A 72,089-nucleotide genomic window follows, 5' to 3' on the forward strand; every position below is an offset into this window, starting at 1 on the left:
GCGAAAGATAAATAGTAATTTTGTGATCTACATTCAAAAAGTAACTCTGTATTTCAGACTTTGGTCCAAAGTTGACTTAGCTTTGACAAAGACATTTTGACACTGAGGTCTACAGAATAAAGTTAGATAGACTTTAAACCTAAAAGGACTTTAAACCGTTCGACGTCACGTTCATGGCGGTTTTCCTAAACCCAAAATATGAGGTTTTGTTGCCGAAACCAAACTTTAGTTTTGTAACTTAATGTAGTCCTGAAAAAGAAGTTCTGGGCCATTAATACGCAAAACCTATGTTTTGCATTTCATATTTTCAAGAACTGGCCTGAGACGGTCTTGAATTGTTGCACCAAACGCAGACTTTCGACGTTGCTATTGACGTTGCTATTGAATGTATTATTAAATTTTTTATATTATTCTTTTATATGTGTTTAACTTAAGTTGAACCATATCGCTTTCTAAAAGCTTAAAGGTTTGATTATTTCCAAGCTCCATCAATAAGAATAATAACCCCAAACACAAAATAATATAGTTTTCTTTGACACAGAATCTTCCATGCTGGAATTTCACTGACATGCTATGATGCAACTTCCCGTCTACCTCCTACTCCCTGACCCCCCAAGTAACCACTAAGTGGACGATATATAAAAGTATTCAATAATCTTTTGATCTTTTGTGGCCGACCATAGTCCATAGAACTTGTTTTACTTGTTTTTATCAGGTGTGCAACAGTCACACATCAGCAGTTGGTATAGATCGAGGTAGTTAGCCGGGTGCAACAAGGTTATCATTTAGTGAACACTGTACTTTATAACTAGACAAAGTTTAAACGTCTAAACCACTGGTGCAACCGGCTGCTGATCCCCGTCCTGCCCTGTCCTCGAGGGAACCGCTCTTCACATGGGACGATGAACACACCTCCCCACTAAAGTGGCTTCCTCGGGATCAACAGCTCGATGATAACATAGCGATGCAAACGGAGTATTGTAACGGTCACATAGTTGGGAATAGCCGTGGGAATTAGAGGGGATTGTCTATTGTGGAGGTACGAGTCCTCTGCAGGGTCAAACTGAGTTAAGAGGAGGAAGTTTCTGGCTCAACATGGCGAGCTAAATGCTTAAACTGTCAAAAAAACAAAGTGGCTGTTTGGTTCAAACAAAGATTTTCTCTGGAGTGTGCGGTTTTTAAGTGGGTCACGGATACAGACAAAACCAGAAGACCAATTTAGACGTCTGGAGACGGTTGGAAAAAAACAACATCAAAGCTTCTGGCTAATTTGGACTTGAACTTGGCAGTTGTCTTAACTGCAAATCAGATTTATTTTGGGATGTTTACCACATTATGGACACGACATACATTTCCTACGTATTCAGCTGATACCGTGATCCAGAGTAAGTGACAGCAGCTTCGAGGTGCTTACCGACTGTTTCATGTTTCACTCTCAAACAACAGTCTCCATAAAGCATTTTACATGATGCAGTAGTGTATTTGTGGTTTTCCTCTATTTTTGTTGTATCACTTTTTAATTCATCCTCCAAGCATTTTATGAGTCCCTTTCCTTTTATGTTTTTTATATTTTATTTCCTTTTCTCATTTAATGTATTACTACACTATTTTTCGTCAGTATTGGCAATTTCTTTTTAACTGGACAACACTGACCTGTGATCTGTGTCAATAACATATTTATTTTCTTTCTTTGTTCAATTGATTACTGATATTGGTTTGCACCAACCTTTATTTTACTCACCATCACTAAGAGCATCATTGATCAGAACGGTGCAGGATTTGACAAGACTGACAAGAAGGTGCGTTTGATAACTTGGAACTCTGACATCTCCGACTAGAAAAAGCACAACGGAACGCCACGCAGTCTCGGTTCCTGAACGCACCTCCCCCCGACCTAGCGAGGAAGCAGATGTCTGACGTCACACGACTGACGCGTCCGCTGTGAACCGGTAAACCATCAACTCAAAAGGAACGTAAAGTTTGTTTGCCTGCATTTGATTAAAACTACAGACTATAGTGAAACCTGTTCTGCATGTAAATTAAAAATGATTACACATGCAAAGACTCTGCGTACACTCGCCAAAGACACTTCAGTTTGTCTCGGGCACCTAGAACACTTGGAGTTAGGAAGTTGGACATTTTCAAGTGAGAAATCCCAACCTCCAACTTTTACGTGAACGCAGCATTAGAAACCACTAACACAAAGTCTATAATACTGGGTGTTTTGACCTTTTTTTAAATTATTTTTTAAAATAAAAAATCAGTCTATCAACCTTATGGACTCTTTCAACCATTTTGAAACTTTAACTTGGAATGGAGTATTTGAAATTGGTCAAAACTCTGTAGAATCTGAGAAAGAGTATTGAGTTCTAGCGCATTGTGTTACGTCTTCCTGCTGAAGTGGAGTTTTACTCTGTGAACTACAATGACGTGTTAAATAGTTGTATCTTCACCAAGTATCATATTTTTAAGATATGTTAAACATACATCTGTAGTTGTCAGTGAACTAGGAGTATTATCATGGATGTACTGCACTACAGCTGCATACAAGGTACATGGAAATACACAAGTACAATGGAGGTACTCGAGAAAAGAAAAAACCTTTACAGTAATTGAGTAAATGTACTTAGTTACTTCATAGCACTAAAAGAGGGGGTGGGTGACACACCGGAGGGGGGAGGGAGGAGAGAGAGAGAGAGAGAGAGAGACTGAATAAATAGTGCGCAAGGCAAAGGGAGGGAGAGAGAACGGTGGACGTGGCACCTACTCTGCTCTACACGTCAACCGATCTGTGCACACAGCGCTCCACACAAGCGGACATTTAAACACACCACACGCACGTACGCGCGCGCATACACACACACACACACACACACACACGCGCGCACGCACACCCCCCTTGACCGGTCCCGCAGTCTTTAGGCTCAAAGTTGCGCCTGTTGCGCTTCGCGTGGAGAAGCACAGCGCTGACAGCTGGCGGCTCACGCAGAGAGAAGTTACCGCGACCGAGCAGCCCACTGCTTGTTGAGATGAAGAAGAATAAACACAAAAACAATAACTGTCTTTTAGACGCGCTGTCATGCACGAGAGACGCTGCCGCGATCAGCTCGGGCCTGCGCGCGCGTCCGCCATCGCGTAACACGATCAAGATCGCGTTCCGTGTGTTTAAAGAATGAATCAAACCCTCGCTTCTGATTTATGAACTGAACGATCTGCCCGATCACTCCTCCTCCCTCTCTCTTTCCCTCTCTCTTTACCTCTTTCTCTCCCTCTTTCTCTCCGGTATCTCGCACCTCCGAAACTGCCATAATGCAACAAATGGTCCCGTGCGCTAATAAAAGCAGCACACACACATAAATAAATAACACACACACATTTGGCCGCGGGGCCTGAACAGACCTCCCGTTTGGAGCTCTAAACTAAAGCTGCAGCGCGCAGAGGCTCACCAGAGTCGCGTAGTCCATCGCCGCCGCCGTGCTGCTCGTGTGTTGACGTGGACTCTCTGCTGTCACCGCGAGTGCGCCGCTCACGTTTTCCTTTTTTCTCTTTCTCACGGAGCCGCCCGGGCGCGACCCCGCCACCCGCAGCAGCCAACCGGATCAAAGCCACAGGAGCACGAGTCCTCGACGCGCGCTCCCGACAGACACTTTTCTTTCCTCCCTTTTCCTCTGGCCTTTCACAATAAGAGTCTTTGTGCTGCTCCCTTTTCCGGAGGCCGCCGTGTCGTGCACAGCTCTCCGTGTGTCCGTGGCGTTCAGATTACAGCGCGAGGCTGTGACATTCTGCGTCTGAGATTTATATTCTGTATTTGTAGAGAAACAGTCTACACCTGAGCTGCCAAAACCGTGTCATTATTATCCGATTACAAAAATATAACACATTGAGTGACCTCAACATGGGCACTGTTGAATCCCACCTTCATACAAATGCTCATTGACGTGTATTAATCCGCCTCAAAACATAGTCCCGAACAAATGCGATAATGCAACAAGGTTGTGTTGGTGTTTTTAAAGAATCTACATATTTGAGAAGAATTTGTTTTTGGGTACGAGGGCCACAGACCGCTATAGTGAGGTCAGAGTTATTGAGATAGGCCGACTCACATTGTTGGTGTTGGTCGTGACGTGGGACTTGTTGAGCGAGGAGAATATCCAATAACATAAACTCCTTATACTTTAAATTAAAAATAAAATTCCCAACACAAAATGTTAATAATAGAATGTTTTTTTGTCTCCTCATTCAGCTGTTTTTTGTTCGCAAGAAACAGACTTACAATAGCAACCACATTCATTGGAAAGAGGGGGTGCTGAGGAACAACTGATGGTACTCCCTGTGCCCTGCATGGTGTGGGGTGCAAGTTACCTCCATGTCTCAACCAGATCCTCCAGGTCACAACAGAAGGGCTTTCGAGCTAACCAAGAGAAGCAGTTAGGGGTTAATCAGGGTGCCCTGGATCAGTGGGATTGGTGGGCCTTTCTGACCAGGTTGTGAACTGGTCCAGTTCATGTTCACACTCACCTGCACTTGAGACCGGAGACCACAAATGATGGTTACCAAATGGCGTACGTTGGTGAGACATTATAAGATCACGTACTCCTTGACAGTAGGTGATTTGCTCGCCATCCTTGAGGAAGACAATAAGATGAAAACAACAGTTGTCTTCTTTCCTGTTTAACGATCACAGCATTCTCTCATCTACAGGTATGCTCACTGACAAATCTGCAGCGCTCTTGTAGATATTTTATAAGGCATTCAGTTCCTTGATATATACTGCCTGGGTTTCACTGAGCTGGTCTTCTGTCATTCTCAAGGGAAACAGGACTCCCTTCTAAGTAGTTAAGTGATTTGAATTTAGATGCAATATAGCTCATATATATTTAGAGAGCTTTCATTTCAAAGTTCCATATCAGAATGTCCTGGTGTCTTGAGTGAGGCTCTGAGGTGGTCTCAATCCCAAATATATCGTTTATAATTACATTTGACGAATTACTCACACAATTTAAATATAATTTCCCCTACAGGTGGAAAAATATAATTGTATCGTTAATTATGTGTTATTCACTTTTTATTTGCATTTGTTTATTTATTTATATATTATTAGTTGTATTATTGTTATTATTATTATGCATTTTTCTCTTCATTTACTAATGAATTTATTTATTTATATATTCTTTATTTATTTTGGGCTTTGTATTTATTTGCATGTCGCACTGATGAGACGATGAGTGAGTAATAGTTAATTCAGTCATAGTTCATTCAGTAACAGTTCATTCAGTCATAGTTAATTCAGTAATAGCGCCTCCCTCCTTCGCTCACGCCCCCTTTTCCCCGTCGCGCATTCTGGGAAACCGAGTTTACTACCGCTGAGGAAAGATGGCAGGCGTGCAGCCGCCACCCCTCCGCAGCCTGGATGATTTCCTCCTGGGCTCGGCCCGGTTCGCCGTGCCCGACGTGCGCGACCTGGACCGCTGGAACAACCGCATCATCAACAACCTGCTGTACTACCAGAGCAACTACCTGGTGACGGCGCTGGGCCTGCTGCTGCTGGTGGGGTGAGCTCCATTCTTCCTACAGGGTCACCCGCCTACTCTCTGTCTCTCTCATAACGAGCGTCTTGTAAACAGGGTGACGTTCTCCTCCGAAATGACACGTGAACGCACCGTTTACCGGATAAGAGCGCAGGCTGAAAGCGGCAGCAGGCGAGCCTTTGTTCATATAGCATTACTCTCCTCTGGAGAGGAAACTGCTGAGTGTCTGGTAAACAGAATATTGTATTACAGTAAAAGTAGCCTGATTCCGCTGTAGAAATACTCATTCAAAGTAAAAGTACACAAGTAACATCTAAATATACTGAAATAAACAAAAGTAAATGTAGTGTTATAAGTATTGATGCATTAATGTGTTTATCCCTTTGATGTGCCAGCTGGTACAGATGGGCAATGTTAGTGTACTGTGTGTATACTGCAGGGTAGCTGGTGGATCTCACATAGGGAGGGCTCAGTAATGTTTTACATTCATCCATAATGACACGCCATCGTTTATTTGTTGAATTATATTCTGTGCTCGTAATCTGAACCTGAGTAGAAGTGTAAAGTGGCATTAAACGGAAAAGTAAAGTGTGAGCAAAGTATACTTAAGTACGCAAGTAAATGTACCACTGTCTTAAAACGTGCATTCTCTCTACTGACCACCAGGGGGAAACCCTCTGGTTGTATAGAAGTCTATATAAATGACTCCACTTCTCTCTTGATTTATTCCCTCAGTAAACATTGTAAACATGAGTTTATGTCTCAATCTCTAGTTTCAAGTCTTCTTCAATACAGCATGAAGTTCATTTAGTAAATTATGGTAATTTGCATGTGATTGACATGTACCAGAGTACATGGCACCTCTATATCACTCCTCCTCAGTCCAAATATGGTCACTTTCGTTCACTGGTTGCAATAAGCCAAGATGGCAGCCTCGGCTGAACTCAAGGCTTCAAAAACCTCACAAGTCTTGGGTTACTCAAGTCACTTGGGACTTCGCCAGGCTCCGGCGCGTTTGCGCTGTTACAGCAAGATGAAGTATCTCCAACGCTTCTGCAAGTTGGTAAACGTCTTTTCCCCCCTCCCTCAGGTATTTCCAGCCCTTGCAGCTGCTCGTGGGGGCGACAGTGGTCACCTTGCTGTTCCTGGCCTTTGTCTGGGTCGCCGAGAACCGGGCTCCCGTTCGCCGCTTCCGGAGAAACCACCCCACGATCTCCGTGTTGGCCATTCTCTTGGCCAGCTACCTCTTTGTGTCGGTGCTGGGAGGTGTGGCCGTGTTCCTGTTTGGGATTGCCTTCCCTGTGCTGAGTAAGACAGGAACACACGCGCACATAAACACATTGCATGCGTACCACACCAAAGCAGGAATAGAAGTTCAGCCCAGTTTTCATTGGCTTTTTCTTTACAGTTGTTTCCTTCACTGCTCAGCTACCATCAATGTTGTGAGATAATTAAAAAGTGAAAGAAGTGTTTATCCTGTTAGAGAAGAGAAACCACCTATACACATACTTTCACCCAGGAGACCACTGTTCATGTCCTATGTGAAACCAGGTCAAGGTTGCCCTATTTGGTATTTGGGTATGCTTTAGGGCGGGGCTACTGTGATTGCCAGGTCTCTAACTGAGATGAATATGGCATCTCTACTAAAAATAGGTAAAATGATGTGAGGACACACATGTTATGAGTGGAAACTGACACGCAAATCCATCCTGTGGAACTACAGCGCATTATACTGGCCTCACATTATACTGAAGTAAACATTGGCATTAACATATAGCTATGACATATACATATAGCTATAAAACATCTATAATATGAACCTAGTTCTTACTGCAGTTGAGGTAAATACAAATTTGAGAAATGTCAGCCGTAGTAAATGACCCTCAATGAATCTAGAACCCTCTGTGTCTGTCGCAGTGGTTCTGGTCCATGCGTCGGTGAGGCTGCGCAGCCTGAAGAACAAGCTGGAGAACAAGCTGGAGAGCATCGGCCTGAAGAGGACACCCATGGGACTCCTGTTGGAGGCCCTGGGACAGGAACAGGAGGCCGGATCCTAGAGGGGAACGAGGGAGAGGAGATGTCTGGCGGTAGAGGAGGTGGAGGATGGGAAGAGCAGAGGAACACTAGGAGAGAATTACTGCAGGAGAAGAGGAAGAAACAAAGGAAGTTGGGAAGGAAGAGTCTGGAACAAATTAACTAACCGGACACCTGGGAAACGGACTGAGGAAAAGGTTAGACGTCACCGTGACAAACAAAATGATGGAATCATCACCGCCGATCTGCTTTTGCACTAAAAGCACACATTGTGGTGGTGCTTTTTTGTTTGCTGTAAGTGTGCAGTGGCCATACGGGCATATTCCAATTGAGCCCTGGTATCCTTAAGTATCTACACATTGACTTATGCTCTTTTTCTTCTTCTTTTTTTTTTTTCTTCTTCTTTTTGTATGATTCTCGCCTACAAACAACACGTATTGGTCCTGTGCCAAAGGAGGTGGTAGTTGTAGTCTACTAATGAGCCTTTTCATGCTCTCACTGTAAATATCAGTGATCGAGTGACTCGTTCAAAATGCTCCTATTCAGCAGAGCAGATGGAGGCAGACCACAACCATGACACTCTTGACCCGCACTGACTTCAAATGAGTTCCTTTTTATTCGTTTAGTGAGTTACTTAAATACAATGCGGTTAGAAGGAATGGGAGATATGAAGAACAAATCATAGTCTGGGACTCTTTGTCGAGCATAATAGTTTGTTGGTCCAGGACCAACAGGAGGATATGTGAAGGAAACGCATGAGTCATTTCAGTTCTTTCCCCCACAGCTCTGCGTAAACAGCCTCCACTGCTGCCCATGTGCTGGCAGTGAAGCTCCACTGGAGCAAATTAAGGACCTTGAACTTACTTAATTTCTTAAATCCTTGTTACCACGGACAACCACTCTCCAAGTTTGTTGGTTGCTCTGCCAACACTTCTTCTTTTCCTTGTAATTTACTATCGGCCGTTAGCTACGCTGGCGATGCTGCTCAATCTTTCCACCAGTTGGGTCCAAACTGAAATCTCTACAAAAATATTGGATGGACTGAAATTTAATTTGGTTGCAGACATGTGTGCTGCCCCGAGGAAGAAGCCTACTGACAGATCTGATCCTCTGACTTGTCCTCCATTAACCATTAGTTCAGAGTTTTCTGATTGTCCAATGAAATATGTCAACATCTAATAGATGGAGTCATCAGGCCATACTTTAGGAATAGACTAACATGCAAAACTACGATGGTGAACAGGCTGAACAATGTAGCTAACTAATGTTAGCATTGTCTTTGCACGCATATTAGCGTTCTGAGGTTAGCATTTAGCTCACAACCCAGTCGCCAAGAATAAAATGTTGTCATTGTACGTTTTCTGCTAACCAGAATACGTTGAATGTTTATGTTCCTCACCCAAAAATGTGCTTCATATGAATATTTTGGCATACGTGTCTGTCAACGTGACCGCTAGTGCCGACTTTGCTGTTCTGAAACTGCATTCTCAATGAAGGCAACGACACTACTTGGTTTGTTTTAGTAAGAAATCTTTAGTTCTGGTTTCACTCAAGACACGAACCCGGTCTCCTGGGTGACAGTCCTGTGTTTGACCCGGCCGTCCCGATGCGGATTCCCGTGAAAGGTCAAATTGGAACGTAACCAGGGAGAAAATAAAACATTCCCTCGAAACTTTATTGACAAAGCAGCTTTTTTTTGTTCAGAGAGTGTTTTTAAGCTATGAACATTTAGAAGAAAGTACTATTTATGAAGGGTTTATAGCTCATGATTTCAGAAAGCTGAGTGGAGGTATTTGAGTAATTTAAATTGTATGCTATAGCTGCCTGTTGTGGGGACGATGCATTGTATTGCTTTGTTTGAACCAAACTGAAGACATGAAGTGTTCTTTACACCTGTATGTGTAACCTTTCTCTGCATTCCTGTATCCCTTCAGTATTATTATTTACATTCCTTGGATGGTTTTACAGACAGATCATTTTTGTTTTATCCAAGTTTGTGAAATTGCCTGGAAAAAAAGCCTTTCCAACTCTAACACGGGCAAGCATTTATTAAGATGTAGAGGATGCCGGGTTTTGTTTTCATGTGTGCATTTTTCATTATTAATCATATTGCTGACAGTACAGATTGTGTCTTTTATTTCCTTATTGTGCGATGTGTGCCATTGTAGTTTTCATTTTTGTCCTGTACAGTTATTTAGCTGGCGGACTCATCCAGACGCAGCAGGGATCATGGCCGTTATGGGGCTTGAACACGTGACCCCTCTGCTAAATGATTTTCTAGCCGCTATCGGTGTTTTTTCTTGGCCCTGCATCTCTAAACACAAGTCAGGAAACACACTTAACTCTGAGCAGAAATAAATGCTTTCTGGTCTACTTTAAGGATTTGTGGATTATTAGAATGTAACTTAAGGAGAACCTTTCTGTATGACGTGTACCTTTTTAACTCCAGCTATGCAGCTAATGGTTCTGTGAAGTGTTCTGTGTTGCCCTCCATTCAGCTAAATGTTTGAATTTTTAATCTCCAACTCCATGTCTTTGACTGTTTTGCCAAAAGCTGGTCATTTCATGTATTTACTTCTTTTTTTCCTTAAATAAAACAAGTAAGCTGTACTGCAGTGTATATGGACTACCTACGTTAGCTAGCCAAACGCAAGAATTTGCCCTTACTCAAAATTGAGGTAGCATCAAAATCTCACCGTATAGAAAATCATTAACATGTACATAATTAACTATAATTAACATGAAAACAGCATGTAACATATTTTTATATTTTCATCTGAAAATCATCTGAATATAGTTGGAGCTAGTGGAATTTATGTAATTAGATTAATTTATTATATTCATTTCAATATAAACCTCAATAGTACAGCCAGATATAGTGAAACAGAAATACATGTAATTCCTATAAACAATGTCTGTACAATATCAAAAAAAAAGTTCAAATGGACACAAAAAGGTTGCCTGAGCTTCATTTTTTATGTCCCTAAAATCTTATTCAGTTGTTGGTCAGAGATTACAGGTTGAAAATGTTGATATTGTCATTAGAGAAATAAAATAATTTCAGCTCAAAGGTCCACTACTAGCTTTTTTGAGCCCTCAAGCAGCATCACAGGTCCGGTGCCGCGTTGCTGTAAGCGTAAACGTTTGGTGAGTCGCCATTCTTCTCCTCAGCAGGACATCCCGCTCTGAGTAGGAGGGTCTTCTTCTGTGGTTTGACTTCAAACTGAGGTCACTGAGGTCAAATGACAACGGCGACCGGAGCCAGTTCAACAAACTTTACCATTCCCACTTTAGCATGTATCAGTAGTATTCGTCTAAGAGATCTTGATTTCTTATTTGATTTCTTGAATTTTTTATATGGTAAGCAAAAAAAACAAACATCAATCCAGTGGGAAGAGAAACCGAATAATGAGACAATAAGTCTAAAAATCTGAGAGGCAACAACATCTTATGTCATGATTTAAGATGTATGTATTAAAAAAAAATCCAGGGATTTAAAAAAGATGTGAGGGTTGTTCAAGGATGTTATTTAGTATATTGTGTTGTCTTTTTATGTGTATATTTATATACGTGTAGATATATGTGTGTCAGTGGTAAGTATATTTACTCAAGTGATAGGTTATTTTAAAAGTACTATTTTGAGGTACTTTCATTTTCTGTTGCTTCACATTTCCCTGCACCTCACAGGCAAATAGTGTGCGCTTATTCCACAACATTTATTTTATACATTTATCTATCAGATCATTTTCTCAGATAAGAAATTCTAAGCTTATAAAATGTAACACTGTTATTATGGTTCCTGACTGGTTTGGCTTGTGACCCAGGTTGGCCCCTTCAGATGTCGATATGACCTGCAGCTCCACCAAAGAGACATTTTATGCATCAGTGTTACGAATCTCATAATGTCACATAGAAATCAGATGTCAGTCATCATCATGTTCACATTAACTATTTTACATGTCTTCCACTCCTCTACAAAGCCTTTATCTGTCAGCGACTGGCTCTCCTTTTACGTCCCATGAGAGCTCTCCGATCCTCCACTGCCATGTCTCAAAGTTCTGCTTCTACCCTGAACTGTGGAACAGGAAACTCCCTTGGAATCTTTGAAAGGAAATGAAATACCCATCTTCATAATTTAGCTTTTAATTGGGGTTCACTTTACTGGTACCGCTGTATTGTGATCAAACAGTTTTCTGTCACTATTGCTATCGCTTGTTATTGTATATTTTTGTTTTCCTATCTCTGTATGAAATGTATTATACATTTATTATTATAATAAAAACACCATCCAACACACTATTTAGTATTATTATGAATAAACACACCGTCCAAAAACCTAAATATTATTAATAATAATACATATAATGAATATGATGTAATGGTGTGATACTGGTACTTTGAGTACTCTGAGTACTTATACTGAATACCTCCTCCACCCCATAAATAGATCGCACATTATTTCTTATTCAAACACTCTCACGGACTTCGCCCAACGCGCACAAACAAAACGCACGCGCACCATTTGTGTGCGTGTGTGTGTGTGTGTGTGTGTGTGTGTGTGTGACGTGTGTGTGTGTGTGCGCGTGTGCGTGTGTGTGTGTGTGTGTGTGTGTGTGTGTGTGTGTGTGTGTGTGTATGTTTTGTTTTTGTTTCCAGGGAGGAGCGCTCTACGTCATCACTGGGTGTCGCTTTATATAGTCCCGCCCTCCCGGCAGAACACACTGAAACCGGACAGAGTAGAACACGCGCTGCTGAGCTCTGAGCTGGTAAGACGCATTCATATCATATTATAATAATATTATTATCAACAAATGTGAGCTGAAGTCTCTGCTAGTCTCGTGACCAAGTGTGTTTACTATCAGGAGTGCGTTCTTTGTTGTTGTTGTTGTTGTTTTTCTTCATATTTTGTCAAAACGTTGCGTGTTATTTCTGAAGCTTCCTTGTCATAAATAGGTGATCAGTATCAGGGATGGAAAACATTGTGTAACCTGTTGCTCCGGCTCAGCTACAGCTTGATCTCCTTCAAGTTCGCACGTGGGGACATGGTCGCCATAATATAACTGGAGAACAGTGTATTTACATCACAGCCTCAAATCAATGCGCGTGTAGTGCGTGACAGTAATATGTGATACATGTGCTTTTTACTCGAGTATTTTCATGTTCTGCTACTTTTACTCCACTGCAAAACAATAGAGATTATTGTACTTTTACTCCACTATACTTATCTGACAGCTCCATAACGTTACTCTCATGTTACATAAAACACAATGAGCTCATAAAATATGGTGTATTGTTACTGATTATTCTAACTTCACTACATTTTAACTTCACCTCCTCCAACTATATAAACATATGACTGACACGTGAATGCACCTGTAATAGTAGTAATAATAATAGTAATAATAATGATCTACAACAGTACAACACACACAGGGCCACTTTTACTTATTATGAGTACTTTTACTTTGATACTTGAAGTACATTTTGCTCCTAATACTTAAGTTATTCAAGTAACATGAATAGTTCCACATCCATCTCTGCTACTCCACATGCAATAGCAGCCAACACGCAATACAAATCACATGACATGCTATAGTTTATATGTCTGCGTGGGTGGACTCAAAGGTCAGAACCTAGGAAAGAGGTTTACATTAATATAACATATAATTGAATACAACTTAATTGTTTCCCAAGACAGAAGATGTGAGCAGACAAAAACAACATAAAAAACCCCGGATAACAATGATCAAGCCTGGGGGAAAGATGTTATTCCAGACTCTAATTTCCTCTAGACCACACACACTAAAGGAGTATACTTGACACTACACTACACTGCACTACACATATATGAGTATTAGTTATTTGTTTAAACCCCCGGGTCTTAAGGTGGTGCTGAAAAGTTCCAGTCAGCTGCTCCATTGCAGCCTCTGTCAACAGGTCACAGTAACACGAAGGGAGGGAGGAGACTAGGAGAGGGGTTTTCCAGACACACACTGCCAATTACATCATGCGGCTGCAGTGAGTAAACCAGTGTGTGGCAGGCAGGTGGTTACCAAACCCTTTCTAGAAGTTACTCAGAGAGAGAGAGCGGCTGTACTGCCCCGTCTGTCGGCCTTATCTCCTCACACAAACTGTCAAACCTCTTAACTGCTGCCTCTCTGCCGGCCAGGCCACACTGACAATGGAAGATTACCTCCGATAACGGCAGTGTCGTTATTATTATCCCCGGCACACCTCTTTTTGTGCTGTATCGCGTTAGCAACTACAAATGTGCTGCTGTGTTGTGCGGCTAAATGAGTACCAATGAGCTGAAACACAACCCTCTAAGAAACCAGCGGTGATGTGTGTAGGCGATCGGCTCGAATCTGTTGTCATACAATCTAGCCAAAAAAACTAAATTAGACTTGTAGCTGACTGGCGGGCCGATGCACTCAGCAGTGTGTGTGCTAGTAGTTCCGTTAGCTGTTCACCAAACACACCGTCCGAAACACGTATACGTCCATGGGACCCAAACTGCAGCAGAAATTGCAAGAACAGACATGCTCACTCACTCACTCACTCACTCACTCACTCACTCACTCACTCACTCACTCACTCACTCACTCACTCACTGGAGATAACTAACCGATCAATGCAGCGATAGACCAGCAACTCCCGTGTTCTGCGAGGGTAAATTAATGTTTTTGTCAGTGTCAAGTTCCCCCGTCATAAAGGGCTGCCTGACGGCAAAGTAACGTGGAGAACATATTCTGAATATAGCGCAAACTGATATTGATCATTTTAGTTTACTTTTTTCTTTAAGGTGACGTTTTTCTGCTGCTGCTGACAGTTCTAGCCGGGGAACTAAAGTTGTTATATTGCTCTCTTCAAAGTCACTAGAATCCATTGTCAAAAACCCAAATCCATTGCGATTTTATTCCACAAAACACAGGAGCTTTCCATACAACCCCATTTCAAAAGATTCAAACTAACCCTTTCAGTTATTTACAAACTTAGGCTAGCTCATGTTGACTCAGCTAGTGCTAGAGTTCACTTAACCTTATTGATCTGCTTATTTTTGTAATCTACTTCACTGCCTTTTTGCTAACAGCCTGCTGGGTGTTTCTCTTTGAAAAACCCTGCCAAAAACACAAATGGATTTAAGTCTTAGTACTGAGTTAAAAACATTAAGTATATTAACATTACGAATACGATTTGCGTTAACTCATTTAATGTTTGTCCCGTGCCGTCAGTCCTGTGTTCTGAAGTAAGCTTTTCTCTTTCCTTATCAGGAAAAAAACAAAGTTTCCCCTGAAGAGCAACACAGATTTTTCGGATGAACCTGGAAAAGTTTCACTGTCAATCTTCATTTCTAGATATTTGGATCCCGATCAGTCGTAGTGAGAGAAGAGTTTCGTCTTTTACACTGAGCAGCTCCATCGTAGCCGTTGGGTCAACCCGTCTTGTTTACGCGTTCATTATCAAGTCTTCCCAACAAGAGCAATTTTAGGGGACGTAAAGAATTTTCCAACCAGGTTATTTAGGGTCTCAAGGACATTTTGTCTTTGGACCCAGAGGCCTTTTTCTTTCGAGCCCTTCTCCTTCATCAGGGAGCTCAGCGCTGTCTGACAGATCTTCTGGGGACTTACCACGAAGGCAGCAGACACACCTCTTGCGGTGGTGACTGAGCTGAGCCTTTTGCCCGTCCCCCGACAAACCAAAGATGCTTCACCTGAAGAAATACTTCACGGAGGGCCTCATCCAGATGGCCATCATGCTCAGCCTGTGCGGGGTGAGGGTCGACGTGGGACTGGAGCCTTATCTGCCTCCATCGTGGCACGAGATGATCTTGGGTCCGACCGCGACGTTGACCCAGACGCAGTTCCACAACCTCCACAACCGCCTGGGGGACCAAGACCTGCACCCCAAGAGCGTGGACCTGGACGGCTTCTTTACGACGCGAAGGCTGCTGGGCTGGGTCCGCTCTCTGGACAGACTACAGGTGGGGAAACATCGAAATGGTCCCATTCAGATGGAATCAGAATTCGATGGTACTAATTAATCGTAATTACATTTACAGCCGTCTTTATTTAACAGAGGTTCTTACCAATCCCCTATCTCGTCCTTTTTCCACAGGTCCCTCAAGCAGAACTGGAGACATGGCTGGTCCAGCGGGAGCCGGATCCTCTTCCCATGGTTTGTCCAGACCTACTGGAAAGAGCTCCTGCTGGGGTCGAAAGAGGCCGCACTGCCCTGCCTGTGGAATCCAGAGCTGGACTTGGTACCTTACAAGAAGAAGAGGAGGAGGATGAAGAGGTAAAGCAGTTTAATTTACTCGGATTAACAATATTTAAGATTTGTGTTTTAGCTACTGGTATCTACTTTAGTTCCTATACTGATGAACTATCAGTATAGGAACCTTTACATTTTAAAATGTAAACATAGATTTGAATCCAACAAGAAGAAATACATCTTTAGGCAGAAATGGTTATGTAGGAGTCTTCAGAGCTCAGTTCAGGTAGAGTCGCCATGGTTATATACACCACATATCAGCAATCTCTGTTGACCCTTGTTCATGCACCGTTGACAGGTTTCACAAAAGTTGTTGCCTTTCAGCTTATGAAAGTTTGTTTCCAGCTAATGGTCTGCTTGAAACAAACCGGGTTAGTCTTTTTAATAAGAGCTCCTGTGCAGTCCGATTAAGACAAAAACTGATTATATATATAAATATATAATAGTTTCTTTTAGAACGTCAAAATGATTTGGTTTCCACAGCCAAAATGTAGAGACTCCCAAATTCTGTTAGAAGACCACTGACACACAGAAGTAGCAGTTTAAATATGTATTTTTAAATCAAATAAATCAGTGTTGTGGGACAACAGTGCTGTTTTGTTATGTTTTGGCTGAATGTAGCGTCATGTAAGATAGTGAGTCAGCGCTAGATGAGTCAGCAGGAAACCTCACCTAACCACAGCCAGGAAAATGAAGCAATACAATCCCCACAGTTGAAATACAGTAGCAACACCCTGCTGGAGAGAATACACTTTTAAAGAAGCACACATAAAGTCGCAGACCGTTACAGTCAGTCCTTGTGCACTCGCCTCAGTAACCTGATGACTGCTGGTTGTATGCAGTAACCTACTTCCTTCCAACCGAAAGGGATAGTTATCAGTCCATTAATTGTGCACTATATTTAAATGTTTACCTTGCAGTGAGACAGTTATACAGTATATGTTTTTCCGATAGGAACTAAAGCCGTTTTCTACGCTCCAGCCAGAGCCACCTATTGGGAATAAATGTATTTTTCTACTCTAGTGGGTTCTGCCAGGTAAAAAATACAGTGTTTTTTAAATGGAATCTGGTGGCTTTGACGAGAGCTGCGATGAATATAACAGTTATATTATATTAAATGGTTTATTTGATAAGGGGACAGTGCACATTAATAAAAACATGTCTGTAAATGCGCCAAAGTTAGCAAGAGGCTATTTTCCATCTGTAGTCCCGAGAGGCAGATATGTTAATAAACAAAAACAAACCTAAAAACTCAAATAAGATTAAATATACAAGGTTATAACATATTGGCGCTTTTACAATGCATGCACAAACAGTGAATGAGTGAGAATATTAAAATACATCGTATCCTCATTCAGGAGACATTGTCAAGTACTAACAAGACAACACAGAGTTTCTCTCACCGCTCTCATTGTGCCATTTTTGTTTGCTGTTGGTGCAATAGGAAGCTAAAAAATAGAGAGATATCTTTCTCAGGAGAAGGTGGAGAACCAAACAGAGCTAAACAAGAGTGAATAAGAGGCCCAACATAAAATATTTCCACTGCTTTAAAAGGCACCTGAAGTATCTGTTCATGCCAGGGTTTGTTAACAACATCATTATGTTAAGCAATGAGCTTTAAAGGTGCCGGTAGGAAGCAAGGTCGTTGTTTTCCAACTCTTCCTGTGTCGGTGCTAAAGTAGGCTGATCACATGCTGGCTCCGGGACGGAAGAGTGGCGTCTGTCGTCTCATCTTACTCTCATAAACGAAAGTGAAGCATGAAGCTATTGGGGTACAGACAGCGCCATAGTTTGAAGCTCGGGGCCACCGACCAAGCCTCTATTGGAGAGCTGTGGGTGAGAATGAGTCGGCCAGATCTGCCCCGTCCGCTATTTTAGACACGCCTTGGTGCACGATGTACCGTATAGATTATTTTCTGTTTCAACTTGTCTGAGGTGACAGGTAATGAATATGCCTAAGCTTGACCGAGCATGTCTGAGGTGTTGCCATTAACCCTCCGTTATGTTGCGGGTCAAATTGACCCGTTTCAAAGTTTGAACATGTAGGAAAAATATTTTAAAGTACTTTTTCTTGGTCGGCGGCCCCGAGCTTCAAACTATGGCGCTCTCAGTAACCCAATAGCTTCTGTTTTGGACGTGTGTCAATAAACGCTCATTATATGAATGGTGTGCTCTTGCCCCCGAGTTGAGCAAAAATCTTTTCCAATAACTGAAACTGAGGATTTATACTTGGACTTTAATTATGATTCTCAGAAGATGCATGTCTCTGCAAAGAAAGGTGGCGTCATTTTCATGTAGTTTCCTCACCGTTATTTATTTAGGATCACACAAAGTACACTGTGACGAAACACTCCCAACGACTCCATAACACACACAGACACACATATAAATAGCCCACAGATTGGCCTGAACATGTACACACACTGGGTCACAGGGTCATGTGCAGCAGTTAATCAGAGTAGCAGACTGAGAGAACTGTGTGTGTGTGTGTTTGCTTCAAAGTACGCTCCTGTAATTTGAATTCTGTGGCGCTTGGATTACCACAACACAAGCTAAAGAGAACTTAAAGTTATGTCGTGTTTTATGCATAAAACACAGAAGTAAATATACCTCTTGTGAACTTTGGCGCTTTTACGTGTCTAAGAAAAAGGCGGTTGGAAACAACACGGCATCACGCTAATGTTTGTTTATCCTCACGTCAGCTTTTTGCTTCTGCTGATTGCGCTTCAAAATCATTAACGTTGTGCTTGTTTATAAAGATTGTTTTCATGAACCAACCATTTACGTGTCGTACACTTGGCTTCAACGGAGAAATTGGTGCGATGCTAAACTTCTGCTGTTGGCCTATAAATGTTCCTCATCCCTGCGACTTTATTAGTTGTGTCTGAAAGCGGGAAGATTTCAACGAATCCATGGTTTGTTACTGATTTGGTGCGTTTAGTAAATTGTAGTTTTTAAAGAGATTATAGGGTTGTTTTTACTAATAACGTATTGATAATATCTGCAAATGTGTTGAGGGATGGTATTATTAACAGACTGCCAATAATAAGTCACAGTAAGTCACATCTGATGCTTGAAAGGGGGAGATTGCATACATTCAGTTTGAGATGGACCGAAAAATACTTTACACTTAATTTGTCTATATTGTCTTTTTTGTGTGTTTCTGTTTCCACAAAACAACAAAGATGCACAGACCCTGCTGCTTTGAACAGCTGAGCATCTGTGTTACCTGACACAGCAGTATTTGTATTTGGAATACTTTTCTGAAGAGAATTTAAGATAAAATAGTGTTGAGAGCAGGGAGGGAAATGAGAAGAAAGAAAAGTATTTCAGTGTGTTATTGGGATCTACAGCTGAAGCTCGCACACACACACGCACACACGCACACATGCACGCACACACACACACACGCACACACCATTAGAAACGTAGCTACAAACTTGATATAACGCATAGAGCTCGAGGTAAACATGCCAGACCGTCACACTTCTCTCCGCCAATCTGAAAGTGAAGGTAACATTGCTCTTGAATCCTCCTCACATATCAAATGGAAAGCACACACACACACACACACACACACACACACACACGCACACACCATTAGAAACGTAGCTACAAACTTGATATAACGCATAGAGCTCGAGGTAAACATGCCAGACCGTCACACTTCTCTCCGCCAATCTGAAAGTGAAGGTAACATTGCTCTTGAATCCTCCTCACATATCAAATGGAAAGCACACACACACACACACACACACACACACACACACACACACACACACACACACACACACACACACACATGTATTAGCTTGTGACCCACTGGCTTGTTTTGAAATTTGATCGCTGTCCATCTCGACCTGACACACACACTCTCACATCCTTTCAGTTTTGCAATCTCTCCTGTTTACCCCCCCCCCCCCCCCCCCCCCCCCCCCCCCCACACACACACACACACACACACACACACACACACACACACCAGAAGAAACCAGAGGCATGAGGTGCTAATTTGGGCTTTGTTATTCAGCCGTGTTGCGGGAAGAAAACAAGAAAATCTGCCAAATAGGTCAATGTACATACCGACAAAGTGGAAATGTCCATGTGCATATATTGGAATGGGGTAGAGGGGTCAACAGTATGTGCTACAGAGAAGTAAACCCAGTGTCTAAAAAGCTGGGAACCTGAAGATTAATGTGAGATACAGCTCTGCACTGTCAAGTGTTTTACTGTAATAAATAACGGACCTCATTTGCGTATTCTTATCCCAACTTTATCTTACTATTTTTCCGTACGAGTGAGCCACGTTAGATTCAGCAATCGCTCCTAACTTCTGACAACTGTGTAATGGACCAGCGTGAACACGATCTATGCCACCTTTGCATAAATGAGAGCATGTTCATAACAACTGTAAAATCTGCCTGATTGATGCCCCAATAATACCACACAGGGCTGGGCGTCCTGCACCAAATGTCCATCCTATATTGAAATCGTGCTTTCAGAGATCCATAAAGGAGAGTTTATAACGATAAACAGTGTCAGCAGCAGAGTTAAGCGACCCACTAATGCCAAGGAATGGGGAGGGGAAATAGAGTGTTGTTAATGCAGAGTCGCCTGACTTTCACTGAAATGAAGAAGAAATTGTTTCATATGAAAAACGTCTCGCCACAGCGAGGCCATCGATGACTGCAAGGGGGGGTCAAATGATTTAAGATGTTCATTTTGATATTGCAGTGTTATACAAAAGCACCGATAGCCAATTTAAATTAATGGGAATAGTGGTTTCCAAACTCAAAATTGCTTCAAAGTAATTAAATATTCAATCAATTGGGGGTAAAAAGTAGGCTTGGATAACAGCGGACTAATTACACATAACTCTTACGACAAACGTTGAAAGTTTGGAGTAAATAAGGACTCGGAACATTGTGATGGAAGTATAGGATGGCCATTCCCATGCTCAATTATGTCTCATAAGTTATGTTAACTCGCTTTATAAGTGTATAGTTATAGCTAAATATTAAGGTTGTATTGTTTACCCGGTGTTATTGTTGGACGTTGTGTGACAGCTGACGCAACACCACGTATTAAATATACGCTCAATAATTATTAACAATTAACAATTATTTATTGATGATTAGCTGATGTGCCGCTGTGAGTGTCCTGAGACAGAGGATGTCATGTAGATTGTAAAGCTCTCTGAGGCAAATTCATGATTTTTGGGGCCGTACTAAACAAATTGAATTGAACACCCCCGCGTGATTCAAACTTGGGCGCTCGACTGCACTCAGCGTAAAGTGAGGGATATGTGCACAGGCCTGACCCATTTATGTTCAAAGCTACATACGTGTGCTCGCTGGCCAGCTGTTGAAGTTCTCTGGGTTTGTCTGTAAGCCCCCAGCCAAGTCAGGAGAATGTTAAAGCTATTCTGAGCCCGGCTGTCTGTCTCTGGGTAGAACAGGAGACTTTATGTTCTGTACAGGCTGGCACTATGGAGAACAGTAGCATGAACTCCTCCAGTGGGGAGGGTGTGTTGTGTGTCTCATTACTAGTTGAAAGCATCTGCCAAAGGCATGTCAGAAAGACAAATTATGAAGGGTCGACATGTTTTCCTTTCTTTGAGTGTAACTTTAAGAAGTAGGGCTATAAAAAAAATACCACCCACTAAAATGTGATCTTTGATGATTGTGATCTTAGTCAAGTCTCAGTCAACTCCAACACAACATGTCCCATGAGGCCTAGCCACTGGCATGTTGTCAACGCCTCATGGAAGCTGTTTGTTGAATACAAATAATTGTTCTTTTTATCATGTACTTTATGGCTAAATATTTATGACAATTTACATTTGGGTTATGTACCGAACTACTAAAATCAATGAATTGCTGCTTTAAAGTAACGCGTCATGAAACTGAGATGTGTGTGGTTATTACATCTGTTTTACACACAGTAGGTCCTGGGATCAGAACCCAGTGCAACCAGTAAGTTAGGACAGCAGCTGGCCTTTCTAAAGAAGACAATACAGTACTCAACGTGATGTGTTTAAAGGCACAATCCCTGTGGCATAACAGCTGCTCTAACTCGTTCGCTCTTCCTTTTTGTCTCTGCAACCAGGAAACGCATCACGTATGTCACCACAGTGGTGCTCTGGAGAAGCCAGGAGAGGAAGAGGAGGAGGAACACCTGGGTAGCAGGACAGAGGGAAGAGGAAGAGGAGGTGTTTCCTACAGCCGTGCTAACAACAGAGAGCTAACTCAGAATGAAGGAGACCAGGTAAGATGTAGTAAGACTCTGTTTTAATGAAATATGAAATATTTTAGATAAAGCTTGCAGCCAGTTATCTTAGAATTAGGCGTTAAAACAGGTGAAAACAGATCTAGCTCTATCCAAAGGAGAAAATCCAATATTCACTTCTGCACGTTTACACTGTTAGCGCTGTTCACACCAGTAGTGCTGTTTGCACCGTTAGCGTTGTTCGCACCGTTAGCGCTGTTCACACCAGTAGTGCTGTTTGCACCGTTAGCGCTGTTCGCACCGTTAGCGCTGTTCACACCAGTAGTGCTGTTTGCACCGTTAGCGTTGTTCGCACCGTTAGCGCTGTTCGCACCGTTAGCGCTGGTCAATAGAGGCAATTGAAATGCGCCCCCCCCTTGTTTGTAGCATCTTTTAAAAGAAAGCTTGTATGATGTGTCGTCCGGCCTCGCTTGCTGTCTGTGTGAACGTGATCATATCAATGTGCAGATTAAGTGCACGAAAGGTGTTTAAAGGCCTTAAATGGGTGTGACGGCGCACACTTTCATCAATTTCTCATTCATGGTGTTGCACTCTGGCATACAGAAGGTGATGGCAGTTGTTTTGTGAAGACTAAAATAAAGAGAGCTTAATAGTGTCTGACTGCATCTCTCAACCCAAATTCCTCAGGACCTATTTTGGCCTTAAAAGTGAAATGACCATTTCCAGAATGAAATGAAGTAGTTATTAAGTAGATATCTATCCGTTCTGCCTTGTAATACCACGTGTACCTCGAGAGTCTGTCCAACATGGGAGGACAAAGAAGTAGGCTGCCCTTCATAAGGATAATTTCCTTATTAAATTGAATCCAAATTGGCAGAAACGAGAAGATCTATTTTCGTCCTCACCCCCACCAGTAGACTACTTAGCCAGGAGACGGGCCCCCAGTAAACGATTAGCTGTGGCAACTAGCATTCAGCCAGCGGCACGAGTCACAGCAGGATGATCCGGCCAGGAGGCGGGGCGGCCCCCCAGTACCAAACTCCCAGCGCTGGCTGAATTCCTGTTAGAACAGACCTCTAACTGATGGTCCGTCTCCTGCAGCTGCATCAGTCATGCTTGTAATCTGAGCTGGATGCTTCATTTTCAAATGCAGGATTGCTGCCGGGTCAGCAGAATTTGCAAAGCAATGGAGACGGTTACATGCGCCTTTCTAACGCTGTGTGTGTGTGTGTGTGTGTGTGTGTGTGTGTGTGTGTGTGTGTGTGTGTGTGTGTGTGTGTGTGTGTGTGAACTGAAAGTGAAGACAATTCTCTTATTTCAGGTCATTTTCAGACCGTATTTCATACTGACATTTAAATATATCAAATATGGATCGCGTATTATGTTGCTGTCCCTCCTTTTTTCAGGCAGAAAAATGATTCTGCAAACCCAGAATCCACTTTCTCACACAACACTGGAGGTCAGAGGTTAGCAGTGTCTGACTGGATCCAGGGAAAATGTAATCACTAGATGGACATTTCTTACAAAAATTAAGAAACTCCATGATACCGGATACCGAGAAAGATGCACACAGACAGAGCACCACAGGTTACTGTTGTCTCTCTAAATGCTTTCACATTCATCAAGGGGAAATGTCTCTCTGCGATCCCTTTTAAATTTCACAATTTACACAAGTGTGGATGGGAAAGTAATCTGCGAAGCATTTAGGACGTACACCTTCGATATGTTACACATCAAGTTCACTAGTTAAAGGTATCACACTCTACAGAACCCCGAGGCAACACAAGCACTGGAGCTCAAAGCAACATATGCGGTCAGCATGGCGACATGACGAGGTGGAGGCTGCAAGAGCTGGCACACCTATTGGTGGGCCATTGCCATTCTGAAGATTTTCATTATTAAATTGATGTATAGCTAGCTGCATGTAAGGTGGCTGAAAATGGCTCCCATATTTACAGTTTCATCAACCAAAAGCTAATGCCCTAATGTTCAGCCCTGGTATAATATTTACCATGTTCACCATCTTGGTTTAACATGTTAGCATGCTAATATATATTGTATTATAAACTAATAACATTAATATTAGCTTTTAATACTAAGCACAGCGGAGGAGGATGGTAATGTCATTAGTTTTGCAGTTATATGGTTAAAAGTTATAAAAAAGTTATAAAAAAAGTTATAAAAGTTATGGACGAAACATTTTATCTAATGAAGTCTTCGGAAGTTGTATCACCAAAGTCATTACAATAATTTACTGAGGGATACATTATTGTCTGTACCAAATGCCATGGCAACCTATTTGCTAATTTATTACATGCCACAAATGTCAACCTATCGGTGGCACGAGCTACCACAAACCAATTTTGGGGGCCAATTTTGGAGAATCTGCGTTTCGATCCCTGGCTCCACTAGCCCATGTCGATGTGTCCTTGGGCAAGACACTTAACCCCGAAGTGCTCCCGTAGCTGTGCCTACGGTGTGTGAATGTTCGATACTCCTGATGGGCAGGTATCAGTGTATGAAAATGGGTGAATGATGACAAGTAGTGTGAAAGCGCTTTGGGTGGTCGGTCCATTTACCAGAGGAAAAGTTTGGAGATCACCAAGGGCGGGTGGGGTTCGTCCTCTGAAGACTGTACATAGCTGTTCCAAATTTGTATTCATATAATCATTATTGAGATATCAAAGTCAAGACCAAAATCGTGGGTCAACCGACTGACGGACATGTCATCCATACTTAGCTATGCCCATGTGTATTACTGCCAGCATATTAGCCATGCTGGCGGTAATACACATAGCTAAAGAAGTCAACCAGCTTTTGCAACGCGAATAAAGGTATCAACAAATCACATTGTGCAGAACAAACATATTCAATACTTAGACTGTAGTTTACGACAACACGGAGCGTCCCTAGTCCAAACCAAGACCATAAACTGTATTTCTCCATAAAACCTTGGAGAAAAGCAGTGCAAACCCAATCCACTCTCATATTGCATTGTTTACCCAAGGGAACTACAATTCACTCAGAGCATTTAGCCAAAAGGAAACTCAATAAATAGCTGACAGGTGCTTCGGCTAGACAACAACTTACCTCAAACACACTGCGAGAGGCGGCTCTGGGTCAATAGGATCCTTGTAGTTGGTCCTTTGCCTATGCACATCTGTTTGAACCTTTCATTAAAAAAGTGTTGCAACTGTCTCAAATTCGCATCACAGCCTATATGAATGGTTTGGATGGGAAATACTCGCAAGTAATATCAATATTATAGAATTTCAGATTTTGGTGTTGTTTGTTCATCATATGTAAAGGCCTTTACTTGTCCCTCAGTTATGTGATGTTGGTGGCAGAAGGGGAGATCTGGAGTGTCAGCCACCAGGCAGGGAGCCCCTGCTGTCCCATATCACCCCCACTGGTAACCCTTCCTTGGACCTGGAGCTCCACTGGCAGGACCTGTTGGCTATCATGGACCTTGAGGTGACTGGGAGAATTAAGGAAGATTCATTTAAATTTGCCAATTTAGGTTTAATGAGGAGATGAGGAAGCCAAGATACAATACATTGAGATACACTTTTCTCCTTCATCTTTCATCTCCAGAACACAGATGTTGACATGATGACTTCATTTGACGAGATCCAAAATTCAAGAGCAACTGAGACCCTTCGGGATGTTGAAGCTCTGCGCCAAAATTGTAACAACCATGACAACAGCGTAACAGAGGCTGAGCGGGAGGTCGTTTTAATGGAGACCCCCCTACAGCACGGTAATTCATTTCAGGAGTGGATGTTTGTTGTAAGGTTTCATGAACACTTAAACAACTCCTAAAACATGGAGCTTGATGTTTGATTCTTGACCTTCGAGACAGCAGCCTGACAATACAATTCTCAACAAAATGGCCATTTTTTTCTTCACCGGATTGAGTTGATCAATTGTTAAGAAGATGATGGCCAAGACCACAACTAAACCATCTTCAAGCCAATTGATTAACTCCATCTGCTGGTGGGGCTGAAAGCTTTATACAACCAGTCAGAGTCTGGGCCAGGATTGTCGGCACATGGCTCTCACATCTAGCGGAATTTACTATTGCTCCTTAAAGGTGCAAGATACAAGATTAGGAGCATTTCGATTGCCTCTCAACGGCTCTTAACATTGCAAAGGTGGCCCGGGCAAACAACAGTAAAAGTGCTGACAGAGGTTACAGTGTTTACCTGAGGGGGAACCAGAGGTTGGGTACTACGCTTGCCAGGCGACGCTGTCTGTCAAAATTGGTCATAAAACCAGAACAATCTTGTTTCATGAATGTTTCAAACATGGCTGTAGCAAAGGCTCAGTTGCATATCGTACAACTCTTAACGTTTTGCAAAACATGCCTATTCTTTGTCTCTAGGTTTGTTGGGGCCTCCAAGGCAATCAGAGCAAGAGCCAGCCCTGCTTCCCCTCACCCCCAGTGCAGAGTTGGATGACCACATTTCAGCATGGGACACTTTGAAAAACTCTAACGTGAATTCCTCGCACAGTCTTCCAGACCACACACATCTGCTGGCCCAAGATCCTTCAGAAGATTTCTTCGTGGGACTAAATGCAGATGATAACTCGAGTACCCTCAACCTAAATCTGCTAACACATGGTCTTGTGGATACCATGGAATGCAGTACATGTTCAAAGTATGCTCCCCATCCCGACAACCTTGCTAGCTTTGATGCTAACTTTCATTCACATGACTTGACACCTTCCAGTTTCACCTCATCTCCTGAGGGGAATGGTATGACTCAAGACCCTCTGACATCCCTCACCGGTTTCTTTCTGGTGGACGAAGAGCAGGATGTCGATGATGAAGATGGTCTCCCTAGCCCACTTTGTGACCTCCTAGAGGATGATGTCATCTTGGATGAGATGAGATTGTTGGACCTGGCTCTGGATGAAGGATTCAGCCCTGAAATGGCAGCCAAGCTGGAAGAGGAGGGTTTCCTAGGGAGTGAAATCGGCCAAGAGGAAAGAGATGTTGACCACTCAGTCTCTGACGTTGCGGTCACGGAAGATCAGGGTCAACCAAGAAGACATCAGCAAGGTGGGGAGTTAGTCCAACTATTTCTGACAAAATGTGCAATTACCTTTCTTTTAGGAGCATACTAATGCTGCATTCAACTGTAATATAAACTCTAGACTGTACCTTGACCTTTCCTTGTTTCCTCCTCCTAGACGGCGCAGATGAGGCAGACTCAGACTCTGGTCTTTCTCTGGACTTCAGCCGCAGATCTGCTTCTCCATGTGCTTCTGAGGCCTCCTCATATTCCTCTTCCTCAACCTCAACCTCCTCTTCATCTTGTATGTCGGCTGTGGGAAGTCCCTTCTCTGAAGACGAGGACAAAGACGCTGGGGAAGGGTTAGTTGGTTCAGATATGGAGGTGACCATAAAGCAGGAGGAGCTGGACGAGGAGGAGATGGGGGCAGTTGGAGGAGGGTACCCTGAAGATGTTAATAAACCCTTCCCTCCCAACTACGGGGATCACAAGCTGTATAATGGCTTTCCTTGGCTGCAGCACATCGGCCACGATCACACGTATAACCAGCCCTGGTCATCCGACTCCTCTCCATCCCATGGCAAGATGTCAACCAAATCCTCCTTGCGACATGACGATGCCAAGCCTTACCACCGCTCCTCTTCCAGACACATCTCCGAGACAAAAATGTGGAGCCGGGATGAACGGCGTGCACGAGCCCGCAAGATCCCTTTCTCCAATGAGGTGATTGTTAATCTGCCAGTGGAGGAGTTTAATGACCTACTGGCCAATTACCAGCTCAGTGAGGAGCAGCTGGCACTCATCAGGGACATACGACGCCGTGGTAAGAACAAAATTGCGGCCCAGAACTGCAGGAAGCGGAAACTTGGCGTGGTGTACGAACTGGAAGACAATGTGACAGGTTTAAGACGCCACCGTTCGCGCCTGCTCCGAGAGAAACAGGAAGCCCTGAGAAACCTGGAGGAAATGAAGAGCCAACTGGGCATGTTGTACCAGGATGTCTTTTCCAGGCTGAGGGACGAGGAGGGGATGCCGTTGAACTCTATGGAGTACCTGCTTAATTTTGATTCCGATGGCAGCGTCTCGGTAGCTTCACGCCAACAAAGGGCGGCGCTGCCACTGAGAAAACCCAGCAAGAAACAGAGCGACAAGAAGAAGTGAGGTGTTGGAAAAGCCAGCCATATCCTGGCTTCAGAAGCTTGGGCATTGACAGGAGTGTGATCTAACTACAAAAAAAGCCAAAAATACTGATGCGGGGACACAGTAGATGAAGGATCACATGAATTCTTAAACTGGGATCAGTGGAAGATGCTGAAAGGTACCATGAAATCCTCACGCGCCCAAACAGATATCCCGATAGTGATGTTTTTTATTTAAAGATATGGTGGGTGGCTGGATGACCGGAGGATATCAAGACAGAAAACAGAGATGGTCTTGGAAAAAGGTGGTGATTATCATAAGGGCTTTGATGGTGATAAGAACTCCTTTACTCCAGGATGTGTTGCTCTCCATTCTTCACTATACATCATTTCTACACTGGAAAAGCACTTGGGTTCAACTATTGTAAAGCTAAAACAACTCTGAGGTGCATCTATGCTACTACATATCGGGATGAAAATATCAGACCATAGCTGATCAGGGACCAGCACTTTAAAATGCGTGTTCAATGACGATGCACAATGCTGCTTGAACATACTGAGCTAAACAAGACAGCTGACTGATGGCAGGCTGGATCCTGGCTGTCTGCTGATGTCGCCCCTGGGCCATTAAGAAAGGGTTGCTGGAACACAGAAAGGAAGTTGTGATCATGCCCCCGTGTGCTGGCAGGGGTCTCACTCAAAAGCACATCAGCAGGCTAAAGACAGTGGGTCAAGGGGATCAAACCTGTGTAGAGTTTCCAGGTCAGTAACCACAGACCGCCCTGCTGCCAAAATGACAATGCTGTTCACCAGAGCTTCTCCAGCCATCTACAGCAGAAGCCTTTCTACTAAGAGTGAAAATATGCCACTTTGGACATTTTTGCTGAAGGAAATTGCCCCTTGTTTTTTCAGAGTTCCACTTCTGCCACATTACTGACCTTGACGGTATCGAAGACAATTCACAAAGCGCAACACTTTTGTTGTCTATATAAGCTATAATTTGGTTGATAAGGCACTTGGAGCTTTGCTGATTTTCACACCTGTGCACACTTGGCCTGAAACTCACCAGGAAATCCAAAACATACATCGGTTCTGAATATAATTAACTGACTGAGTATGAGGGGCCTGCATTGATTTTATTTATTTTTTTACGCTCTGAAAGCATGATAGCAATGGGTTTTACCTGTGCCTTTTAGTATGTTTTTTTAAAAAATTTGTTATGTATTTTCAACACACGTGAAGCTGTATAAATCATATTGTCAACTTCAAATAAGATGGTGGGAATCTGTATTAAAAATGTAGCTCAAGGGACAAATGCCCCACCGGACAAATGCAAATCACAGGATTGGAACCTGTTTTTTCCTTACTATGGGAAAAAGGTATTTCCTTACTGTGCTGTCTGTTTTTATCTTCTTGGCCATATTGCTCCATTAATTTGGCCGAAAACTTTTTTGCTCAAAGGAGAATTAGAGCTAGCTAGCTAGCAAACAACGCAATATTTATTTAGGGACTACAGAGGAAAGCTCTTTTATAGCCTCCTCACTAGGCCCCGAAAATGTATTTTTTTTATATTTTATTTTAGGCAAGCATCTAAAACTTGGATTTTCTAAACAGAGCTCAGTTTTTTCTTTTATTGTGCAACAAAGCTCTGCTCAATTTAAAATCTGAATTTACTCATTTTAAACCTAGTTTTGCGAAACTAGAACCAATCTAAGATCAAGTGAATCCTTGTTGGTGTAGCCCAGCCTAACAGTTTAACAGCTGGCACCATAACACTCAATTGCTTGAGTCTCTCCTTTAACTTTCTCATCTTTGCTCAAGCCATTTTAAGAAGGCAACCATCTTTACAAAAGCTAAAACTCCTCAAGTGTGCTCATAGCTAGTACTTGATCACATTTAAAATTTGAGTTTAAAGTGGAACAGGAATACAAGTAATCAAGGTTTAGAATAAAAAGGTTTGAATGTAATTTTTAAACTAGTTTTAAACTTTTGGTGCAGCATGATTTTAACCTGGATTAAGTAAACATTGTTGGTGCAACCCAGAGTGGTAGGTCAATATGTATATAAAATGGCCCAAATCCACAGAATGTACCTTCAGCTAATGCTATAAAAAAAAAGACGACAACGGTGGCCTTCCAAGACAGGTAACTCTGGATTCCAGCATTTCTCAGATCTCCGATTTGTGAATTGTATCACGTAGGGGTGTCACCCTCTGGTGGCTGTGCACATAGCGGAGTCAGAACTCCAGAGATCCTGATGAAGTACAGGGAGTTAAACACGGCAGCAGGTTGACCTCTTGATGCTAAACATTATAGACAAACACATTTACTGTTCTGGGTTGTAGTTGAAAAAAGTCCTCTGTTTTAAAAATAACTAGTTTTGATAAGTCAAACAACTAATAATGCATGCCAAATGCACATTTAGAATTTCTCAGGAATGAGGGCAGGCAGAAGAACATGTAAGTTACTGTGTGGTCAGAACTCTGGGAAACAGATTTAATTCGTAATGATGTTGGACTCTTTCCTGACAAGTGTTTCACACTATGGACAGCGCATGGCAGACATGCAGTGGAATGAAACCAACAAAATCCTTCCTTCACATGTATGAAGACCAGTAATAACCCTCCTATCACTACCACTTATGGAACTAGCTTGTATTTTGTTTAATGGTTTACATTTTGTGCTTGCTGGTATTCAAGGATGTGGGACCTTGTCTTCCATAATACAACAAAATAAAAAAAAGTCAATAGAGTTCCCTTTTTGGTGTGTTCAGTCAGAATAACAGATATCAAGGATATCAGATGTGGCCATTTGCCGGCGCTCATTTGTTGGGATATAATTGTGTGACCGTGGGTTTTGGGGGATCAGGTGTTCATTCATTAACGTACTGGTACATGTAAGTTAACGCATGGCCTGGACCATTGAAAATACTAGGTCAGAATATATATTCTTCGAGTGTGCAGTACTACCTGCTATGTAAAAAAACAACATTGTAACACTTGTATTTTGAAATTATGAAAGGATTTAACCGGCGTTGAGAATGCAAAACATTCACACTCCCTCTGGTGACTGAAGAGGAAGAAGGGTTAGTTACCGGCAGCTCGTGCCATTTCACTGTTGAATCAGCACTTGAGCAGTTGTCTAATAGGGAAAATACAAAAATGCTCACTGTTAACATGTTTTTGGTTTCTATACGTTTAAGACTGATATGCAACATTGGTTGTAATAACAAGGCACAAAATGAAGAGCCAACGATTGGTTTTAGCCATCACAGCTTTCCAAATGTTCATGTGAGCGTGTAGCTGTGGTGATTACAGATTAAAGCCATTTCAACTCATTTATTTGTTAGAGGCCAAAATCACAAACTTGCGTCAGAAGGTTTTACCATCTGGACAGCAAACTGCATCCTCAGTCCTTGGACCCTCGTCACCCCTTACAAAAGGGAGAGGAGCTCACTTTAAGACTCTAGGAACCAGCTAGCCCCGCATTCAGTGAGCGCAGCTCTCTAGTGGGGTAATATGGTCCTGTAAGCTGCTTAAGGTATGTATGATGGTGCGTCGCCAGTTAAGGCTTTGTAGGTGAGAAGGATTTTAAATTAAATTCTTGATTTACAGGGAGCCAGTGCAGAGCAGCTAATACAGGAGTAATGTGATCTCTTCTCTTAGCTTTTTTTAGTACACGAGCTGCAGCATTCTGGAGCAACTGGAGAGATTTAAGAGACTTATTAGAGCATCCTGATAAGGAATCCCAGTAGTCTAAAAGTAACAAATGTGTGAACTCATTTTTCTGCATCGCTTTGAGACAAGATGTACCGTATGCCCCATTGTGCACAATTAAAAACAGGACAGGACCAATTGAGACGCCGAAGATCAAACTGTTACGAAAACCCTTTATTGTTCAAAACAGACGAGTAAAAGTAGATTGGCCATGACAGTGACATCGCAAAAAGGGAAACCGATATACATGCAACAGGACGACACGATCTCATCCGCTAGATACAGAGAAACATTTCAGGGACATATAGAAAAGCTAACTAGCAGACCCGGGTGCAGCGGATTGGATCCCTTACTGTCACTGGTGAAGTATAACATAAGGCAGTCAGGGTGCGCGACTTAATACTTGTAACACTGATGTACATGGGGAAGAAATACGATGCATCCCACAGACCACAAATCCTAAAAAAAAAATAACTTTAGAAAGCTTACTGAAAATATTTATGTGAAAATAGACTAGTAGAATGGGGCAGCTCAGACCCAGCTTAGAGATGCTAACATACAGCACCTAGAGCATGAGCACACTTCAAATCCTAAGCTATTCACAGCTGAGCAAAGTAACAACTGAAAAACTGAGTACGTTGTGGAAGTGTGCGTCGTTCTCTTTCATCATCTAGCCTTGGCAGTTTTGATATGCTTACACGACTTAGAGCCACCTGTTTTTAAGAATTGGACCCTTTTGCGTTTGAACGTTTCTTCCGTCACATGCCGCTGAGGATTAGGGGCTCATTCAAACGGGGAAAAAAAGAAAAGGCAAATATTTTTCTTTAGAATGCTTCTGTGCTAAGGGTTGAAACGGATCTATTACAATATAGTTTCTTCAGCAGCAAAAGGCCACCCAAAGCAAAGGAGGATCTGAATCAGCTAACCCCGGGTCTGCTAACAGAGGAAGCTACTATGCTAGTTTTAATACAGTATACATAGAAATAAGCACTGCCGGGCAACATTCAACACATGAGCGTTAGGCAGCAGAGAGGGAGAAAACACTTGTGTGGTCGTATCAGTCGTGCAAAGTTCAAAATGCTATGTGGTTTTATTTATGCAAATATCCCAAAGAAACGCGTGAAACCGTTGTTTGTGCTCCGGGCGTGCTGAATCGGTATGTCTCGAGTGTTGCTCCGGCCAGTGCAAGCTAAAAGTAAGTCTAGAAAAGAAAAAAAACACACGTGTGCACGTGAAGGTTAAAAAACGACAACAAAAGAGTGGAAAAGACGACACTTCACGTGTTCCCGATGGTCGCCGCAGGTCTCTACTGGGTCTCAATGGGGGAAACCTCCCCCTACCGGCCGAATTGGCTGAGCGAGCGCCGAACACTTAATCCCTCCGTCGGCCCGGCATGATCGTCCGCAGAGCAGGCGAACGTACAGCCGACAAGTCGGCGATTCCCACACCGACAGTTCTGCAATAATCTAGGGGTTAAAGGAACGCAACTCTTCGCCTGAAGCCGCCCAAGTGTGCTCGTCACCATCGGTGTGGGAAATTACAACCTGCCAGATGCAGATTTTATACACCTTTACCGGCTCTGTTAAAAAAGTAATTCCATAAAATGGCATGATAGGTTTGGAAGTCGGAACTACCACAGCTGCTGGGAAATGAACTGGAGGTCTGTACACTTGATATCGGCGTTACCTCTGTAAAATGTCAGCTTGCTCCCGACTGATCAAACACCGTGGTTTGCCACAGGTTCGCCGTTGAGCCGCTAGATACAACACAGACAAGTTTGTTGGTTTAAACTTTAAAAAAAATTAGAGAGCTAAACAGGAAGCGAGGGGCATTGTGAACACTGGCTGGTCGGCCGCCGTGTTGGCCGGCAGGACGCCAGCCCGGACGGCCGCCGACACGTCGACCCGTCTTTGTCAGACCGCCCACATCAGAGCAAGACGCACAGAAGTTGTTGGGGAGTTCCGATTTTGGAGAACGCCGTTACGTAGAAAATAAATGAGAAACCCGGGTGGCACAAAGAACAGATTTTTTTTTAATCTGTCGAGATACGGGTGGGAGGAAAGTTCGGCTGTCTTCTTCCAGGGCAGGAAAACAAACGCCTTTCCTCGGTCAGCTACGCCGGCAGTTTATATCCAGCGATGTGTGATTTTCTCCACCGTCGTTGCCAATGTAGCCGCTACAATCAATTACCAGCAAACCGTTGATTTCCCGCCCCTCAACACTTCCTTTCTTTTCCATCGTTGTACCGCCGCCATCTGCTCTTCCTCCTCCTCCACCACTCTAGTCCTTTTTCTCCTCCTCTTTCTTCTCCTCCTCCTCTGTGGGGTAAGAGTGCCAGGTGAGGCGCTCCTCGTAGAAAGAGATGACCACCTGGGGACATTTGCCGTTGGCCTCCTTGGCGGGGACTAGGTCAGCCTCATCAGAGTTCTTCCTGTTCATTATGAATCAAGAGAAACAGTATGAAAGGAGGAGAAAGGGCGAAGGTGGGGTTGAGAGGCAATAAAGAAACAAGCGGGGGAAAAGGAGAGAGAGAGTTATATGTAGACGGCTATAACTAAGTGTTAGACATTATTTTCTCCAACAAAAAACACAGAGTCTCCTGTGCTGCGAACGTTACACGTCATCATACTATATCGATAGAAATGCTATTGTTTATTTGACATGCCGCCAGCCCTAGTGGCAAGTTAAGATCCTTTGTGAACATGGCAGTTGAGGCTAGACACATAGGTGAAGTCATTGTATGGCTTTAAGAGCTCTTAACCTCTTTCAGGCATGAAAACGGATCAGGGATGAAAAAGGTGAGAAGGATATTACCCCTCTAGGGGGGTCCGGGGGCATGCTCCACTCGTAAGAAAAATGTAAATATTCCATATTTTAAAGCATCAATCTGATGCATTTTGAGATGCTTTTTTTGCCAACCTGGGGAGAGCTTGAGAAACTTAACTTCAGCCATGAGTCAAAAATTATTATGGCCTCCTTACTAAGTATTATGCAAGCCATTTCATGCCAGCCTGTCACTGGGTCTAACATTTACAGTCAGACCTACAAACTCATGAGGGGTGAAAAAGGTGACACCAGCAGGGCGGGGGGGCAGTGACGGGCGAGTCAGTGCCGAACAGCGTCACTCGTCGAGAAGCTGACAAACTATGATCATTATGGGTTTTAATTCTTCTTTTGTCAATACCCAAGTGTACACACACACACACACACACTCTCTCTCACACACACACACACTCAAAAGTTTGGGGTCACCCAGACAAATGTTCAGCAATTTCTCATGGAATAGCCTTCATCTCTAAGAACAAGAACAGACTGGCGAGTTTCACATAAAAGTTCTCTTTTTCTGGCCATTTTGAGAGTATAATGGAACCCACACATGTGATGCTATGCATAGGAAGGCCAGTTGTAAAGCTTCTCTCTCCAGCATAACTGTTTTAAGTTGTGCTAACATATGCGATGAGCAAAAACAATGTACCATCAGAACACTGAGTGATAGTTGCTGGAAATGGGCCTCTATACACCTATGTAGATATTTCATTAAAAACCAGACGTTTCCACCTAGAATAGTCATTTACCACATTAACAATGTATAGTGTATTACTGATTAATTTAATGTTGTCTTCATTGAAAAAACAGTGCTTTTATTTGAAAAAAAAGGACATTTCTAAGTGACCCCAATCTTTTGAACAGTAGTGTGTGTGTGTGTATATATATATTGTGTAGGCTTAATACTTACAATATGGAATACTGCTGTACTATACAGAATATTGTTTTGCTACTACTACATTTCACTTCATAATATTACACTTATATGCCATAATATGTATAATGTACTCGCCTTTTTATTTTATTTGACCATATTATGTCATACTGTTATACCACTTTACTTTGAGGAGACGTCACTGTTAGTCTAGAACACTGAATAATGTTTCCACCAGTAAACCTGAACATGCATACCTCTCTCCAGTGTGACAGTGATTATAACCGCATAACTATATCGATTATAATTAACTGGAGGATACACCTTTTCCTACACGTAGATCTTAAACCCTTAAATTTAAACAGTAGTTCGGCCACCCTACTGAGGAAACTCATTTCGTTTTTTTATTAAAATGAAAGTTGGATAAAATCTCCATTGTCCTCTCCTTATATGTAGTCAGGTGTCGGTAGGTAGAACTGCAGTGCCGCTGACTCGCCGCTCTCCTGTCTGACGCCACACGCTGCCATGGACTCTCCGCCGCCAGTAATCTCACTCGCTGTCTCTCCAACAACGTTAGCTAACGTGTTAGCTAGCTGACTAGCTAGCCATTAAAAAACTGGTGGGAGGGAAATGAAGCCGCTGTAGACATCTTAACGCTGATTGGCCAAGACTCGCGATGTCAAAGATCTTCTATTGCTAAAATGATCACAACCTCAGTTTCTTTTCTACCGTGTCCCACTCCAATCTCAGAAACGTGAACAATTGACTTATGAAGGCCAGGATGTGCCTTTTCTTTGCTATATTACACCAGAGGCCCTATTTGGACTGGTAGGGTTTGGGAGAACGATGAAGCGGTTCTACGAAGGGCTGAGCCCCTATTTTTGGAGGCTCTGGGGTTCTTAAAGCAGCACTAAAAAAAAATAAAAAAATCATTTAAGAAACCATGTGCACAGCGACTGGGTGAGAAAGGGAGAAACCACACCTCTGGAAGAGCAATTATCATGCAGTGAGTGACTCGCTTGTTCGCTAACGGGCTAGCATGGGCCGTTCCCCAAATTGTACTCTGGTACAGTACTTGAGTAGCCCTGAATGTACTGTGGGACATTTCACCACTGCTAGAGCAAAAAGTACAAGAGTACAAAGTCCTTCAAAAAGGTCCAGCCTCTTCATTTGGCTCTCAACACGCACCAATATCTCTCACACACACTCACACACACACACACACACACACACGACTCACCACTTCATGAGGAACATAAGCTCTCCACTGGAGTCTGTTGCTCCAATGATCCTCTCTGGCTGCAGACCTCTGCCGAAACCTCTGGCCTTCTCGCCCTGGAAACCGGAAGTTGACAAACACAAGAGAACACACGATCAAAGCAAGGAAAACAGACAGGTAATGCTGCAATGATCACAAAAGCACCTGTGTATAGATTATGTAGACTATTAGTTAAAATTAAAAAAAAACATTGTTTGGTCTTCAGTCAGGAGCAACTCTTTCTTTCACTCACCTCCTCTTTCTTCCTCTTGCTCCCCCGCTCCTCCGAGTCTCCCGAGGTCTCGCTGACGACTTTCCTCTTGCCCTCCTTCTTCTTCTCCTCCTTCTCTTTGTGCTTCTGCATGTACTCTGCGATGAGGTCGGGACAGTCCAGGTTGTCTTGCGGCTCCCATGTGTTGTCCTCCCTGGAAAGGTGGGTGCAGACGGTAGTGAATGAATGGATGAGGTTTTAGTTCAATTAATTATTTCTGTCTCTTTATTTAACTGACAGTCTTTAAGGTTATTTGCAGGGCTGTAACTTTATGGCGAAACTGTAAACTTTATGTGTACATTATTCACAAATGTGAACTAGAATCTCAGGGCCAAGAACACAGTAATATTAGTCTCGTACTCACTCTGAGAAGCCCTTCCATTTCAGCAGAAACTCTACTCGGCCCTTCACCACCCGGCGGTCCAACACTTTCTCCACCACATACTCCTCCTCTTCCTCCTCCTCGGGTGCAGCAGCAGCAGCACCAGTTCCGGCTGTTGCTGCTGCTGCCGTCGCCGCTGCTGCTGGTGGGGCTGTTGCTGTGGCGGTTGCCGTTGCTGTCGCCACCGCTGGTGGTGGGGTTACTGTTGCTGGTGGTGCTGCGTCTGCTGCTACTGCAGGTGCTGCAGGCGGCTCCTCCTCCTCGGCCTTCTTGCCCTTCTTTCCTGCTACGGTCGCCAGCTTGACGTCGGCTGAGGGCACCTCTGGTGGACCCAAGAGGAAGTAGGCGGAGAAAATAATGATGAGGAAGGGTTAGAACAACTATAAAACGCGAGAGGTGAATTACAGTTTGAACTGGATCCACAAGCTGCATGTACAACAACGTACAGCATACTGGCTGTACGCACAAAGACGCTGATGAACAACAAGGTAGGGCTGAAACCGGTTTCAGATTTCCGTACGGTATGAATTTTTCATATACCGTCATACCGGTCGCCACTGTTTGGCAGGCAACAACATTTAATGTTCACAGCTTGAAGCTGAAGGAGCAGCAGACCGAGCTACTTATGTCTCATATTAACTCACGGTGTGCAAGAAATGACATCGCCAAAATGCATGCCGGCCGAAGACAGACAATAGTCGTTACGGCCGCGCATGCGTCACTAGTATCAAGGGATTCCCGCCATGTTTAGCTCCCTATGTACCAATCAAAACAGCTGCTGGCCAGTTGCGAGAGAGTGGTGAATAACGATAGCGGTCCTTTTCGGCGCCAATAAATTAATGTGTTTATTTGGAAAAAAATACTGTGATATACCGTGAAAATTACTCAAGAACAAAACACGTGTCTGATAACAATAAACAGGTTAGTTTATGTCTTTTTGCCGGCTACACCTACAGTATATGGGCATATATCTGGGTTACACTCGCTATCTTTTGGATTCTTCATAGTACATTTGTGCTTACGCCCTCTAGCGTTTTGGAGAATAATGCAGCACGCTTCCGTTTGTGCTCTGAGGCCGCGCTGTATAAACAAAGCTTGAGGCCAAGATAACACAGAGTTGCGTCACGACATGAGTGGACGCTTCAAAATACACGATGGAACAGCGAGTTGGGTAAAACAGCCGCTGAGCCGGGTGCAACAGGGCGATCAAATGTAAATAATGGGGGAAACGATGCAGATCTCCACTCTACTGTTGAATGAGGGGAAAGATTATATAGTCCATAGTAATAATAAAAAAGGCAGCAATAGCAACCGTCTGTCTGCATTTGTCCATTCTTACCACATCTCATTGATCGTGTGGCTAAAAAGTGGGCGGGCTAAGAATGTCAATGGTAAATGGACCCGTACTTGTACAGCGCTTTTCTAGTCTTCCGACCACTCGAAGCGCTTTAACACTACATGACATCATTCACCCATTCACACACTGATGAGGAGTAACCATGCAAGGTGCCACCTCAGGATTATCAAACATTCAAACACCGTAGGCACAGCTGCGGGAGCAATTTAGGGTTAAGTGTCTTGCTCAAGGACACATCGATATGGGCTAGCGGAGCCGGGGATCGAACCGCCGAGCACCATAAGGAGCAACAAATTGCAGATTGATGGATTATAAATTTAATTTGTTAGGTAGTAAACTGCGTAAGAACACATCCTATTTGGTTTTACATTAAGAAAAGATGAGCGGAATTGAATATAAAAAGACATTTAAATAAAAAAGTGTGCATATTGTTAAATAGGTGCAAATATGACCGGGAATGTGATCTATAAAAGGCATTTTTCATTGCATCTCGACTTAAATATTACAATGACATTGATGAACTATGGACCTGTCTCATCTGGCAAATTTTACAGTAATCAATAAAATTATCTTTTGTTCTAAAGATATTTGTATTTTAATGTATAACAGACTAGCAGCTTTATAGTTTATGACAATAACATAAATAGTGAGATATTTAACTGAACTTGCTGTTGCCGTTCAAGAAACACTTTGTTTACATATGGATAATAAAGCAATGTTGATTCTTGAATTATTTGTCAAAATGTTTTTTACTAAAAGGGACCTGATAAGAGTATGGATAAGGAACCAAAGCATCCCTAACCACGAGTCTCCAGAGTTCTTCCATTTATGATTGAAGAAAACTAAAGAGTCCTCTTGGACTTGCAGACTTCCCATCCAACCCAGATCAAAAGTCGAGGGGAAGCCATGTCGGGCCCGGGGAGAGGGAGAGAAAAGAAGCTGAAAGTAGAGCATGCAGGGAAAGAAAGGGGGATTAGGAGCCGCACCCTTCAATGGACTGGCTCTGACTATTACGTCTGGAGTGCGTCTGACGAGTGGTTCGACACCGGCAGCCATTTTGGCAGGTAGAACAAACGAGGAGTCTAAAAAAACTCTCCCTGTCCTGCTACTATTACAGCCATGTCTGGGCTCGTCACAGCTTCAACATGGATGTAATGGACTTTTCTAGTCTTTCGACCACTCAAAGCACTTTAACACTACATGTCATCATTCACCCATGTATACTCTGATGGCAGGGGCTACCATGCAAGGTGCCATCTAAGGCCAACAATTCATATCACGGTATTTTGTAAGATTCTGGCGGTTTCATTCGTTATATGAAGAATTCATACCGTACGGACATTTTGAAACCGGTGCCACCTGCCCATCAAGACTCTAACAGGAACAGCCTGCGGGAGACCAATAAAAACTTTTCTCAGCACCGATGCCGAATGAACATAAATGAATTATGCTGATCCACTTAAAATCAATGTATTTACAAGAGGATGGAATGTTTGATTCTATAAGCACTTTCTTCGACACAAAAAAAAAAAAAAAAAAAAAAAGCACACTGTTGAATATTCTGCTTTGCACCGATTACACTTTCTGATGAAAAAACCCTGCCACCGAATTCAGAAAAAACTAGAATGGTAATTTGGGGAAAAATAGAACGGATTTCAATAGGAGCCTTAAATTAGATCCACATCATGGAGTAAAATCGAGAAAATGTCCCTTTAAAGCAGATTTACTTGTTTCTCTGGTCATTTCCTTCTTTCAAAACAGTGAAGTTTACATTAAAACAAAATAATGACTGGTGTGTGAATTGAATGCCAAATGAATCAGAGCACAATGCTTTCTAAATGTCCTCGAAGCATTTAATATAGGGCTGCAACAACGAATCGATTAAATCGATAATCAAAAGTGTTGGCAACGAATTTCATTATCGATTCGTTGTGTCGCGCGATTATTACGGCAGTCAAAAAGTTGCGGAGAAAGAAGAAGAGCGTAGCAGAGCAACTGGCCCCCAGCGTGCCTGAAATTGGAGCGAGACACCGAGGAACGCTGAGGTTGTGATCTTAGCAAAAATAGAACATCTTTGATGTGTCGAGTCTTGGCCAATCAGCGTTAAGATGTCTACAGAGTCTTCATTTCCCTCAAACTTGTTTTTAATGGAAGCTAGTCAGCTTGCTATCACGTTAGCTAACGTGTTTGGGTTGTGTATTGTCGTTAAAGTTACGTTATGTTCCGTTACAGTTCAGTCTTGCTTGTAAAAGAATGCAACTTGGTGAAACATGCCGTAACCCCCGGTGTGGTTCAGTTCACGCCGTCACTCGTTAATGTTAAATCGGCGGATCTGGCTGCAAGTTATTTATTTACTCAAAGTAGACTGAATCAAATCACGTAGTTGGGCTTAGCTAACAACGTCATTTTGTGGTCGTAAGAGACCCAGAATGAAATAGTTTAAGGAAGAGGACGCTCTATATGCGGCCCAGCTTGATGGGCCTGGAGGTTTCGGTCAAAACAGACGTGAGAGGAGCTGTACAGCTTCCCACTGTCCCAGTGTTTCATACATATTGATAAAGCAGCCTCTGCTCCAAGGAGATCAATTACAGTAAAAAAGGTCTCACATTTGGCAGATGTAAAGCATACATGTGTATGTTTTTAGTGTTAGTCCATTTTATTTTTTTAATTAACAGCTCAGGGATGTTCAAGGAGGAACCTGTTGGTGCTTTCTGAAGATGTTTTGCACTATGAATTTGCAAAAACAATAATCAACCGATTAATCGATTATTTAAATGATCGTTAGTTGCAGCCCTAATTTAATATCATTTGTGTGTATAAATAGCTGGATCGGGTAGCAGCGACTATAACGGCAATCTACTCAATACACTAAAAGCGAAATGTGTATTCCCGTTTAAGTTTGGACCAATTTGCAGCTGCATAAAAAAAAAAAAAAGGCAGACATTTGAATTGTTCATTTTAAAAATAATAATTGATTGTGTGAAGTTTGAGGGGCTTTTGAGTTGGCCTTGCGTGGGCATGACGAGACTGACTCTTCGGACAACCCTGAAATTTTTAAGGGATTGGTGGATTTTGTTGCCTCCCTAGACAGCCAGTGTTTTAAAAAAGGCACAGCAAAGAAGATACCAAACGAGTTGGACTGCATGCTGTTCGTTTTATTTATATATATATATGAAATTATAATCTGGTCAAGTTATATTTGCTCCTTTTTTTCTTTTGTCCTGATTCGACCTGAACTGTGAGTTTCATGATCTGTTGCACCACTACCCAAATCATAGGCATTAGGATCGGGACTGAAAAAGCCAGGTAGGTGCATCCCTGGTTTTAACCCCACGTTCTCCGGTCCAGCTCAGCTCAATAGCACAGAATCTCCGGCTACTAGTGACCGGTTGAAATGTGAGCTGCAGAATGAATAGAGATGAAACACTAATATGAGCAACAACACAGGGCAGGTTGTCTTATTATCACATATAATACAATATTTGATAAATCAACTTTATTTTCTTAATACTCTGACTTCAACGCAGATCTGTGCGCAATTGTCTTGAATGTGCAGAGTTTTTAAATATGAGCCTAGGGCTGGGTGGTATGGCCAAAAAGTCATATCACGGTATTTTGTAAGATTTTGGCGGTTTCACGGCATATCACAGATTTTTTTATAAATTTTTTAAAACACATTCATTCATTCACATTCAGACACCGAAAAGGACCGATGCCGTCGTCGTTCACCGCTTGCTGGCCATCTTGCTGTTGCGAGCAGCTGTTTGTAAGTTGGTACATAGAAGGTGTTAGGAAGCTAAACATGGAGGGACTTAGGACCCAGGGGAATGTGGGTGGGGGGAAAAACAGAGTGTGCGATGGAGTTTCTTCTTGTTGTGATAGTGTGCAAGCTGTACCCAGCATGCAGTTCGGCGGTGTAATTTTATAAATGTACAATTATTAGTGTTACAAATTGTTATGTGTCAAACTGTTGTTGTTTTGCGCTGTTAAAGAGCATTAGTTGTGGGTTATTAATTGTTATAAAGTTTTAACCATGACTAAACTTATAACCATGACATGCAAGTAGCTCTGACTGCTGCGCCTTCAGCGGTGAACAATACATTTTGCTGCCTGCTGAAGAGCGACAAGAGTTGTTACGGCTATGCACAACCTGTACGACAATGAAACATTTGTACCGGTTGAACCGGTATACCGCACAGCCCTATATGTCAACCATCATTGAGATGAATAGGAGCCACATGCACATCCATAGAGGTTACATCCCCAAACAACCAGACTGAAGAGTAATCCTGCCTACAGGTATGTTGACTCAACACAGACCAGATTGAATGAGATAAATTAGTCTAGTGGAGAATACAGATTTGAAAGCCTCACTACACTATATTCCATTGAATTCATGTAATTTCCCTTATTAATTGAAATAGCAACACGCAAAGCACCAATTAGCGCATGCAAATTGACCAAAATGCAAGGAAATAGGTGAGTGGTTTTAGTAGACGGTAGTAACTGAATACCCCCGCCCCGCCCCCCCTCTTGCATGTCTACCGAATAACCGCGATTTGCAGACAGCCTGCAACCAGAGAAATACAACCGCACAAAAACACTGCGGCAGCCGCAAATGCTACACACACATGTGGGCAATTGAAACGGTTACTTAAGAGGGCAACAGCACACAAAGCCCGCCTGACCCGGCCGGTAATTGCACAAGACAAGCGTCGAGGCCAGCATGCTGCACATCGGGTTTTTGTGTGTTTAACATCACGTATCCCACCAGATTTAGTTTGCGCGCGCGCGCTATACATTATAGTCAGCGAATGCGCGGAGAGAAAAAAGACTTTTAGACAATGTCGTTTAACGTGGTACGAGCGCAATGCATTGCAATTCACCACACGCCGGAGCGGGCAACACGAGCCCGGCGGCCCAGCCCCCCTACAATCACAGGGCAACATGGCTGGCGCGTTTCTCCCCCACTCCACTAGCTAGCTAACGTAACGTGAGCCTTACCTTTTCAGAGAATGCTTCGGAGCGGTTGTATGGGCTCGCGGTAGGCCCGAGTGAAAGCACCGTGATTTGACCGTCTGCCGTCGACGAGCTAGCAGAGATGAAGACGCGCCAGTGGCGACACACAACGGGCCCGGGAATGAGTGGCGTGCTTTGGGTCGACTTCCCCTCCAATGTGTTTGGCTACTGGCAAACACAATAGCTTCGGCGTCGCTAACAACCAGCACCGACCCCGTTCTGCCCGCCAACAGCACTGCCGGACGTACGTCAGCGGATAGCGTGGGAGGCAATGCATTGTGGGAGTTGAAGTCTTGTCCTTTAATGTTTGTTCGGCGGTTAACAAACCAGCTTATTTGGTCAAATTTGAAGATTCTAAATGAGATTGACCCAACTTGAATTATTCAGATTTTATTTGACCTTGGATAACTGTATTTTGTGAAAGTAATGGTTTGGAACATGTGTGTTTCTATTATGATTCAGTAGAGCTGACAGCGGAATTGGGTGTCTGCGTTGTAATCAGGAACTTCGACTTTGTACCCAATATTATGTCGTTACTGGGGAAGTTTTCATATACATAATGTCATGTTCATTTAATGTGCTGTAGCTCGGTTACGTTGTTCATTCTGTACACATGACATCTATTGCTTCTGTCCATCCGGGGAGAGGGATCCTCCTCTGTTGCTCTCCCGAAGGTATCTTCACTTTTTTCCCCGTGAACTTTTTCTTTCTTCTGTTTTTTGGGGGGAATTGTTCCTGATCCGATGTGAGGTCCCGGGACAAAGGATGTCGTATGTGTACAGATTGTAAAGCCCTCTGAGGCAAATCAATTGTGATTTTGTGCTAAACTAAATAAACTGAATTGAATTGGAAAAAAACTGAATGATAGCCCATCCGGATTCATTGAACGAATAAGTCAGTAAGTCACGGAAATTTGTTTAAAAAAAGAACACTAAGGTTGTTTTCATGACTCAATAGCTTTAAGTTAATTTGAGATAGCACTATGTATCTATCTCTGCAGCACTATACATAGACGTCTTGGACATAACTTCTGTACACTGACATAACACTGTATCCTCTTCACATTATGTTGATGGTTATCATTTCCAAATCATACACACTGCCCATTTAAGACTATGTAAATGTGTTCAACATCAGTATCTTCCACTTTTGACACTAGTACAACTGCTGCTGTTAGTACTGGTACTAATGGTAAGAAATGATATAAACAAATGTTGATTAAATGTACTTTAACAAATGTTCATAAGAACCAAGGGCCAAGGTTTGGTCTCAGCATTGGTAGGGACACCCCCACCCAAAAACTGTGTCTGGAGCCGCAAAAGCTATTTGATATCACAGCTTATAAAGTTGTATATATAGTCATATTATATATACAAAAACTATAGTTTGTTGTATTTATGAAATCATAGAACAAGAATAAAGACAATTATTGACATTGTATTGCTATTTTACCTGTTTATAGCTATCAAACTCTTATAAAGAGGAGAAAAAAAACACTGTCATTTGTCGACTAAGCCAGTACACATAACTATGTGGACCTTAAGTCCTGTCAATATTTGTGGCTAATGTACTGTCTCATGAGCTGCCACAGAACCAGCAGCAGGAGTGCAGTTTGGAGACGTGATCCACTTCCTGAAAGTATATTTACTTTGCTCAGTTTGCTGCAGCAGTTGAGGAATCGCTCGTCTTCTTCATCTACAGCTTGATACTTTTCAGCAGATGCTGTGTGCTTGTTCTGGAAGAGTCTTTCAACATGAGATGTTTTGTTGTTTGATAACTTCACGCCACATATAAAGCAGACGGGTCAGTTGGCAGTGAAAGCAAATGAATACGTCCACGCAGAATTAAACTCTCTACGTTTCTTTTTATTTATTTATCCGTTGATAGTTTACTGAGGGCGGAGCTCTGTGAATCACGATAGCCAGCTGCAGGGAAAGGTGCTTGACAGTGACATAATAGAATGTGACGCACATTTGAGTTAAAAGGCCGCATTGGAAAACGTGGAAATGTATTTTCACTCTTCTGGGCGACGAACATAGTATAAATAATAATACGAATACGTTTTCAAATATATTGTGCAAAATATTTTTTCCCGTATTGGTGGGGACAATTGTGTCTTTCCAAAACTTTGGTCGTTTATGCAAACCTATATGCCCTTGATAAGAACAATACCAAATACCAGCCTGTGATATCAGCCAGTTTCCTTAGTAAAGAAAGGAGATGACGTTGACACATGAAGGAAGTTAGTCAATAGTTCCTCATTTGATGCTTCCACTTTGAATGGTGAACGATGGTCTAACGATTTCACAGTGGGTTGCAGGTCAGTGACAGCTTGTTTCTATTAAAACACATCAGCAGGATCAGATGGACCTCCTAATGTGAAGCCTCTAAAGAATATCTGGTTTCTTTGGTTTCATTTCTGTACATTCTTAAATATTAGTTGTACCCCTGTACTTCCTGTTTGGTCAAGTGACGGAAGAAAGCATCTGGATAATTGTGACTGATCTCACTAAAATCAAATTAAAAAAAGCAGAGGGACAGATCTTTGTACAACTTCATTTGGTTGGTTTTGTTGTTTAAGTTGGCTTCAACAAAATAACAGAGCTTGCAGTGATTGTTTTTATGTAATCTTTTAAACTATTGCTTGCAGACTTGGCATCATATGTTTGTGTGCAGTTGGAGGAGCTCAGCCCTGACGCAGAGAGCAGAGGAGCTGTGACTTGCAGCGTGATAATTAATTAACACCAAAACATAAAAAGTATAGAAAAAAGAACCAGTAACGTCGGAGCTAATGGATACTCTAGTCTTTAATAATTATCAACCGTCTGGTTTAATACCCATACCTATAACACATGTGAGTGGTTCTCTCTAACAAAAACAGTCAGTATACAGTAATAGAAACATAGTTATCACTATCATATTCCATTTCAGCCAATAGATCCTCCACACTGTTCTTTTGAGGAGGGTAAGGTCACTCAATAGACTGGCGCAGGAAGGAGGCCTTAGAAATGAGTTTGCATTTTTGCGCTTCCGTTTCCCTCAAAGTCAAATCATTTTTTTGGTTTTGGGATATAAACTATGTCATTAAATACCCTTTTGTGAATTTGTATTAAGGTGTCTTAAAAAAAAGGCTTTTGCTTACAAGTGGCTAATCAAGACTAACGTCGGCCAATTGTGTATACTCATGCTCAAGCAACAGTGGTGGAGTTTGTTTGTATCTTAACGTTTGCTTTTTACTTCTGGCAATTGCATTTACCCTTAAAAAATGTAAGGTTAAATGTTGATTTGTTTGCTGAACAAACCATGCAAGTATCATAAATATGACTTTACCGCATGGCTTATTTTCCGATATTACCCCAAATCCAGTAGAGAAATCCCATTGGCTTTTTGTAGAGGAAACCAGGCCGATGCTAACTTTCAAGGTTTGCCTAAAAAAATACGTCATCCCTGCAGGCTTCCATTACATATTGTAAGTGTAGACTTTCAGCTTTGTCTCAATTGATATAACAAAAATATGGCATTAACTGTTTAGGAATTACAACCATTTTTACATAGTCCTCCATATTTGCAGAGGTTCAGAAGTAATTGATAAACTAAGATAATAATGAATATAATCATTATAAAAGACTTGGTGGAAAATCCTTCCACCATAGTCATCACCAAATACTAAGTTTCCTCCCTTGAGATGCTTTGTAGGCCTTTACTGCAGCCTCAGGTGCTGCTTTTTTGTGGGTCTTTCTGCCTTCACTTTGATCTAAAGTAAATGAAAAGCATGCTCACTTGGGCTGATATCAGGTGACTGACTTGGCCATTGAAGAATATTCCATTTCTTTGCCTTGAGAATCTCTTGGATGGTTTTCACAGTATGTTTTGGGTCATTATCCATCTGTACTGAGAAGCGCTGTCCAATCAGTTTTACAGCATTTGGCTGAATCTGAGCAGATAGTATAACCCTAAACACCTCAAAACTCATCCTGCTACTTATATTGGCTGTGATATCATCAATGAACACCAGTGGCCAAGTTCCATTGGCATAGCACTGCCTTCATTGTGTTAACCAGATGATGGGGTTTGCTTCGGATCAGGACTTGTTCCTTTCCTTCTCTACACTTTTCTCTTCCCATCATTCTGGTACAAGTTAATCTTGGTTTTATCTTCCAAAGAAAGAACCGTCACCAAAAACTGCTCAGGCTTATTCAGATGTTTTCTGGTACAGTCTAATCTGTCCGTCCTGTTCTTCAGTGTCACCAATGGTTTGCACCTTGTTGTAAACCTTCTGTATTCATGAAGTCCTCTGTTGATTGTAGACTTTTGATTGTAGACTTTGACAAAGACACACCTACCTCCTCAGAGTATTCTGGACCTCAGTATTCATGTTATGAACGTTTTACTTCACCAAGGAAATCATTTTCCTTACTTTACATGTCTTCCGTGGTCTTCTGGGTCTTTTGGTGTTGGTGAGCTTGCCAGTACATTCCTTCTTTTTAGGAATGTACCTAACTGTTGATTTGGTCAATCCTTATGTGTCTGCTATCTGCCTGAAAGGTTGTCAGCCTTTTAATGGCCTCCTTCACTTGCATTGACATGTCTTTGGTCCTCATGCTGTGCATGAGTTCCCTAGACCACCTACCAAATGCAAATTCAACATTTTGAATCATCTCTAGACCTTTTTATCTGCTTAATTTGCCATGAATTTATGAGGGAACAGGCCACACCTGGCCTTTTGAGCCTCTGAAAATCTCGGAACTGTGTAAAAATACTTGTCATTCCTATACAGTTAATGCGATAGTTTAGTATCCATTGAATTAAAGCTGAAAGTCTAAAGTCGTGTAAATTGTGTGTCACAATTTGTGTCACAATCAAAATACTTATAGCCTTGGCTATATGTTTTGTTGCAAGGCATGCTAAAATAAAAAGATTGCAGATTTAAATGCCATTGGGCTTGATGCCCATAGCTGGACATAGAGTTACACCCATTTTCAGTATCTTTGGGAGTATATAACGATTTTTTTAGCCCTTCATGAACCCTTTCCGTAATTCAGCATTAGATGCAGACTTTTCCCAAGGGGATTACCCACAATTCATTGCACAGATTTATCCATCAAACATTTTGTTTTGTCATTGAAGCTGTTTTGACAAAAACAAGAAAAGAGATTGTTTGAAATTAACTCTTATCTTGTATGAAAGAGCCTGGAAGAGTAAAAAGTTCAAATATACCCACAATTGTACGTAATATTTTTTACCGTGTCATGGTAACTTGTGCTGTCCCATTCGCATTTACACCATTTCAAGCCTACGTCAGTAAGACCCTGAGGGTTTAAGGTGTAAGGCCTTAGGGGGATGTTTGGATGTCACTTAATTTGGCACGGAAAAACAAAAGGTCAGATAATTGATGGTGTATACGGAAGTAAAACGTGTTTGTTTGATATTCCTCTGCAATATAAGAGTGACTTTATGGACGGTTAAGCACTTAGCAGGAATGGGAACAATGTAGTGGGTTTAATGGTGCTTTATGACCATGTTGTATTGACATTTTGTCTTACCGAACCTGAAAAAGGGTGGTTCAATATTTTGTTGTTGTTGTATTAGGTGGTCATGTTATGCTAATGATGGCTTTTTAGTCTTTCATGTACGTTTGAGAAGGATATATGTGAGAAAATGTATGGTTAAATAGCATTTAATTCATGTTTATGTCGTAAGAGCTCATTTATGTTTTTTATCTGTTCCGTAGATCTTACTGTGAGAGGGAAGTACATTTATGTTCAAAATAAGTTTGGTGCTTGAACATGAATAAATTCCTTTGGAAACATCAGTAAGCTTCACTATTGGCTGGGGTTCTCTTCACCTCCCAACATGCAGCATGAGGGTTTGCTCAATCTTTTTGAGTCCAACTGGTGATTTGGTTTATCAAGCGAACCTGTTAATTGGCAACTCTCAGCCAAATTATTCAGAGTGCTGTTGTGCTAGCTCCACCCTCTCATGTCACTTCAGTTGCATAAAATGATGGTAGCCAAAAACCCAGATGGTGACGGCCAAAATGCATAATGTGAGGCTTCAAAACTGTAGTTCACAAACCAATGGGTATAAATAGTATTTTTAATAGGAGCAATATTTAATACAGGAAGTAGACTGTTCTCCAATAAGTATAGGGTATTGCATTGGGCACCTAAATTGGAAGAGTAATACTTTAATGTATTTTTAAGGAACTCTTCTGGTTTTACAGCGGTTAATTCAATTAAATTCAATTCAGTTTATTTTATATAGCCCAACATCACAAATACAAGTTTGCCTCGGAGGGCTTTACAATCTGTACACATGACATACGTGTCCCGGGACCTCACATCGGATCAGGAAAAACTCCCCCAATAAAGATCGTAAAAATCCTTTCACAGGGAAAAAAGGGGAAGAAACCTGAGGGAGAGCAACAGAGGAGGATCCCTCTCCCCGGATGGACAGAAGCAATAGATGTCATGTTGCCAAAATGAATAACGTAACAGAGTTACAGCACATTCAATGAATATGACAGAAATTATTGATATAATGAGTAGTAGGTATGGTCCATGATCCAGATAGCCACGATCCATTAAGCAGAAGGAGGTAGAGAGGAGGGGCATCAGCAGGGCCATGGTAGCTGGTAGGCCTGGTTCCAGACCGGTTCCAGGCCAGTTGCATCAGCAGAGCCATGGCAGCAGGCAGGACCGGTTCCAGGCAGCCACGGATCCATGGAAAAAGAAAGTAGAGTTAGTAATGTGCATTGAAGAGACAATCATTTATCCAGAAGGAGAGAAAGAAGAGGTGAAGAGGAGAGGAGGAGCGAAAGAGGAAGAGAAGGAGAGAAGGAGCTCAGTGTATCCTAAGATATCCCCCAGCAGTCTAGGCCTATAGCAGCATACCTAGGGGCTAGACTAGGGCAAACCTGAGCCAGCCCTAACTATAAGCCTGAAACAGCCCTAACTATAAGCGCTATCAAAGAGGAAAGTCTTAAGTCTACTCTTAAATGAGGTGACTGTGCCTGCCCCCCGGACTGAAAGTGGAAGCTGATTCCACAGAAGAGGAGCCCGATAACTGAAAGCTCTAGCCCCTAACCTACTTTTTAACACTCTGGGAACCACAAGTAACCTTGCATTCAGTGAGCGTAATGCTCTAGTGGGGTAATATGGCACTATAAGGTCCTTAAGATATGGTGGTGCATCAACAGTTAAGGCTTTGTAGGTAAGGAGAAGGATTTTAAATATGATTCTCGATCTTACAGGAAGCCAATAGAGCGCAGCTAGTACAGGAGTAATGTGATCTCTCTTCCGCGTCCTCGTTAGTACATGAGCTGCAGCATTCTGGAACAACTGGAGAGATCCAAGGGATTTACAGGAGCAGCCTGATAATACGGAGTTACAGTAATCCAGTCTTGAGGTAACAAATGCGTGGATCAATGTTTCTGCATCGCTTTGAGACAGGATGTGCCAGATCTTTGAGATGTTCCGTAACATCTAGCTACTGGTGCATTGCGACCACTTTTAAATAACTCATGAACATTTATCAGAATCAGAATCAGAACCTTTTATTCGCCAGGTATGTTTACACAAACAAGGAATTTTTCTTGGCGGAAGGTGCATAGCATAATGACACCTTTAAAATCTCCTATAGCAGAAATTGACCCTTTGCTCTCTAACTGTTAAAGCCGATGAGCTCGCACCTTCCCTGCTATGTCACCACACTCAAAGGGTTTCCTACGTCGTCAATGGGAGAAGGCAGTCTCTTCATGCAATATTGCCTTCAAGTCCGCGCTGTAATTATGAATCCCATTGCTCTTCTTGCAAGACCCGCCCTCCGTAGCTGGTTGAGGCAGAAACGATTGGGGTTAGGTATTAAGGTTTTGCATTGCCCTTGAGTAGTTAGGGTAAGGATAGCCCATTGATCAGGGCATAGGACCCTAACAAATCTGGCCAATCATAGCACTGGAATGCTGCCCAGAGCGGGTCTTGCCAAGATGAGCGGTTGGATTCATAATAATGCTAGCTCTCGATTGTTTTTAGTTCCGTTAGCTAATTCTTTTTCTTAGCCGTGGATGTGATTTCAAGCTCCCGTGTATGTTTTGAGTGTAAGCAATTATTAGGTGGTGTAAACAGATTTTGACTAAACTTGGATTGTGTAGTGGCACTCCAAGTGACAGTGACGTTTACTGTTAATGCCTATTTAGGTTATTTTGTACCTATTTTCCATCAAAATTGCTGTAGATATTCAGTTTTATTAAACATGGGAAAACCAGCCCAAAATAGACATTAGACTTCTTTCCATTGCCTAGACGAGTATACCTTTCTTTTGTTGTTTTTTTTCCCTTAGTGTTGTTCAACATTACAGATGAGTCTGATGAGTCGAGCGCACTGATGTCACATGAGGAGCTCCTTCTTGGAGTCCTGCAGGACTTGGGGAATGAAGAGTTCATCGGCTTCCAGTGGCTCCTCAAGCAGGCCGAAATCATTGAAGGCTTCCCAGCTATTCCGAAGAGCCGACTGGAAAAGGCCAACAGGCATGACACGGTGGATCAAATGGTGCAGACCTACAGCCTTCCTGGAGCTCTGCAGGTCACAGTGGAAGTTCTGAGGAAGATCCGCAGGAATGATTTAGTGGAGCGTTTTTCCAAAAGTGGCTCTGAACCCAACGGTAAGTCCTAGACAGTTTTTTAATCTAGTTTAACCTTATCCGTCTGCTAATATTCAATCTTTTACATCTTTAATTTACATAATAGGCCTTTAGCTGGTACTATGCCAACAACTGAATAATCTTACCATCATTAGGAGCAAAAAAGCCTCTTTAATCATTCGCTCTCTCCCTCTCTCTCTCTCTCTCTCTCTCTCTCTCTCTCTCTCTCATATATGTATATATATATATATATATATGGAAATATATATATATATATATATATATATATATTTATATATATATATATATATATATATATGTATATGTCTGGCTTGCTCAGACAATGCCAATGATGTTGGAGAGACTTCAGAGAACACAAGACCTTCTTCAATTCAACAATTACAGGGAGCTCCTCACCCTCCTATGCCTGGTGCTCAGGATGAAGGTGAAGCTATTGCTGTTTACAGTTTACATTCATTCATACCTCTTAAGAAACATCAACACATTGTATTGTGTCTGTGACCAGAGAGCCATTTTTGCAAGTCTCTGGTTGGGAGCCATACACATAAGCCCTTTTCCCACTGGAGAAAAGTAAACGTACATCTGGCTTTTGCCTTCAGTGGGAAAGGTTACATTAGCATGGATTCACAGGACAGATGAGTCTGCAGTAGTCATTGGTATTTATCGGCTCCAGCTCCCATCGGCATTGTTGGAAACATGACACCAGGGTAGACCGGCACATTTGAGCTCTTTTTATGGCGTAGTGCTAGTGATCGGTGTTGTAGTGAATATATAATAAATGTTATCCTAATACCCTCCACTTCGTCAAAATCCTCTGCCAGAATACACAGGGGTTGTGAAGCTGTCCCCTTCCCTCTGAAGTTTATCTCCATCTCCCTGGTCTTGGTCACGTTCAGAGTGAGATTGTTTCTTCCAACCCACACAACATAATAATCCACGAGCGAACGAGATGGGGTGAACGGTTTTTACCATGTCCTGAATGTAGACTGGACCCGATCTGTTCGTAGCACGGTACGCAAGTACCAATGTTTTGAAGCGGATGCGGGTGACCACCGGTAACCAGTGAAGTTTGTGGAGGAGTGGAGTAGTGTGGGTGAATTTCGGGAGGTTAAAGACCACTCGAGCTGCTGCATTCTGGATGAGCTGCAGAGGTCGGATGGCACTAGCAAGTAGACCTGCCAGGAGGGAGTTACAGTAGTCAAGGCGCGAGATGATCAGCGCCTGTACGAGAACCTGTGCCGCTTTCTGGGTGAGAAGGGGGCGTATTCTCCTGATGTTGTACAGGCAGGGGATGTGTCCACCCTCATTGCTTGCAGCTTCTGTAGTAGTGGCTGGATGGTGTTGAACACACTAAAGAAATTCCACTTCCAGATGTGGCTGGTAGGCAAAGGGTCCTGTGATTATTTCATCTGCGGTCTAAGGTGGGCCAAGACCAAAGTTGTTGATGGAGTAATCTTCTTGGCATATGGTACCAGGCAGGACGTCTTCTAATCTACAGCATCTGTAGTTTCTCCTTTAGGTTCAGGTTGATGAGGTGTTGCAGGATAGAAGACAGCTGCTTGGCATAGGTCCTCAGCCTGCAGCCTTGCCTTGGTGGGGTCTCTCCAGCTGTCTCCTAACCTGACCAGTAGTGCTCGTCAGGCGGAGGAGGGTGCGTGTCTTCTTAGTGGAGGAAAGGCACTTGAAAGGTGAGGGATTTGGGTCTACGGAGCTCACCAGGGGGTTTGCGGTGGGAAGGGCGAAAGCATTATGGGCAGCTGAGGGCTATTAACTAAACCTTTTGAAGAAACAGTTTAGCTTATTTGCTCTCTTTGACTGCCCACTGAATGTCTGTCCCTCACTTTTAACCCAGTGATTTCCTTCATTCCATTCCATCCCTTGTGTTGTTCTGCTGGAGTTTGACCTCCAGCTTTCTCCTGTAGTAGTCTTGCACTCCCTCAGCTTCTCCCTCAAGTCATACCGTATATTCTTCAGTTCATCCACATCCCCACACCTGAAAGCTTTCTTCTTATTCTTTTCAAGAAGCCATTTCAAGTCACTGCTGATCCAAGGCAGATCCTCATTTCATTAGTCTCCTGAGACCACCTCCACACAGTCCTTCTGGATACAGGCTGCCGTTGGACAATAGGAACATACTTTGGTGTCAGCAGGAACAGGTTGCAATCAGATCAGACTACAAAGCCTTAATTGGTGATGCACCATCATATCTTAAGGAGTTTATAGTACCATATTACCCCATTAGAGAGCTGCGCTCACTGAATGTGGGGCTACTTGTTGTTCCTAGAGTCTTAAAAAGTAGGATGAGAGCCAGAGCCTTCAGTTAACAAGGTCCTCTTCTGTGGAACCAGCTTCCACTTTCAGTCCGGGGGGCAGACAGTCACCTCATTTAAGAGTAGACTTAAGACTTTCCTCTTTGATAGCGCTTATAGTTAGGGCTGGTTCCGACCTTTGATTCTGGAAGCTTTTTCAGAGGGAGAGTCAGACAACTCCCCTTACGATTCCAGAGGGCAACTCACCTTTGATTCCGTCATATTCCGTCATATTCATTGAATGTGCTGTAACTCTGTTACGTTGTTCATTCTGGACACATGGCATATATTGCTTCTGTCTATCTGGGGAGAGTGATCCACCTCTGTTGAATCGATCGGCCTAGGGCATAAAGTGGCACGTTATTCTTAGTATTTTCATTCAGGACGTTTCGTGCTTTTTCTCGTGGGGCAATTAACATACTGATAAAAATGTTGGCAATGTTTTGTCCAGAGTGATATGAATATAGTCCACAGTAATAGCTTTGTTCCTTACAGATTTGCTGGTGCCAAAACCAAATCCTCCACGATCCATCTTGTCATACCAATGCATGCTCCAGTCAAACCTCCAGGACAAGTTTATGTGTATACCAGAGGGGTCGTCAAAGCAGAAGGATAAAAAACATCTTGATGATATCTACACAGAGCTCTACATCATAGATATGAATGATGTTGATGACAACACGCAGCATGAGGTCAGACACATTGAGATGACATCAAGAAAACAAAAAGAAACTGAGAGATCAATTCAGCACAATGACATTTTCAAACACCCTTCTGGAGAAAACACACCCGTAAGAACAGTCTTGACAAATGGGATTGCAGGAATCGGCAAAACATTCCTTATTTACAAGTTCATCCTGAACTGGGCTGAAGGAAGAGCCAATCAAGATGTGCATCTCATATTCCCCTTCAACTTCCGCCAGCTGAATTTACTGAAGGGTAAAAGGTTTCGTTTGGTAGAGCTCATTCACAAATGTATCAGGGAAAGCCGAGATATCAAAGAGGAGGCTTTTAATTACATCTTCACCAAACTACAGGCTTCAGGAAACACCAACTATGACAAGAGTAAATTTAAACTTCTGTTTGTGCTTGATGGGTTGGACGAAAGCCGCCTTCAACTCAACTTCAGTTACAAGGAAGAATGCTCTATTAACGAGCCACTGTTGGTGAGCGATCTGCTGGCATACCTCATCCAGGGTAAACTGCTCCCCTCTGCTCGCCTTTGGATCACCACACGACCGGCAGCGGCCAATCAGATCCCTCTCGACTTTGTTGACATCATGACAGAGGTGAGAGGGTTCACTGACCCACAGAAGGAGGAGTACTTCAGGAAGAGATTTAGAGATGTGCAGATGGTCAACAGAGTCATGTCCCATATCAAGACATCAAGAAGTCTCTACATCATGTGTCACATTCCAGTTTTCTGCTGGATCACTGCTACAGTTCTGAAGCAAATGTTAGGCGAAGACGACAAAAAACAAATCCCTCAAACTCTGACTGAGATGTATGCAAAATTCCTTGTGTTTCAGATCAAGCAGACAGCACTTAAGTATGACACAACGGAAAACATCAAGATCATTGAGTCACTTGCAAAGCTGGCTTTTCACCAGTTGAAAAGAGGCAATCTGATCTTCTATGAGACAGACTTGAACAACAGTGGCATTCATCTTAGTCAAGCATCGGTGTACTCGGGGGTGTTCACACAAATCTTCAAGGAAGACGATGGGCTGAATGAAGACAAGATGTTTTGCTTTGTGCATCTGAGCATTCATGAGTTTTTGGCAGCTGTTCATGTGGTCCTGTCACTTTATAATCACAGAAAGGATGTGATGGCTAAACCTCAAACACTTCTCCAACATCTGCAGAAGCTTTTCAGAAAAACATCCACAACTGAGGTCTGTATGAAAACTGTGGACAAGGCCTTGCAGAGTCCAAATGGACACCTCGACTTGTTCCTCCGCTTCCTCCTGGGCCTTTCGTTGAAGTCAAATCAGGATCTCTTACAAGGCCTGCTGAAACAAACGGGAATAAGCACAGACACCGACCGGCTAGTGAAGTACATCAAAAAGAAGATCAGGGAGAATCCCTCTCCAGAGAGATGCATCAATCTCTTCCACTGTCTGAGTGAACTGAAGGACAGTGCCCTCGTGGATGAGGTCCAATATTACCTGAGACAAGGAAGCCTCTCAACAGCCAATCTCTCTCCTGCTCAGTGGTCCGCCCTGGTCTATGTGATGCTGTCCTCTGATAAAGATCTGGATGTGTTTGACCTAAACGAATACTCCAAATCAGAGGATGTTCTTATGAGAATGCTGCCATTGGTCAAAGCCTCAACCACTGCACGGTAAGTATTTGTTTTCACTTATTTAAACACTTGAAATTGTTTGTATCACTTAATGCAGTATCATTATTTTGATGGATCTAGAAATAGGAATACATTTTCTAAACAACTATTCACATTGTATTAGACACATATTTTATTTCAAGGATCCAAGGATCATTAATTGTCATGATGCAACACAGGGTTGCACAACGCAATGCAGCTGTAGTCCATTTGCAACACAATAATGGGACGAGTTAAACAGAAAATGGCTTGTGAAAGCGCCCCCTAGCACTGCAACCGCACAAAATAACTATCACAAGTGTTTTATATTACAAAAAAAAACGTGTTAGTGAGTAACAGTATCTTTTACTATATTATTTAAGATCATAAAACATGAATAACTATATTATCTCACTTCCATTCTTAATCAGAGTGAACCAATGTGAGCTCTCACACCTCTCGTGTGATGCCCTGGCTTCAGTTCTCAGCTCGCAGTGCTCAAGCCTGAGAGAGCTGGACCTGAGTAACAACAACCTACAAGATATCGGAGTGATAAGGCTCTCTACTGGATTGAGAAATCCCCACTGTACACTGGAAAATCTAAGGTCAGTCAAAAATGCCCAAGTCAGAAATGTTCATATCCTACACACAGCGGCTTCAAGGGATTTAAACTTTCCATTCAGTTATGTACATTATTTTCACATTCAATTATTTTTGCCCAGTAACATGCGTACACTGATTATAATCAAGTTTACATAACAGAAAGTATAACTTTGATGTTTGCAGTTTAGTCTGTGGGGAGAACTTGAATTTGCAATATTCCATAATATAATAATAATCTTTGATGTGAAATTGTATAATTTAAACATATTCTATAATATATATGAACAATGGATATCAATGCAAAAGAAGCCAGTTGCAATTAAGACTTAAAAACAAGAGTTAGCAACTTAAATTCAGAGTCAAATTAATGAAAGACTACCACATGCAGGTTGTCAAGCTGTAAGATCAGAGTGTCCGGCTGCGCTTCTTTGGCCTCATCACTGAGCTCCAACTGCTCCCATCTGACAGAGGAGGACCGGAGCTTCACTCCCCCAGCAAAACCCGAAGTGAAGGCATTTAAGAAAAGAATGTTGTCACTTAAAACGTACAGTACAGTTGGCTTACTCACATTTTTCTTTATTTGCTTTACAAAAAAAAGATCACAATGTAAATTGATTAGAATATAATTAGCAGTCCTGGGAAAACTGACAATACAGACTTTAATTATATTGTTATGTTGTTGTTTTAAATTCATTTAAATCCATGGGATGTACTTACTTTTTGTAGGGAGAATGTATGCTATAATCTTCCTATTTTAATTTCCTAACAACACAACTATTGCATGATTCATTATAATTTACATATTACATATTGCTGTACAGTAAGTTAAATACCTTACAATAACGTTTGCCTATATGTGACTTTTTTATTGCTATTTTTTCTTAGACGAAAAGACTTTGAGCCAATAGAGGTCTGCTGTCACAGTGTGGGACAATATAGCAGTCTGAGAGAGCTGGACCTGAGCAACAACAACCTGCAGGATGAAGGACTAAAGATGCTCTCTGCTGGACTGGAGAGCCCCCACTGCAGACTGGAAAATCTCAGGTGTGTTCACTGTTCTGTCACTTCAAACAAACTATTTGCTTTGTAAAGATATAGTGGAGTAGTGGCATCATGTGGAAAGTCACTCTGCCCCTGCGTGCTTCTCTGTGCATTTTCTAAGTAGCCGGTCCGGCAGCTCATGCTTTTAGTGCCTGTTGGTGCATATGAGATCATGTATGTGATGTACAGATTGTAAAGCTCTCCGAGGCAAATTTTAAATTTGTGATTTTGGGCTATACAAAATAAACTGAATCGAATGTAGGGAGGCGCGTGGAGGCAATCCTCAACCATGTGCTCTGATTTGGGAATTTAGCAACTTAAATGAGAATTTCGTCTGTATTTTTTGTTTCTTTCAATGATGCCCATCTTGGTGTTTAATTGCTAGAATGTCTCAACCCACCAAAAATGTTGTTCTCAAAAAAAAAATTGTCATCACTAAATGTTCTTCAGTCTCAGTTGGTGTGAACTGTCGAAGAGAAGCTCTAGATATCTGGCCTCAGTTCTCAGCTCTCAGTACTCCAGTCTGAGAAAACTTGACCTGAGTAACAACGACCTGGAGAATTCAGCCATGAACGAGCTTTCTTTTGGACTGGAAAGTCCAAATTGTAGACTGGAAACACTGAGGTCAGTAATCCTGAACCTGAGCTTTTACATTGAGGTAATCAAACCTTAATGCTAGTGTGCCAGCATGAAAGTGGTCCTTGGAGGACTAAGCATGTTCTCTCAGCAGGTTGTCAGGCTGCCTGGTCACAGAGGAAGGCTGTGTTTATTTGGCCTCAGCTCTGTTGTTAAACCCCTCCTATCTGAGAGAGCTGGACCTGAGCTACAATCATCCAGGAGACTTGGGGGTGGAGCTGCTGTCTGCTGGACTCAATAATCCTCAATGGAGACTGGAAACTCTCAGGTACTCAACAGTTCTCTAGCCGATTGCCTCTGTCTGGTAACATTATCAGCTGCTCAGTGGCCATTGTGGTGGTTCTTGATCAATAAACTATACATTTTTAGTAGAAGCTGTAATCATGTTCGTTTGGTGTTGACTATCCTTGCTTTGCTCCTCCTGTTTTCGTTGAGTGACCTCCTGTCTGCATGCCAGGCGGCATCGAAGTAACGCTAATGCAGGAGCGCCTTAAACTTGCATTCTCCCTCTTGGTCATTGAGGGGCAACTCCTCCAGTTGCAAAAATAAGTCAGATTGTATAGAAGTCTATGAGAAAATGACCCTATTTATCCAAGATATGCCGATCTCTAGGCTTCAAAACTGCACTCCACAAATCAATTTGAAAAGCACTGTATTCAAACTGTATTTGAAGCATACTGAAGCCTTATAGCAATTCTATACAATCTGTTGAAACTGCACCTGGAGAAGTTTAGTCTCAGAGTTGGTGTATATTAGTCTATGAATTAATTATCTTGTGTTGTAATCTGCGGATACATATTATAACAAATTTTGAGAGCAAATTTGTGATTAGAGAAGTGCTGGTTTACATTGCTTTTGACCGCGAAAGAACATTATACATTGTAAGTTCGACGGGCAAACTTGGAGCCCTCTGGCAGCCGGACTAATCTGTAGGCCGTATTAATCGCTAAAGCACTTCCCTGTACTTGCTCAAGCAATTCACAAACTTTCTCTTTGTGACTCGCGGTTTTGAAGCCTTGAGTTCGTCATTTTGGCCGTCGCCATCTTGTTTTTTGCAACCAGTGAATGGTAGTGACCATCTTCAGACTGCGGAGGAGTGGCATAGAGGCGCCGTACACAAAGCAGAGAACCTGCCAATCACAAGGTATCCCTGCCCAAAAGCATACCCTGTTTTATGGTCTAATTTACTCTAAATGGGACCACAATTTGGTGCTGTATTGAAAAAGACTTGGAACAAGCTGTTGCAACCATTAATCAAGTGAGGAGTGGAGTCATTTTCTTGAAGACTTCTTTACAATTTTGCAGGAGGATTCCAGTAGAGAGAATGAAAGTTGAAATAGTCCTACCTGTATAGCACTTTTCTAGCCTTCCGCCCACACAAACTACTAGTTGTCCACTACTTGTCATCATTCACCGATTTCCATTCTAACATTCACACATTTGGGGTTTAGTGTCTTGTCCAAGGACACATCAACATGGGCTAGCGCAGCCGGGGATTGAACCGCCGAGCACCATACGGAGCAACAAGTTGCAGATTGATGGATAATAAATTTCACTGATCCTCTAATTGAAGGCCAACCCTGCTCACTACTGAGCCACAGTCGCCCACTTTAAGACACTTACGTATCGGCTTCACTTTTCAGAACCGGAGGTTGACGCCAGGTTACAATGCAAAACATTTGGTCCTGGAACACAGGCTTTGCCTTCTAAGTGTTATAGGCTTACTGAGGTAAAGCAAGACAAGCTGGCATGACTTCACTGAGATTAAGACTGGTGTGTAGATCTGTGTCAGGCCAATCGTACGTTTACTCTTAGATTAGTCCAGTTTAAGTCAGACAGGTTCACAAAAGCCTTAAAAGTTAACATGAGCACGGAAAGAGTATTTAGAGAGCACAGTAACCTGTTAGAAATACACAGTGAGGACTCTTTTTCCAAAGAAAGTGTCCTGATCCTAACGAGTAAGCAGAGGTACTGATCAATGCTACTTTAAGATGACACAGCAGCTCAGCTCTACGTCACGTCTGCCCTGTACTGGCATTGTATTCCACTGGAAGTCTTTTAACCCTATACATTTATATTACATACAGGATGTTCGGGTGTCAAATTGTAGGAGTGTGGAAATTGGAAATTGGAGGTCCTGTGTACCTTCACTCTGTCCTCCTGTCTGGGCCTGCTAGTGTGTGTGTGAGAGATAGTTTAGTTTTATGCCCCTGCCGTTCCCGCACAAGGTTACAACATTGTTGATAAATTTGTTTACCGAGACCTGTCTGCTCTCACATTCCCGCTCATTTTACCCTTTGTCTTGCGGGAACCAATCTTTATTTACTCATAATCCATCCCAGCTGCGAATTGGGTTCGGGACAGAATACATATAGCTTTGCCCGTGTGGTTCCTTATCACAACTGATCAAGATGGCTAAAAGATTCTCTGCTCTATGCGGGAACCTCAGGGTTCTATGCTCTGACCTCAGGGTTCTATGCTCTGATCTCAGGGTTCTATGCTCTGACCTCAGGGTTCTAGATCTGACCTCAGGGTTCTATGCTCTGACCTCAGGGTTCTAGATCTGACCTCAGGGTTCTATGCTCTGACCTCAGCTAGTTCCAAAATGAAGACGAGCCTCAGGACCAGCCCGTCAGCAGCCAGCAAGTAAAGCAATAATTGTGAAATTGAATGATCTTCTTGAATAAAGAACTGGGCTGCCTGTGATGCCACTTCCTCATATGCTTGTAACTTAAGTCTACACAAGGAAGCCTGATGGAGGAGCCCCTCAGAAAAATAAAGGAATGAGAGTTGTCCTGGACATGACTCAGGGACTTAGTGGACACAACATGTATGACCAGGAGCATCACTCATAGCTTGATTATACAGCTGCTGGTCATAAAATTAGAATATTATCAAAAAGTTGATTTATTTCACTAATTCCATTAAAAACTGAAAAAAAAATGAAACTTGTCTATTATATTCATTCATTACACACATACTGATATATTTCAAATGTTTATTTATTTTAATTTTGATGATTATAACTGACAACTGAGGAAAATCCCAAATTCAGTATCTCAGAAAAATAGAATATTACTTAAGACCAATACAAAGTTTTTTTTAGAAATCTTGGCCAACTGAAAAGTCTGAACAAGAGTCTGGAGGAAGAGAGGAGAGACACACAATCCACGTTGCTGTAAAGTTTCCACAGTCAGTGATGGTTTGGGGTGCCATGTCATTTTCCTCAGGAACATCATATATTTAAGCGGAAATCTGTTTTTCTCCAGCACCCATAAATGCAGCGGGTCCACCAGACTCACGAACACTGGCTGATTAACAAAAAGGGTTCAACAGTTACGTTATTCACGTAATTCGTACATTTTCTCTTTCCATCCATTCTCCAGAGGGCAGCACAGTGTAATAACACACATGCAAAAAGGCATCTTCTCTGATCAGCAAAAAGTAGCTATTTTTTTGGTTTGGTTTGACTAAAAAAAGCAGACTTCAAAATGTTCCCAAATGACCTGTTGCCTCTCTCGATGACGACCATCTCCATACAGTGCATGGAGTTAACACATTGACAATCATGTGTAAAGATGTCTGTGTATGCAAACGGTCAGCTAGAACCACATGTCGGTCCACTGTCTGCAAGCAGCGGTTTCTGTCAAACACACCTGAACTGATCGTGATATCCCCTCATTTTCTCCTTCAGGGTTGATCTTTGTGGAGAGTTTAGGATCGTGCCTGGGCCTGGGAAATGTAAGTACTTTTCCACCTTTACTCATTCTATCACTCTCCCCTTAAAGGTAAGCAAAAATCAATGTCTGCTGTTACTGACCGTACTTCTTAACACAAACACAGCACTAACCCTTTTTTCCTCGGGAGACCATGTGGGTCTTTTTTTTCACATAATTAGATCTGTTTTATGTTGATCATAGAACACTTTTATGGCCCTTGGCTTTGTACACCAGGCAAGAAGTTTTTCACCTATTTTTCCAAGGTAGTAAATAAGAAGTGGAATGTTCAGGAAATGAACTAGTCTGTCAAGAACAGCGGACATTCTTAATGTTCGTTTGCTTTTCTGAATAACTGGTTGGTTCACATTTTAGTCAAGTTCTTCCGATACCGATTCCCGAAATGGAAAAGTCTCCGATACAGCCTAAAATACTAGATTGGGTCATCATGACGTCAACCATCGGTTTGTGGACTGCCGTTTTGAGGCCTTTTAGCCGGTGCCATCTTGGCATCTTCTCTACTGGACAGAGAATGCAAGCTTTAAGACACTTCCACATTGACTTCACTCTCCAGAACCGAAGGTTCCCGACTGGTTATCACATTATGATATAATGTATCGGCTCCTTTACGTTCCACAGGAACAACAACAACACCCGTCACTTGCTACCCGATCCGCACATCCTGCCAGATCGGTACTGCACATGTGCAACTAGTACTACACACCAGTGGTTATAAACACTCTTGTGAACGCTATTTTTTCCCCTGTAAATGCTACATTGTGAACCACAAATATTTAAATCTACTTGCACCGTGTTTGATTTCCATGCAATAATCATGTCGGTTGTGCCAGCCTGAAAGAGCCTTTCACCCGTCCAAGACCCTTTATCGCAGATATGTTCTTAACCATGTATGTTCTCGAACTCCAGCAGGGACTCAAGTACGGACACATAAGTCCTCCGACCCTGCCTCCCTAGAAATCAGATGTTCAGTATTATGGAAATAGTGATCCTGAGGAAGTCCTCTGCAACTGAAATAACTATTGTCTGTGAATAAAAGTTCCCTTTAGTGACCAACTGTGACCCTCTTCCTCCTGGCAGATGGCTGTGAACTCACACTGGACCCAGACACAGCACACAGGAATTTACTCCTGTCTCAAGGTGACAAGCGGGTCTCAAACGTCCAAAACGTGCAGTGCTACCCTGATCGCCCAGAGAGGTTTGAACACAGGTGCCAGGTCCTGTGCACAAATGGTCTGACCGGGCGCTGCTACTGGGAGGTGGAGTGCCAGGGATCTGTTTTCGTAGGAGTGGCGTACAGAGGGATCGGCAGGAAAGGACAACGCGATGACTCATTGCTCGGTTGGAACGACCAGTCATGGTGCGTGCAGAGCTACAAGAAAACCGCTTGGCACAACGGGAAGGGCAGAGTCCCGCCTACAACATCGTACCTCAGCCCCCAGAGAATAGCAGTGTACCTGGACTGGCCCGCTGGCACGCTGTCCTTCTATGACGGACTGATCCACCTCCACACCTACACATGCACATTCACCCAACCGCTCTATCCTGTGTTGAGGGTTATGGGTACTAATTCATATGCAGTCCTGCATCCATAGCATTCTACGATGGGGGCCCCTGGGATATGTATTGACATAATTCACCACTGTGCAGACGAAATGTAGAGAAACGAGCTATAAACCTGGGAGAGCGACTTAATGGAATTAATGAAATAAATATGAATATATGACGTGGTTGACATATGCTTGTAACATACCTGTTTTTAAACTAGTGCTTACTGCCAAAATATTTCAGAGTTTTCAGGAACATCACAGTCGAGACCACTCATGGCCAGAGTTGGTAACCTCGAGACACTCAGTGCACGGAAAAGAATGTCTTCGCTTGGTTGCGTCTTGCTTTAAATGCTTTAAAAACTCTGAGGTGTTATTGGCCCCTGCATGCACAGATGCAGTCTTTCATCATTCAACATCCGGGCTGTAGTGAAAAAAACAAATGTATTTCTTGATTCACGGCCTAATTTTGGAACGTCACACCAGCAAGATTTCAGAAAACTTGTAATGCAATCAACTTGGGAAATGTTATTCTTATTTTTTTTACCCTATTCAGTGACTTATTTTTTACAATCCACATATTGAAACGCTGATTTCTCAAAATGTTTTTTTTCTCTGATCCAGAATTTATTTTTGTACGGTTGTTTGTCGTATTTTCTGATTAATGCTGTGATACAAAGAGATATTCAACATGTGTATCATGCTAAATTACTATCTTCTGTGAAACAACTTCTAAGAATTCATTTGAATCCATTTGCCGATAAATCATTTGCACATCTCTTATGCATGGCATCTTGTTAGGTTTGTTTTGTGAATCACTGTGTTGTTATTATTATGTGTGGAGAAGTTACATATTTGAATAAACACATCAAAGAGTGTTACAAACAACGTGTAACATGTTTCCATGCTGTTCTCCATGATGCAACAAGTGAACTCATCCTTTAGATATCACGATTCTACTTATGATTATAATTTAAGGGGATATTAGAAGAAGTCAGGACTGTTGTAGTCTTTGGCTGAATGAAATTTATACAATCCCGCCATCTAGCGGCCAAACACAAACGGTGCAGCTTCGCGACATCTTTGGTGACGTAACTTCTGAAAAACTCTGTCCTGAACTTTGATTTATGAGTCTAGACTGAGGGTTATGTGAAGAAGTCTCAGTGTGATTCTTCACTGGTGACTGCTCAGTGTTGCAAAGTAAGAACTACAAATATGTCCTCCCCCTGAGCACCGCCAACAGAGAAGGCCTCGCCATTGTTAAGATGGTTATTATAGGTTTAATGACAGATATGCTATTTGGGATATTGTAATTATTATTGATATAGATGTGTCTTATGTGAACGAAAGAAAGAAAGAAAAAAAAACAGTTCTGCATGTTTTTGTACCTGGCCTAACAACTCTGTGGGAACATGGGCTTACACACTCACAGGACGGGTGCAGTGTGTTGTTCACGCTCACTACATAAAACACATCCGGACACTTCAGCTCATCAAGACTTTTCTTGTTTTCTGTGGTTGGTTCACTGCAGATGTGAGCACAGCAGAGATAGTAGCAGTAGTATTAATTTCATAAGGAAAAGTGTATATACTATTGATAATTAGTTTATTATCTATGATTTTTATGGCCATTATGATACACAGATATATTGGGAGCCATATATAATACATAATTATATATATATATATATATATATATATATATATATATATACATATATATATATATATATATATATATATATATATATATATATATATATATATATATACATATATATATATATATATATATGTATATATATATATATATATATATATATATATATATATATATATATATATGTATATATATATATATATATAATCGTGTATAATAGTGCCATACTGTGTCTGGGTCAGGTCGAACAGCCTCCCTTATAATCACTTCATCTGCAGCCTAAAAGGTATGAGCAAAACATTTCTATACACAAGATATATAAGGATTGTATACATATTTTATATACTGTATATAAATATATTATATTCATATATATATATATACATATATGTATATATATATATATATATATATATATATATATATATATATATATATATATATATATATATATACATTGTATAATGATAAATAACAATAATGAAATAAATACAAATAATAATTTTATTATACATAGATTATTGTTATTATATTTCATTGTCCATTCTGAGGATGCCGAGGCGTTCCCAGGCCAGCGGGGAGATATAATCCCTCCAGCATGTCCTGGGTCTTCCCCGGCATCTCCTACCAGTTGGGCGTGCCTGAAAAACCTCTAATGCTAATAATAATAATGATAATACAAAAGCAAATACAAATAATGACTTTACCTCACTTCATCTAAGCGATTTTTTTATATTGACAGGTAATGCTCAGTGCGCCTGCATGCACAGATGCAGCCTTTCATCATTCAACATCCCGGCTGTGGTGAAAAAAACGAATGTATTTCTTGATTCACGGCCTGGAACGTCACACCAGCAAGATTTCAGAAAACTTGTAATGCAATCAACTGGGGAAATGTTATACTTATTTTTTTACCCTATTCAGTGACTTATTTAACGTGCAGCTTCGCGACATCTTTGGTGACGTAACTTCTGAAAAACTCAAATAATGACTTTACCTCACTTCATCTAAGCGATTTGTTTATATTGACAGGTAATGCTCAGTGCGCCCTGTGGCTGTGTACTGATATTAACCACCAGATGGGGCTTGGGAGCCAGTTTACCTCTATGGGGCTTCAACTGGGCAGGATCCTTCCCATTAAAGGGAACACTGCTGGACTCCACTACTGTCACCACTAGCAACTACAGTACTTTCATCGCTGTCACCACTTGTGACCACCACACAACACAGTGACTTCAGCTGCAATACATCCGAGCCTGCTGCCATGTTATAAACAATAATGATAAGAAACTTGATTTACATAGCGCCCATACAAAGTGTTTCACAATACAAACAGAACCCACTAAAAAAAGGAAAAGAGAGTGAAAGGAACTAAAAGGCCATCAAATTGCGTGATTGCGAACCCTGATCTCACGCAGATTATTCCACCGTCTATGAGCTCTGAGAGGAAAAAGGCTCCATCACCTTTGTGTGAGAATCTGGAGCTTAGAAAAACAAGGTAGCAGCGACGGACATAAGAGGACGAGAAGAGTTCTGATAAATAGATCGTGGCGACGATACCACGATAAAGGAACCCCAATGAAGTGTCAACGCTGTGAAATGACGCCTCTTTAAAATGCATGAACACAAGTTGGTCAACGGAATACAATACAATAACTTTGTACAAAATAAAACAAATAAAAAAGATGATGTATATTTGACTCCAGAGGAAAAAGTATGGGGAAGATGTAATGACTTGATGCAGTGGATGAGGCACCTGCTCAACACTGGTGTAGTGTCGTTTTCTGGCAGCAGAGGGTGCAGGGGTGCAGGATGTGAAACGACTGACACACATGGCTTCAAGTGGATCAAAGTCACCAAACTCTTGCCCCAGTCTGTTTATGACGTGAGAATCCTTTTCTACAGCTTTGTCTGAAGCCCCAGATGCAGAAGCGTTGTCTGTCAACACTGACTGTACAATGTGCATTGAACTTTGACTTCAGACTAGGTCAGAGTTCATAGATACCAAACACATATTGTCATTTTAAAAACTACACTAATGCAAGCCTGTTTGATTCAAAAAGAACAGCAACACATTTTTTTTGACTGAGCTCCATGGGGACTTGATCTGTTTGACTCTCAATGGATCATAATTTACATTATTTTATCAAGCTTGAAACTAGAGATTGAGACATAAACTCATGTTTACAATGTTTCCTGAGGGAATAGATCAAGAGAAGTAGAGCCATTTTCTCATAGACTTCTATAAAACCAGAGGAGTCGCCCCCTGATGGTCAGGAGAGAGAATGCACGTTTAGGGAACTTCCGCATCAGCTCTATTTTTGAGCTGCTGCCTGGCTGAATGCAAAAACAAGATACTTAACAAGAGACTCAAAGACAGAGAAGCACACCATGGAAATGGTCAAGTACTGCACCTCATCTATTTAAGAACATGAGTAAATGTAGTTACCTACAACACACACACACACACACACACACACACACACAATCATTCTCACTCAATTGCACATGTGTGACCTCTAATGGTGTAATCAATATTAATGATCAGTCTGATGATCAAAACATCATCTGCACCACACACACACACACACACGCTTACTGTGTAATATAGAAAGAGAGGTGCTATAAATATTGACACGTGTAATGTATTGATGGGTATAATTCAAAATGAGTCTCTATATTGAACACAAACACAAACTTTCCGTGAGATCAGGAGGGTTTGTACATTAGAATCCAAAACTCTCTTATTTCACACTGCAGTGTTATTGTGGTTTTTTCCGCAGCTGGTTCGATGAAAACAACCCATAAAATAAAATAATGACTTTTTGGGCAGAGTAGCTTCATGCACTTTGTCTGAAATATAAACCTATTGTGCATCAAAGGAATAAACCTCAACATTTCGCGACAAACAAATAACCAATGCTGTTACATGACACCTTCACAGTTCTAATTAAAGCCTTTTTCGACCTGGATTTGTCGGGGCCGCTCTGAATCCTATAAACAGTGTAATCATGTTCACATCATCCCGGTCGTCCCTACAGGTAAAAATATGAAGCGACGTGGAGGATCACAGACATGAGAGACAGAGCTACAGTACAGGAACGAGAAGTATCGGTAGAAGCAAACGTGAAACGTGACATATACATGGGACAAGAGAACACAGAGAGAGAGAGAGAGAGAGAGAGAGAAAGAGAGAGAGAGAGAGAGAGAAAGAGAGAGAGAGATTGTCATCAGTGGCAGAGAGGCGCCTCATTTTTCCTCTCGACCTCACAATGACCCGACAATGGATGGAGATAAGGGAAGAGGACTGATAGGTAGGGAGAGGTAGACACTGTTCACACACACACACACACACACACACACGCACACACACACACACACACACACACACACACACACACACACACACACACACACACACACACACACACACACACACACAGGTAGTTATTGTTTGTCATTTTTCTCTCCCAATTTTCAACTCTAAGACACTCATTGGCTCGAGAATGTTGAAGAAAGAGAGAGAGAGAGAGAGAGAGAGAGAGAGAGAAAGAGAGATTGTCATCAGTGGCAGACATTGCTTTGGGGGCGGGTCAGTCGTTTCACAAGTCACCATGACAACAGTGGCGACGTCATGTGTTGTGCCTCGGGGAGACGGTACATGCAGCGGTGGTGTTTGTGTTGTGTGGAGTTGATACTGCGCATGTCTGAACTTTCATGACATGCAAATCAGCTTCTCTTTCGTTCCTCCTCCTCCTTTCCTTGTGTTGTCATTTTTACCCTTTCAACCTCATTGTACTCTTGTCTCTCTTTTTTCTTTCTGGTTTCCTCATTGGTTGCATTTTTTTTGCATTTCCATCCATCCAAAGATAAACTTTACGGTTTCCTCTGAAGATCAGCATGCACTAAATGAGTGATAATGTTTGATTTCAATTCTAACCAGATGTATTTTTGGTTGAGAGTGTATTATTTCTTACAAAGGGTATGATTATTTACAAAAGGTTTTGGGCATTTTGTAAAAATAAAAAATAAGTTTAATGAAATCTTATGTAAAGAGGTAAAAATGAATTAGGGATTACGTTTTGTACTTCCGTATGATTGGCACTTCGCTGTCATGATGTCAAATGTTTTTGTGTAAAAAATAAATGTTATTTCACTTCTTTTCTATGAAAAGGGGATCACTATAATAATTAGGACACTGATGTAAAAAGTTTAAGAAAAAAAGAAGCACAACCTAGTTGCCAGAATAAATTATTGGGAATTTGTACATTACCAGCAAATCACGTGTACGATATTTCTGAACCAAAAATAAGTTTCATATCAACATACCTGTATACAAGTTAAAGTTTTATAACTGCTTGTGGTGCTTTTGCTGTTTCAAAACTACATTTGAAACGACGGCGACAGCAGAAACAACCGACCAGTACGGTGAGTTCAATTTTCGCAATGTCAGAATTAATTAATTAATAATAATTAATTAATTAATTCGGCAAAATCTTTCCATAATCCATTTGGCGCGTCTTAATTATATTAAGAAAGAGGTCGTTCTATGATCATCAACACACACAGGGTGGGTATGGTTCGTTCCACATGTGAAAACATGGGGAATGAAATCATTTGTCACGTAATTTGCGTACTTCTCTAAATATTGTAACCCAAATGACGAGCATTTTCTAAACCTAAGTAATTTGGTTGCCTAAATCTGTTAACTGTGAAAAAGGAAGTTTATTTTGAAAAGACAGAAGCATGTAACGGGTGGAAATTGACAAGTGGCTTTTGTAGAAAAACACCAAAGTGAAAAGGTATCATATTGTATGAGGATACGTTGACAGTTGAATAGTTAATCCCAGTAATTTAACTTTATCCTCTTCCTATAGGTTCACCAGCCAAGTGAAGCGTTTATGATGAAAACCCACAATGATTGGTTTTGTTTTTGAGATGTTTAGTGCAATTTATTTAGTTTTATCCAATCAAAGACCAAGTTTAACTCTGAAGATACAACTGTATCTCTCCACTCGTATTTGCTGCATAATTACAGCGTAGAATCATCGGAGTTGTGTTCTACCTTCTCACATCCTGCTTTCCCCTCTGTTCCATAATGTGCCCCATGTCTTTCACCCTCCTCACTTTTCCTCCTCTTCTTCTTTTTTTCAGTGCTAAATATGGACTCTAAGTAGCTGTAAAGGAACTGGATGTATTCTAACACTGCATATTGTGCAGTTTAGTAAATTCCCAGCGGTCTTCCTCTCTGCTATAATATCTTTTGCACTTGTGTGAATCTCTCCCTCCATGTTTCTCCTTTCGAGGCAGAGCGACCAGAAGGTGCTCATTTGGTATATCTGCACACAAACACACACTCACTCACACACACACCTTAATGCATGGCGGCATGCTGTGCCGCGTGCCCCCAGGGTGTGTGTTTGTGTCTGTGTATGTGTGTGATGGAGAATGGGAAGAGAGTCGTTGCCCTGCTGTTGAACCCACTACATTTCTGTCCTCCTCTTCCGTCTCTCTCTCTCATGCCTGATGTATGCCGCTCAGCGATCGCAGTCCTGAAACCTTTTCTCCACGTCTTCATTTCCAAAAACAAAACATCCAAACAAACTAACGGAATTTATGGAGTAACGGTAAAGATAAGCCCCGTGTGTGTGTGTGTGTG

The 72,089-nt window shown here is 42.1% G+C and overlaps 5 protein-coding genes across 6 annotated transcripts in view; 3 read left to right on the top strand and 2 right to left on the bottom strand.

Moving 5' to 3' along the window:
- The window catches only part of copz2 (COPI coat complex subunit zeta 2), a 14,101-nt gene extending 10,548 nt beyond the window's left edge, over positions 1-3,553 (bottom strand). For both annotated transcript variants that reach the window (XM_079233122.1, XM_079233121.1), the window contains exon 1: positions 3,447-3,553. In XM_079233122.1, coding sequence (XP_079089248.1) covers positions 3,447-3,464 — 18 coding nt within the window. In that variant the 5' untranslated portion in view covers positions 3,465-3,553. The remainder of the gene's footprint in view (positions 1-3,446) is intronic.
- A 1,820-nt stretch (positions 3,554-5,373) lies between these two features.
- Positions 5,374-7,585, top strand: praf2 (PRA1 domain family, member 2; the record flags this gene model as incomplete). The annotated part of the gene is made up of 3 exons (XM_079232571.1): positions 5,374-5,552; positions 6,619-6,836; positions 7,446-7,585. The coding sequence occupies 3 exons, from the start codon at positions 5,374-5,376 to the stop codon at positions 7,583-7,585; spliced, it is 537 nt and encodes a 178-aa protein (XP_079088697.1).
- A 7,679-nt stretch (positions 7,586-15,264) lies between these two features.
- Positions 15,265-30,954, top strand: nfe2l1a (nfe2 like bZIP transcription factor 1a; the record flags this gene model as incomplete). Its single annotated transcript, XM_079232559.1, has 7 exons — positions 15,265-15,543; positions 15,678-15,857; positions 21,942-22,100; positions 25,389-25,535; positions 25,656-25,821; positions 26,446-27,126; positions 27,258-30,954. 7 exons carry the CDS (start codon positions 15,265-15,267, stop codon positions 28,238-28,240), a joined length of 2,595 nt encoding a protein of 864 aa, XP_079088685.1. The 3' UTR covers positions 28,241-30,954.
- Positions 30,955-32,101: 1,147 nt separating this feature from the next.
- On the bottom strand, positions 32,102-37,615 carry cbx1a (chromobox homolog 1a (HP1 beta homolog Drosophila)). The gene is made up of 4 exons (XM_079233751.1): positions 37,527-37,615; positions 37,145-37,316; positions 36,874-36,968; positions 32,102-34,364 (listed from the first exon to the last, which is right to left on the bottom strand). Exons 2-4 carry the CDS (start codon positions 37,253-37,255, stop codon positions 34,214-34,216), a joined length of 357 nt encoding a protein of 118 aa, XP_079089877.1. The 5' UTR covers positions 37,256-37,316; positions 37,527-37,615; the 3' UTR covers positions 32,102-34,213.
- A 14,686-nt stretch (positions 37,616-52,301) lies between these two features.
- On the top strand, positions 52,302-65,555 carry LOC306750102 (NACHT, LRR and PYD domains-containing protein 12-like; the record flags this gene model as incomplete). The annotated part of the gene is made up of 9 exons (XM_079233496.1): positions 52,302-52,578; positions 55,383-57,231; positions 57,642-57,815; positions 58,202-58,357; positions 58,699-58,857; positions 59,305-59,478; positions 59,585-59,758; positions 63,185-63,231; positions 64,305-65,555. 9 exons carry the CDS (start codon positions 52,302-52,304, stop codon positions 64,817-64,819), a joined length of 3,525 nt encoding a protein of 1,174 aa, XP_079089622.1. The 3' UTR covers positions 64,820-65,555.
- Positions 65,556-72,089: the final 6,534 nt, after the last annotated feature.

The sequence above is a fragment of the Taurulus bubalis genome (assembly GCF_910589615.1).
Source record: "Taurulus bubalis genome assembly, chromosome: 17".
Classification (NCBI taxonomy): Eukaryota; Metazoa; Chordata; class Actinopteri; order Perciformes; family Cottidae; genus Taurulus; species Taurulus bubalis.

What these genes read in the sequence shown, in the direction of transcription:
- cbx1a (XM_079233751.1), bottom strand. Translation starts at nt 37,255, where the DNA reads ATGCAGAAGCACAAAGAGAAGGAGGAGAAGAAGAAGGAGGGCAAGAGG. An exon ending in GCAAGAGGAAGAAAGAGGAG is followed by an intron (nt 36,969 to 37,144) that starts GTGAGTGAAAGA and finishes TCCGGTTTCCAG; the next exon opens with GGCGAGAAGGCCAGAGGTTT. An exon ending in CTTATGTTCCTCATGAAGTG is followed by an intron (nt 34,365 to 36,873) that starts GTGAGTCGTGTG and finishes CATAATGAACAG; the next exon opens with GAAGAACTCTGATGAGGCTG.